This window comes from Juglans regia, chromosome 1 (assembly GCF_001411555.2).
Source record: "Juglans regia cultivar Chandler chromosome 1, Walnut 2.0, whole genome shotgun sequence".
In the NCBI taxonomy this organism is placed as follows: domain Eukaryota; kingdom Viridiplantae; phylum Streptophyta; class Magnoliopsida; order Fagales; family Juglandaceae; genus Juglans; species Juglans regia.
In genome coordinates this window covers 20350862-20415068 of record NC_049901.1, presented here as the reverse complement: position 1 = coordinate 20415068, position 64207 = coordinate 20350862, and the positions used below count along the sequence as shown (strand labels likewise).

The window sequence follows — 64207 nt, the reverse complement described above, 5'->3', positions numbered from 1 at the left end:
TCCCAAGAAGGTAGACGCCATCCTTAGTATGGCTCTACCACAAAACATAAATGACGTACAAAGGTTGGCTGGGCGAGTTGCCACGCTCAACAGGTTCATCTCAAGATCAACCGACAAATGTCTACCATTTTTTAAAGTCCTGCGAAAATCGAAAACATGAGACGATGAGTGCGACCAAGCATTCGAAACCCTCAAGAAGTACATCACAAGCCCTCCTCTACTTAGCCAACCTAGGTGTGCTGACCTTATACTTGGCCATCTCCCCCCAGGCGACTTCCTCAGTACTGGTACGCGAGGAAGAAAGGTCCAAAGGCCAGTTTACTATGCTAGTCGGGCGTACCGAGGGGTCGAGGCTCGATACTCCCGCATAGAGCAATTAGCCCTCGCATTGGTAGCAACCACGTGAAACCTGTGCCCATACTTTCAGGCTCACCCAGTATGAGTTCTCACGGAGACCCCTCTAAAGAAGGTTTTACAGCGGCCGAACGCTTCGGGACGCCTCATGAACTGGGAGGTGGAATTGAGTGAATTTGACATTGACTACGCTCCTTGAAATACAGTGAAGGGGCAACTGTTAGCGGACTTTGTCGTCGAGTTCACTGGATTCCAGGCGATGGACAATGATATGCGTCCTACTAAGCCCTGGCAAGTATTTGCCGACGGCTCATCCTGTCGGGTAGGAGAAGGAGTAGGGGTGCACATCGTGACACCTGAAGGAGAAGAGCACAATTATGCCGTTAAATTGGTGTTTAAGACAACGAATAATGAAACAGAGTATGAAGCGTTGCTCTCAAGATTGCAGGTGGCCAGAGCCTTAGGAGCCGCCAAGATCGAAGTACGGGCCAACTCTTAAGTGGTAGTAAACCAAGTACAGGGAGAGTTCGTTGTTAAAAGTGAAAAGCTAAAGAGATACCTCTCATTGGTAGAAGCTGAGCGGCCTCACTTCAAGTATTTCCAAATTCAGCAAATACTAAGGACGAAAAACCAAAAGGCATATAAACTGGCACGCGTGGCATCCGGGCAGGAAGACTCTACCTTGCCCGATAACACAGTGGTTAGGATAGGGGAAGTACCTGCTGTCGGGATTGAAGTAATGATAATGCAACCTAGGACCCCAGACTGGGCAGCAAGCATAGTCAGATATTTGGAAACTAGCAAAGTACCTGAAGATAGGCAAAAGGCAAGAAAAGTCAGGAATAGAGCGGCACATTACACCATGATTGAGGGAGTCCTATATCGACGGGGTCACTCGACTCCTTTCTTAAGATGTATCTCCCCGGAGGAGGCGCAATATGTGTTAGCAAAAATATAAGAGGGAATTTGCGAGAGCCATTTGAGAGGACGGACACTAGTCGGGAAAGTGACAAGGGCGGGTTACTACTGGCCCCAAGCCCTTCGAGATGTCGAAAGCTACACAAGGAAGTGTCGAAAATGCCAAGAGTACGCCCAAATCCCCCATTGCCCACTAGAGAAGTTGGCGTCGATCAGTTCACCTTGGGCGTTTGCCTAGTGGGGGGGAGGGGGGGTTGATTTGGTCGGCCCACTTCCCCTAGGCAAAGGGGGGTCAAATTCGTAGTGGTGGCGGCCGATTACTTCACGCGATTCTTGTGGAAATTAGTAGTTTGCAGGTTCGGCATCCCAAACATTATCATCTCGGACAAAGGAAGGCAGTTTGACTCTGACCATTACTGAAATTGGTGTCGAGACTTGGGGATCGAGTTTCGATACTCGTCCCTGGGGCACCCACAGTCCAATGGACAAGTCAAGACAACTAACAAGACACTGGTGGGAATACTTAAGAAGCGACTCAACGACAGAAAATGCGTATGGGCTGAGGAACTCCCTGCCGTGCTCTGGGCCTACCAGACACCGACCGTGGAAACCCCCTTCACTCTCACCTATGGACATGAGGCAATGCCACCAGTAGAAATTGGACTTCCCAAGTACAGAGTTCAACACTTTGAACAAGTTTCCAATAACAGACGATTGGAGGAACAATTGGACCTGCTGAAAGAAGTCTGGCTAGGAGCGGAAATAAAGATCGCATCTGATAAAAAGAATGGCTGAGAGGTGTTTCAACAAGGGCATGCGGCCGAGGAAATTCCAAGTAGGGGAATTGGTACTCAAAGAAATGGGAACAACGACGAGAGACGAAGGAAAATTGGGCCCCCGCTGGGAGTGTCCTTACGTGGTCATCGCCACAAATCGACCGGGTTCCTATCCTCTTAAAGATTCCCAAGGAAAAGAACTACCACACCCATGGAATGTCGAGCACCTGCGAAAATATTACTGCTAAGCCGACTCACTTGTCATAATTTCTATACCTTCATGTGAAAGTTGCTAGACATAATCAAAATATGTATTTTGTCTTGTCTTAGTTATTGATTTCAAGAGCCTAATGTAACTAGGAAATCGGTCTACACATTAGCACGGTCAACTTCGCCAAATAAAAACTTCAACAACTTATCTCCCCGCGAGCCGAAAAGGGAAGGGTAGGCCTAAAAGGTTGCCTTATCTCTCTCGCGAAGGAGTATGGGTTGGCCCTTGGTCACCCGAAAATAAAACTTACAATCCTCGTAAGCGTCAATAGGCGGGAGCGAGTCCAATAACATATTGCCCGAACAACTTACCTACTTGCAGGATACCATAGGGAAAGGTAGGCCTTAGGGTTGCCTTATCCCTCCCAAAGGGGAGAGCGGGGTCAACTTACAACTGCCTGAATCACTTACCCCAACCTCCGCTACGACAAAGTGTGGGTTTAACACCAGCCTGGCCCAAATATACATTTTCCTGTGATGTTAACGGGTGGAAGTGGGTCTAATAATAGACTGCCCGAACAACATACCTCCCACGAAGGATGATAGACGAGCAGGCAGCTCAGCTTCCTTGTCCGGGAGAGCGGGACTAGCCTCGAGGTGGCCTGAATAACTTACCCTGACCCCCATCACGGTGAATAGAGGGAAATATAGGCCTTAAAGTTGCCTTATCCTTCTCGCAATGGAGTGCGGGTTAGTCCTCAGCTACCCGAAGGAAAATGTTACATTCCTCGTCAACGTCATCGAGCGGGAGTGGATCCAATAACAGACTGCCAGAACAACTTACCTCCCTACGGGATATCATAGGGGAATGTAGGCCTCAAGATTGCCTTATCCCTCCCATAAAAGGAGAGTGGGACCAGCCTTACGGCTACCTGAATAACTTACCCCGGCCCCCTCTATGACGAAGTGTGGGATCAGTGCTAGCTTGACCCAAACTTGCCATTTCCTACAGTGTCAACTGGTGGGAGCAGGTCCAGTAACAGACTGCCCGAACAACTTACCTCCCTACGGGATATTATGGGGAAAGGTAGGCCTAAAGGTTGCCTTATCCCTCCTACAGTGGAGAGCGAGACTTGCCCCACTGCTACTCGATTACTTACCCCAGCCCCCAACGCAGTGAATGAGCGGACCAACCACATCACTGTCCGAATTACCTCCCTGGGGGACAAAGAAGCGGGTTGGCATGAGGCATTCCGACCTCTCATTGACGGAGAGTGGGATGAGTTTATAGATCTCCCGAATAATGAAGAGAAAGACACGAACATCATCAACGAAATCTACATCAACGGAATCACCATCGGCAGCTTACCTCCCCGTGAGACGAAAGAGAAAGGTAGGCCTTTAAGGTTGTCTTATCCCTCTTGTAGAGGAGTGCGGGTTGGCCATTGGCCACCCAAAGATACAATCTCCACCAATGGACTTTACTTCAACAAAAGAATCTCCAACAACAGAATCACCACCAAAGTAAACTCCACCAGCTCCAACCTACCTCTCCACGAGGCAAAAGAGACAAGTTACACTAGAGGCAGCTCTATCCCACTCGCGGAGGAGTGCGGGTTAGCCTTCGACCACCCAACATATTTATTAATGGAACGTCATCTCCAGCAACAGAACACCAAACGTATAGCGCCTCAGACCTTCACCGCATCCCGGCAAAATAGCTCAGGTTTGCGAATTCACTAACAAGTTTGACTTGTGCAGCATCTCCTACTTGCCTTCCCATGAAGGTCAACAGGCAGGACCAGCCTTAGGGCGGCCAGGCCTGCCTCATGACGAAGTGCGGGTTCAGTCTTTCGATTGCCTGAAATTACTTTCGAGATGACATAACATGGCCGAACATCTCCTACTTACCTTCCCGTGAGGATCAATAGGCGAGTCCAACCTTAAGGCAACATCTCTACTGGCAAATGCCGGGCGTTAGCACTCGTGCCATAATCAGAGTTAATGTGCCTCCGAGCTCCACTATAGCCTGAAGTGGACTCAGAGGGTCGACAAGCTCCCTGACCACTTTGCGCGGGTTACAACCAGCACACTTTAACATTAGCCGCAATGCGCATCAGTAAAGGAAATTTCACCAACGTCATCGAAAATGAAGACGTCGGAAGAAAGTACACCTTTCAATAAGACATAGGGTGAGTCCAGTCTTACAAACTGTTCACCCCTTTTTACCATTTTTATAAAAGTCAACAGGCGAGAAAGGTCAAGGATCGCCGAGCCTCCCAAGCGTCTGAATAGGAGGGCAGGTCGCTTGACTACCCGGCCAACTTCCGTATGTGCTCCATGCGCTCGAACCTACCTCCCCGCAAGGCAAAAGGGATCAATCGCGCCGAAGGCGTCTCTATCCCTCTAGCAGAGGAGTACGGGTTGGCCGTCAGCCACCTGACATATTTATCAGCATGATCTTCGTCTACTAAATATTTATCAGCAGGATCTCCATCTACAAAATATTTATCGACAAAATCTCCATCCATATACAAAATATTTATCGACAGAATCTCCATCTTCTAAATATTTATCAGCAAGATCTCCATCTACAAAATATTTATCAGCATCTACAAAATATTTATCAGTGGGATCTCCATCAACATAATCTTCAACAATAGAATATTCATCAAAGGAATATTCATAGACGGAAACCAACACTCTTACAATGCAGGAAAAAACAAACGGAAAGAAAAGCCGAGGAAAAATGGAAACAAAAGGGAGGCTAAAAGCGACAAGAGCTAAAAGAAAGACAGCTAAGAAACAAAAACAAAAGGAAAAGCAGCGCTCGGCTCCCTACCCGGGGAAAATCAAGCCGAGCCTGCAAGCTGCATGAACAATAAAAACGGGTGACAAAAACATCATCGTTCGACAAAGAACCTTAGTGTAAAGGGCCACCGACAGGCGGGGTCGTCGACCACGGCCAAACACCGACGAGGTAGACCATGGGGAATTGAAGAAGAAAGGTGGGAAATACGAGAAAAAATATGACAAGTTAAATGCAGAGAAGGTACAGCCGAATATATAAAATCAATTTATTACTTATGCAAGATTACAAAAGACAAATTACATCATGAAGCCGAATTATAAGGAAAAAGTTACATCGTATGGCTACGTGAAGCCACTGAACTACAAAGAACAATTCACACTGGGAAGCTCATACATTCCAAAAAAAAAAACCTGCAATACCACCTACTTCACGCATATACGTAAAGACCTTAAAAGGGTCCTAGATCGCAAATCTTACCAATCATCGACCAAGAACGACGACCATATAACCATAGAACCCCACCACAGCAACCAAGTCCGATCGAGTCAATCTTCCTGGTGCGGCGTGTGGCAAAGGCATCCACCATTACGATGTGTCAATAGCACAAGAGATCCCCTCAAAACATCAACAGGGATGTTATGAGGCAATTAATTGTGTCGTATGATGGACGCACTGTTTGGAACCCCAACAGTAGAGGATTGGCAAGCAAATATGCGTGGAAATCCCGCCCTCATAAATCAAGCTTGATCCTCGCAAAGCCACCACCAAGCCTCTGAGATGGCCTGCCGACCATGGAAGATGGCGGCAGGGTCGAAGCATAATAAGCAAAAGGGCGAGAACGAGAAGAGGAGGTCCGGGACCCGAACAACATGGGATTGGTAAGGAGATCCACCCAAAGAGTCCGCTTTCATAAGGCGGGTTCAATTCTCGTAGAACCGCCACCAAGACCACTCGGGACCAAACCCTCCCCGAGCTTGTCGCGTCGTTGCAAAGACACCTCATGTGGAGAAAAGTCACCCACGCTCATAGCTCGAAGGTCACACTAGGGGTTCTAAAGAAGGAAGGTTTTCATATGCTTTAGGCCTTCATCGTAACCAAACCTCCACGCATTGTCACGAACACCCCGGACGTAAGACAATTCGTTGTGCAAGCTGCAAATGGTTGCTTCCCGGCCCTCGAGCTTCAGCTGGTTCATGGTTAGGGTGGTCTTTGCATCTTGTCTCTGTTGCCTTTCCTCCTTCAAGGTCTTCTTCTTCGCTGCCAGCAATTCGTTGGCCTCTTTGACCTTAGATTCGAGCCATCTGATTGACAGACCATTTGTGTCCGTGGCCGATGAAGCTCTAGAACGTCAGCTTGCAATCGCTCCAGTTCCAACTGACACTGGTCTAGAGATTGATGCAGCGTGTCCCTAGCCTCGCAAGCTAGCGAGTTCTCAATGCGTTGTTGACCGACCTCCTTTTGGGACTTGACTAGGTCGGCGAGGGCTCCCTCAGCCACCTCCCTCAACTCCCGCTCGAAAAGCCACATTGTCCATGGTCGTCTGGACTAGAAAGTGAAGGTTGTCCACAAGAAGGCGGCCAAGCGCTCCAACCCCTACAACGAAAGACAGGTTAAAAAAAAAAAGAAGAGAAAGAAAGTGGAATAGAAGGAGAGTAAAGTTTACCCCGGTAAGCACCTCTTGGCCTTCCCCTCAACTTTATGAACATGATCGACGCGACCACGTAGCGTGGTCATCTGGAGGTCCTCAGAAACTTCCCTGGCACCAACTCTTCAGACGCTCTTGGGGGCGTAGGAAGACGAAGCACCAACACGAACTGCCCCCCAGAAGGAGTAGCAACACTATCTGAGTCAGTGGGAGGGGGAGAGATGCTGCGAGGTCTTTTTCCCTTCCCCACAACCGGAGGGCTCGCAGGACGACTGGGAATAGGTGCGACAGTCCGATTCATGGGAATCCCGTCATCAGAATGCTAGTTGGCGGGGGAAACTAGGTAACGAAGAGACTATCATCCGACAGTAGGGCCTCTGAATACACGTCATTTGAATACGTCGACACCCATGACCTGAACAGAGACTATCATCTCGCTTCCTCACCCGGATTCGGTTCAGGGCGGCAGATTGAGGAGTCAGAGATAGTGCCCTAATTGGCACGGACAAAGAACAGCAGCCTAACAACCTACCCAGCTGGATACTCCCACTCGTCAATTGGCAAAAAGAAGAACTTGCGGTTATATCCCTTCACAACCTTATGCCACCCCTTTATCCGAGCCATCTCCTGAACGGGTTGGAAGCTGTAAATACGTCGATCATTTCGCACTAAATTATGGGTAATAAAGAATTCACGGGCGGTTAGGTTGGGATAGTCTGACCAGACCTCCTCCAAGGCACGACGCCAGATGACACAACAAGAGATCAAGATCCTCCATGCAATGGGGAGGAGCTGAGCAGGCGCTAGCTCAAAGAAAGCCAGTACTTCACGCACTAGCCAGGGAACTGGCAACCTTAGGCCACAGAAGAACATTGTAGGATACACCGCAACTCTAGTACCATAGCCTTCCTCATCCACGCTCTACTAGTGGGAAGGGCCACTTCAAGCTCCAGCTTTGGAGGGATCCCGTAGGTTGCTTTCAGTTCCTCCAATTCCTCGGAAGTAACTGTCGACTGCCATGAAAATCCTGTAAAACATCTGTAAGGGAGTCATCTCGAGCAGCAGCAGCTTGAACGGTGCCGGAGGGTGCCACATGAGCACCAGAGCACGAAGATTTCTTTGGGGCCATGAGGAGTAGGAGAGAGTTGTGAAACACTTCAGAAGAAAGGCAAGAAAATGAAATTGCAGGATAACAGAACAAAAGTAGAGATTACGATGGGCCACTCAACTGGAGGGGAAGTACTTATATATATAGATGGGGGAAGGATCCCCTTATCGAGGCATCATAACTCCTCATATCTCACACGTGTCCCACTCAAGTACCAGAATCCCTCTATTAATGCAATTGTGTATCCCCTGAAATGACGTGTGAATTAATGACTGCAAAATTTAGAGACGTGGTGAAGAAGCTGGATGAACGCCATACAATACGAAAACATTGTTAATGCTGTGCTGCCATGTGAACGGAACATAGACGATCACTCAGCATGCGGCCAGGCAGGCCGAGAACTTGATTAGGCCTAAGAACAAAGGAAATGAAAGAAAACTCCTCCCAAAATTGTTCGGGAAGAATTAGTGGGGTAACTGTAAGGAGAATTTTCCCCTTAGGAAGGACCTCGGCCTAGAGACCCAGCCCAATGGTGTTTTTATCCAAGCAAGAAGCAAACTGTCAACCAGGGAAAGGTGCCTTCTGGTCGACAAGACAGCTCGACCTAACACAACAACAGCCTTCCTCAAGAATAGAATGTGCACAGGATATACAGGAAACACGGAGGACCCTCGATTCATCGGCATCAGAGCATCAATGACTCATATAAATCGGATTGAGGCTCAGGAAGCCATCCCACATTAATGGCACTACTAATTAAGTCACACTCCGCCATTATGAAGCCAACATAGAGCCACGCCATATTTAAGAGTTCTGAAAAAATGAACAGTATGACGAACCCGAACCTCATAGTAGCAGGCATGATCTGCTCTTTAAACATGTGGTATAAATAGCTGATTCCAAGTACGAGGAAACTCTCTCTGATCCTTAGATTTTCTTACTTATTTACTACACTCCAAGAACATTTACTGATTTTGGCATCGGAGGCTCCTCGGCCCCAAGATCGCCTTCTCCAAGTCGCGTTATATTCTTCTCTGTGTATGGCTCGTTGTTGAAGACTTGAGTTGTTGGACTTTGGCATAAGGGTGTGCGAAACACGACGTTAACAATGACCATTCACACTTATGCTTATTACATGCATGACTTATTTTGAATTATTTGATTTATCTGACTGGCCAACACATTTAATCTTGTGCATTGGTGCCACATCTAGTGGCTACAAAGGGAACCACTAATAGTATTCTGGCATACTATGGTAGACCACGCTTGAGTTCGTGACTTGCACATCTACCTATGAATTGTATTGGTACCATGCATTTGAATGACCATCTTATTAATATGATCTTTATCTTATACTTGATCTTATGAAATCTTTCGTGTCTTATGCAACGTGAGATGCATGTCATACATAATATATAAATAACTAAAAGATGTAGAATTAAACATGATCATGATTTATGATGAATTACATACTTGCAAATATCATGACATGCATGATACATAAAAATTAGTTTCCAACGAATTAGTTTTAGTAATAATCTATCTAACTAGTTAATGTGTGTTAATTCTAATTTTATGATCAAGTTACTTACCTCGTAACGCTAAATCGATTACCTCTAAAATAGGCACGTGACTTACGTCAATTTTTAATTAAACACATAATTTGTAATTAAAACTTGAAATACTAAAATAACCTATAATTCCATAAAACCTAAAATTCTCTTAACCTTAAAATTATCTTCACTCCCCAAATACATTGATTTTCCCATAATTTCTCCAAATACTCGTGTAATTAAACTTTAAAAATATCACCAAGTCCAAACATATGATTTCGCTTGGTCTTTATCATAATAATATTATAATAAATAATAAACACTATGGATCATTTACCGTGCAGGGACATTTACATAATTTACTTTCTATGTACGTGCAGGTGCATACACATTAGAGCATTAATAGCGGTCTAATTAAAGTTTGGTCAAAATTTGATTAGATAATTTATTTTTATAAATTTAGCTAATTATTTTTTAAAAACACTAAATAATTGTTTCTATAAATTTATTACTATTCTATTAAAATATTAATTTTAATATTTTTATTTATTTTAAATTTAATTAATTTTAATCTTTTTATTATTTTATTAAAATTTTGATTTTGACCATGTTCACCAAAACAACCCATCTCAAAATCATTATACTAGTAGTAGGCTTTACATAAAGCATAATTAACACTAGCCCATCTCGACAGTATAAAGTAAAGTAAACATCATTGGAAGTAACATATCCCAAAATCCGTAAGAAAATTACAAACTTGCAGTCAGCAAAATAAATGGAACGCCCAACGTTGACTCGGAAGCTAAAAATAAAAAGAAAATAACGCTGGAAGACCCAACCCAGTGGACCTAAGCAGAAAATACATACGAACCCAGTCGATATAGCCCAGGCAGCCGGAAGATAAATTTTTTAGTCTTAAAATAATATTTAGCCAGTTTAAGGGTCTGGCCAGATTTAGCCAGTGAAATAATCTTTGGCTATAATTATTAAGGGTGTAATCGGTCCAGTTCGATCCGATTTTGTATAAAATCTAGAATCGAATCAGTATGTATCGGTTTTGTATTTTTTAAAATCAATTACGCACCAGTTACCCTCCTAAACTGGTACTTCCAGTTTTACCTGTTTCTGATCCGGTCCAATTTTCTATTTTTTTAAAATGAAAGTTTGAGCCTTCACAGTTTATTCAAATTCTCAATCCCAATTGATAAACATTAAACATGACACAAATGTTATTCAAGTAGAAAAATTGCAAAACCCTATTAATGTAATTTCACAAATCCAATCACAAAACACAATTTCACAAACTCAATCACAAAATCCAATCAAAGTAAATTTCGGATTCAAAAAATCCTAATATTACAAATATCATCTATCATAATTTCAAAGTAATTTCACAAACCCAATCACAAAACCCTAATATCACAAAACCCTAATATCACAAACACAATAATAAACACAATCACAAAAAATCTTAAATTTCGGATTAAAAAATCCTAATATCACAAAACCCAATCACAAAACCCTACTATCATAAAACCCAATCACAAAAAGTCTAGTATGTAATTTAAAAAAAAAAACCTTTGAGGGGGCACTGGGCAGACTCGGCAGAGAGACAGAGTGAGGGAGAAAGAGTTGAGACTTGAAAGAAGAGAGAGTGAGGGATGAGAGAGTTGAGAGAAGAGAGACGAGAGAGTTGAGAAACTCGAGACTCGAGACTGAGAAGGGGCGAGGCCGCGAGGCAGAGACGCATACGAGAGAGTGAGTGGACGAGAGAGTTGAAAGAAGAGAGAGTGAGAGACGAGAGAGTTGATAAACGAGAGAGTTGAGAGTTGAGAGACTCGAGAGTGAGAAGGGGCAAGGCCGCGAGGCAGAGATGCAGACGAGAGAGTGAGCCATGAGCGGACGAGAGAGACAGAATGAGCGAGAGAGAAGTTGCAAAACGAGATGGGAGAATAAGACTTTAGGAATTAGGGTTTAGTTATAGGGGAAACATCGTCGTTTCCTATTGAGTTAATATTTTCAATGTGTTTTTTTTAAAATGATAATTAAAACTTTTTTTGATGGTTTGGAAAATTGATTTAATATACTATAGTCTAATATATTAGACTATATAATAGTATTAATATTAGACTATTATAGATATATATTAGTATTAGTTACAATGATTTAGTATAACTATTGTCTATATTAAACTATTAGTATTAGTTAAATAGTTGTAGACTTATATATTAGTATAGCTATATAATATATTAGACTATATAATAGTATTAATATTAGACTATTAGTGTAGTTATATATTAGTATTAGTTATAAATTTTTAGTGATTTAGTATAACTATATTAGTATAAGTATAACTATAGTCTATATTAAACTATTAGTATTAGTTAAATAGTTGTAGACTTATATATTAGTATAGCTATATAATATATTAGACTATATAATAGTATTAATATTAGACTATTAGTGTAGTTATATATTAGTATTAGTTATAAACTTTTAGTGATTTAGTATAACTATATTAGTATAAGTATAACTATAGTCTATATTAAACTATTAGTATTAGTTAAATAGTTGTAGACTTATATATTAGTATAGCTATATAATATATTAGACTATATAATAGTATTAATATTAGACTATAAGTATAGTTATATATTAGTATTAATTATAAACTATATATAATATATATAATTATATATCATATATGAAATAATTTCATATTATAATTTATAAATTTTAACATAAAATGTTAATCTTAAATGTGAACATTTGTAATTTGTAATAGCATATGATCAAACAAATTACAAATGTTCACATTTAAGATTAACATTTTATGTTAAAATTTATAAATTATAATATGAAATTATTTCATATATGATATATAATTATATATATTATATATAAATATTTCACATATAATTATACATTATATATAAAACTTATATATATAAAATGTTTTGTATAATATTAATTTTGTACAAGACTTATATATAAAATATTTTTTTATATTTTTTTTATCAACCTGTTTAGTCTGGTCCAGAAAACCGTAAAAACCGGAACCGGACCGGTTTTGGCCAATTTGCACATTACAAGAACCGGTCCGGTTCAGACCGGTTTTTCGATTTAAATTTACACCTTTAATAATTGCTGTTCATCTGTTGAATCCATTACAATATATTAGTTGAGTCTAAAATTTAGTTTTGTTGAGTCCATTACTAGCGCTGGAGTTTAAATATAGATGTGTTTTAACCATTGGAGAAAGACAGGCTTTTTTGTCTTACTCCAATAGTTAAAACATGTGGGGGTGGAAGATTGGATGTGGTAGGTTCTTGGTACTTTGGTGTAGAGGACGTTGGCCGTGAGGGAAACGACATGTGGGGGTGGAAGGTTCGACTTGATTGTTGACTGGCAGTGGTGGATCTTTGGTCATGTGGAGAGGCTGGGTTTGGATTTGAGGAACCTGCAGCAACCCTAGATTTAGGTTGAAGATGATACGTGAACGGGACTATCGGGTTGGAACATATACACATATGTACTCAGGTTTGGGTGTTTTTATAGCACACGAGTTGGGCCCTCCACGTGGATCTTTGGGTCATGGTTTGGGTCCATGTTTTGGGTTCTAAAAAATAAAAGGGGTTGGCCTATTTAAATTAATCCCATAGTCTCAATTGAGCTTCTCAAAATATTAGTCTATTAATACCATCTGTTAAACCTTAACGGGGCCTTACAATAAATTCAAATTAAAATTCTTAGCCAACCTCAATACATAATAGCTAGTGGGCTTATCGAATATGACCTGTTAAACATAATTTAGGCCTAATAAAATTATCCATATTTCATCTATAATAATATTAGATCAGGTCGTTACATTTTATTTAGCAGTTAGGAGTTCTTACCTCTACTGCCTAGCTAACCCGAAGACTCTTATTAATAGTGGAGTGCTTCAAGTAGGATTTGATCCCATCCAAGCAATCAAAGCCCTTTCTAACCCGACTCACCTGCCTTTGAAGCTGGAATGCCTTTCTAGAGGAGGCTACTAGAGGACTCGAAAAGTTTGAAGTGGGACGTGGAATGTGATTGGCGATGGATGGGGGTTATGAAATCAGTTCTGCAGCAGATGATCAACCCCATGAAAGTTTCTCTTTTATTTGCGCCTAATAGGTAGACTATTAGATGGAGTCAAAAGCCTACCAACGCATAAAGGTTCTTGTTGCGGACATGTTTCGAATAACATGCAGTCATAAAGTAGAAGGGTTTGGTTGTGTCTAGGGATACCTCTAATGCCTAAGTCAGAATGTATTCTGGGGAGTATTTCAAGTATATCAAGTTTAGAAGTTACTTCAAGCATGTTCTTTGACCTATATTTATACAAGTTGGTGAGTGGTGAGGGGTGAGAGAGGCTTGCCTCATGGCTTGACCTTCTTTGATCTTCATTGAGATCCGACTTGTTAGGGTTCTAAATCAACCATTATGTCGAGAGTGTTAATACCTCGGGCACGTATCGCAGGTGTGTTTCGCTCCCATCATTATTTTTTCCGTTACGTGATTAATTAGTATAATGACGGTTGAAATTGAATTTCATATTGGCGCGTTATGGCTATAGACCCCTTTTTTGTGGATTGCGGGCCTTGGCTCTCTACCCCACATGCCCTTTTTTATTATGGGTTCGACCCATTCTTTGAGGGTCTATTCGGCCTTCTAATTATCCCGCAAATTCCTGTCACATGAGTATAACGAAAATTTCCAATTTTTCCCATAATTATCCCTTTCGGTTTTGAGTAGCTGCTTCGCCGATACGCCTCTCCACATTTGGGATGGCCTGTGGCAGTTCATTCCCCATGTCCTTTCATGCAATGCAAATCACGGGATTTTCCTGTTCTATATTTGTGTTAGTGACACTTGTTGTGTTCTCGTTGGGGCTGTCTAATCGTTACTACTCCTATTTAAACTCATCTTTTCATATTTTTTTTGTTTTATGTCATTGCACTCTCCTACCAAAACCCTAGTCAATCCTTGCTATACTCCTTTGAACCATAAGTTATCATTTTTCCCTTCATCTCTAGCTTTCTTTTTGCTTTCAATGGCTCCACGCAATGCTTCTTGTTTTGATTCTCAAGGCTCTCTCTCTTCTCACCCCCAAGCCTCCCATCAAAAGGCCGGGGTGGTAGTTATTATTGTCCATATGACTTCAAGGGCATTCATTGGTCCACCACAACTTCACAAGCTAATCTAGACGTTGTCAAGGACTCATATGGAGTCCTTGATTCAGTTGTGTTGGAGGCGGCCAAGCCAAGTCATGGGGATATTGATTTCGAGGGGTTCGCCGGAAAGGTGGCCCTTTTCATGAGCCTGTTCTTGATGGAGTTATGTCTCCCCTTTTATCGTCCGATTCGGGACGTTTTTTATTACTTAGGCTTAGTCCCGGTCCAACTTCATCCCAATAATTGGAAAACGTTATTTTCATGTTGCGTTGTGTGGCATCGAGTACTGGAACCCGTTGGTGAGGAATATCCCAACCTTACCGCCTGGGAGCTCCTTCATACCCTTGGTATTCCACGTACTGGTGGAAACCTGTGTAGTCTTCGTTCAAGGACCAAGTGCAGGGTGGTGCGTTTAGTGACCCATTTTTCTAATGTCAAGGATTGACATAAGAAGTTTTTTTTTTTTTTTTCATGTTAGGTATCGGACCCCTTCACAATCTTCGTCGCCAAAAGATATGGCGACAACTTTATGGTTCCTTGCTTGCTTTAGGGGTCTCTCCATTGAGAATACTTCCTCATATATGGCCTTTTGAGCATGCTTTTTTCTACTAGAGGAAGTGGAGCCTTCCCCACAAATCCTCCTGCTATCGTCCGGATCTCACACAGGGGTGCGTTATTCCTAGTCGGGCTTTGGCAAGGGATATCTTCGGGATTTCCCCGAATTTTTCGTCGTTGTTTCGGCTTTTCGCTTTAGTGCGGCCTTCGTGATTGCTTTGGCCTGAAAATTGCCCTCTAGGTGTCAATTATTGGGTGACCATCCGTTCCAACTCCCCGTTCTCTCTCATTATTTCTATCTTCTTCTTTAGGGTGTAGCAATCTTCTGTATTGTGCCTTTCTATTTGGTGGTAGGTACATAAGAGGCTATTTCTTCGGTTTCAATCACTGTCACCTCGTGTGTGTCCTTCGCCTCCCGCTTGCACATTCAAGTTTGTATGTGCGAGCTTGGAACTTTGGTTTCTAGAAGACTTACCTCCATTCCTTCTTCTTTCATACTGACCTCTTTTGGCCATTTCCAGTGCTTTCCCACCATTTGGTTTTTTGGAGCTTCTTTTCACTTGCTCCACTTGGACTTTCTTAGGACAGTTAGAGCCTTAAGGGTGTTTTTGGCGTTGACGAAATTGTTAGCCTTATCCATGAACTCCTGTAGTGTTGTTGGAGTTCTTCTCGCCAATTTCATGATGAATGGGTTCTAGGACCACACACCTCCCTAGAGCGCAACAAGCATGATCTTCTTGTCTTGATCATCGGTGGTCATGCATCTTGACTAGGTATGCATTTAAGCTTTCAACCTCCCATTGTTTAACGGTCAGGGAGGTAAGCCACATGCCGCATTCTCCTTTTGCTCACCATGAATTGCATCAGAAACTGTCTGGCGAGTTCTTCAAACTATTGATGGAGCTCGGTTGTAAGGCTCCGAACCATCCTCTCGCCACCCTTTTAAGGTTAAAGGGAAGGTCCGACAGACGATCTCTCTGAGGAAATCATGGAGAGTCATATGAGCCTTGAAAGTTTCCAAATATTTGACGGGATCTTTATACCTATCATACAGTTCTTTTTGTGGAGTTTTGAACTTTGGTGGGAGTGGCACCATCATTATCTCGGTCTTGTAAGGCAGGTCTGTGCCGTTGAGTAGAGTGTCAATAGAGGAGGACACACCTATCTTCCTGGCCATTTCTTCATATTTTTCCATGAGATGGCGCAGATCTTGGTTCATCTTCCTCTTCTCCTCCTCGTCGAGGTTCGTTTTGCCTGTGTTTGCGATTTTGCATAGTTTCTTTTAGCATGGCTCGCTGCAGCGTTCTCTACAATTTCTTCCTGAGAGCCTCATTCTCCCGCTAGAGGCTCTCTATTTCCAGAGTCATCCTGTTCAATCTCTCTTTCATCTCCATGAATCTTTCTTCCATCCCGTCACCTACTCGAACACTTGTTGTTATTGTTGTTTCTTGATTGTGGATTACTTGAGAGCGTGTTGTTGCAGGCATATGAAAAGCACATTGAGATGTAGAAAAAATAGATCTCACAGACGACGCCAAGTGTTGCGGACGTGTTTCGTAGCACTAACAATGTCTTCCAGTAACCTGCAATCAGAAAGTAAGAGGGGCTAGGTGTGTCTAGGGACACCTCTGATGCCTAAGTAAATATGTATTCTAGGGAATATTTCAAGTATATCAAGTTTAGAAGTTACCTCAAGCGTGTTTTTTTACCTTTATTTATAGGAGCTGTTGAGGGGTGAGAGAGGCTTGTCTCGTGGCTCGATCTTATTTGATCTTCGTTGAGATCCGACTTGTTAGGGCTCTAAATCAGTCGTTATGCCCGAGGTGTTAATACCTCAAGCGTGTATCTCTCCGATCATTATTCTTTCCATTACGTAATTAATTAGTAATTAATGACGGTTGAAATTGAATTTTGTAGTTGTGGATTGCGAGCTTTGGGCTCTCTATCCCACTGGCCCTTCTTAATTGTGGGTTCGACCCATTCTTTATAAGGGTCTATTCGGCCCTTTAGTTTTTATTCGAATGAGAGCCCAAACGGGGATGCGAGAACATCCTGATCAAAAGCTCCACTATTTTGAGTAGTGAGAAAGTTTTCAAAATTCAATCAAATCGATCAAGATTAAGGTAATGTGAATGTGAAGTAAACTAGGAATTATAGTGATCGAGATGCAGCTGGTAATGACTGTGAAACGTAGTCCTCAATAAAAGAATGAGTAGGGCTAAGTCCACATATTATATAACCTAGTACCGAAGCCTGAGTTGGATTTCGGCAATAATATGGAGTTCAGCAATAGATAAAGAGTGGAGAGAGGGAGGAAAAAAAAACTTATTTTATTGGACTGAGCAATAGATGAAAGTGCAGAGAGAGATAGAAAAGAACTTATTTTATTGGGTTGATAATCGACAGTAGAAGTCAAATTTACATGGAGACAGTGGTAGTTCCATCTATTTTTATCTTTGATTTGGATAATCCAATGCATAAGCTATATTTTAACAGCCAATATAATTTTAAAGAATCCACTACCAATGAATGCTCTTATTGAGCACGCTTAAGGCAATGGGTGATGGTTGGGCATAGAAAAGAGGCTAATGGCCTTGTTTGTTTTTCAAAAACTTCTCATCTCATCTCACCTCATCATTACAACTTTTCCAAATCCCCACACAAAATAAAATAAACAATTCAACTTTTTCAAATTCCAAAACAACAATAATATTAAAAAATATATTTTAACAATATTTTATTCAACTTTTTAACTTTAATCTCAACTCATCTCATCTTATCTCTGAAAACAAACGGGCCCTAAATGTATTTGAGGTGGTGCATGTCGGCCACATGCTAGGCGATAGGTGGGCGAAGATGCATGGTGAGTCGCTTCCAATGACAAGGGTAGCATCTTATCTCATATAATCATTATAATTTTTTTAAATTTTTATATAAAATATAATAAATAATTTAATTTTTTAAATCTTACAATTAAATTAATATTAAAAAAATTATATTTTAACAATATTTTATTTAATTTTTTCTATTTAATTAAACGAGACGTCTTCTTACTTTTATGTTTTCAAGTTCTAATTTATTTTGAATGTATATATATAATTTTTAAAAAAAGACACGTAGCATGTCACGTCAAGAAAACAAAATAAATAATATAAATTAAGAGATATAACAACATTACTCTAAAATAAAAACCAACCAAATTATAATGAGGTGACTCTTGTTGTATTCTAGTGGGGGCATAGTTTCGAATGATGAGAACATAATGTTAAGAAAATGGATTGCAATATGCGTGTGTGGGGATGTTGAGCCTCCTCACTGATCCAACACACACCTTTAAGCAAAAGCAAGAAAAGAATATAAAAGTGAGGAGAACGTGGAAACAAGACACACAATCCACCACGGTGTTGTGTTTCCAATTTTAGTTGAGTTTTTATTGAGGATAATAGCACTCAAAATAGTTAATCTATTTTTAATTTATATACAAAAATGTTTATAATATGCTGCAAAAATTGTTTATTATTTCTTTCTTTCTTCCTCCCTCCCTCATTTTTTCATCTATTTTCTTTTTAATGTGGAGAAAAAATATTCATGATAATACCTTCCTAAAATATATATATATAGGAGGTAAATATTTTTTTATAAAACGAATAAAGAAATAAATAATAATAAATTATTTATATGATATAGAAAAAAATAGATAACTTATTATAAAATAAATGGTAAAAGACATTTATATTCACAAATATCTCATTTATTATTCGAGGGAGTCCGAGTTTGCTCATGAGCTATTTTGGTCAAGAAAATTATTTTATATAATATCTTATAACTTTATTTCCAAATTTTTAAATATTTTATTTCTACATATCTATAAAGGATTTAATGAACATGTATAGTATAAGAAAAATGATTTCTTGTTATCTTTTTAATTAATATAAAATAACAGTATAAAAATAATAAATACGAAATCATTTGAATTTATACAAATTTATTTGAGTTGAGCCAAACTTTATATGAGTTATATTGATTAATAATCGATCATGATTTTTGAATTCGCAAGCAATTCAAATGAATGAGTCAAGCTCAAGTTTAGCCGAACTGATCTTACAAGTAACTAATGAAGCAAAATTGTCTATTTGCAGCCTTAATTCAATAGCGCCCTTGCTTGCTCTCTTGTAGTTATTGGCTTCCTTCTTAGAGCAATCACAAGGGTTATCAACTTATGTTATGTTAAATTTTTGGAATGAGAACTGTTACAGATATAAAAAGATTACATAAAAGTAAACTTATAAATTGATGTGATTTTATGGAATCTGTTAGATCTATTTTACAATAAAAGTAACTTTACAATCTGATGTACCACATCAGTTTGTAGATTTCTTTTGTATAATCTCTTTGTGTCTAAGGTATTTCTCTTTTGTAAAATTACACTTGTGTTATACTGATATTTTACATTATAGACCATTTTTTATTATTATTTTTTTTGATATATTTCTCACAAATTACGTTTTTTCAAAGGAATAAAGAAATAATAAAAAATATTCTAAATGATTAAAAAAAAGAATAGACAAATTGAGGTAGAATACATATCTAAATTCAACATAACATAACTTCTAAATATGGAAAATGCTAGTTTGCTCTAATGTATTTTGTTTTATTTTTATTTTTTTAAATGTTTAAAAAAGATATTATTAGAGAATTTGTGTACTTTTTTTTTTTAATGGGAGAATGACTTTGCCATCGTAAGAGCTGGGCGGTCGACGAGTAGGACATTTTTTTTTTATTATTTTAGCAGCAGGACCCTTTAAATTTCTAATATTATATAAAATGCTAGATAAATCATTGATAATGCTCAGACCGAAATTTCAATATTTTAATTTTTACAGTTTTGTGAAGGTGAGGTGTCCATCCCCCTTTATTAACTAATATAGAGTTATGTGAAAAATAATATTTGTAGTCATAAAATATATAAGTGCTATATATTTTTTTTTAAAAAATAAATAAATATAAAATCTATATAAAAAGAATTAAATTTTAACATTGTACCTATTTTTTTTAAATAAGTATTGGACAACTCATCTTTTTTTTTTTAAAATTTTTCTTAAATAATTAGAAGATTGAAACTTAAAATAATGACTCGTTTGGTTACATAATTTAGATGAGAAAAGATGAGATGTTTTATTAAAATTTAAATAAAATATTATTTTAATATTATTTTTATTTTAAAATTTTAAAAAAATTAAATTATTAATTATATTTTGTACAAAATTGTAATGATTATAAGTGACTTTTGTTTTTAAAATCCAAGCACAGTCGATTGTTTTGAATTGAAATTTCTTAATTGTGGATTTCTGAATCGTCCGATGAATGATTGATATAAAACTAAAATCTATAAAATAACGTAATTTACAAAATAAGTACAAAAAAAATACAATTATAATAAAAATAACAAAAAATCTTCACAACCTCTTAACACTTCACACTCTACATTATTTTTAATTTTTATTATTTTTTTTTTTTATTAAATATTTATTATATGAATAATAAATAAAAAATTTAAAATAATTTAAAAAGAATAAACAAAAAATATTAAAAAAAATATTAAAAATTTAAAAAAATATAAAATATGAAATGTAATAAAAGTTGTATAACAATGCTCTAAAAATAATATAATAGAAGTTGTATAACAATGCTCTAAAAATAATATAACATATTTAATTACGTTATTTTATAATCTATGCACGCCCCCACATACGTTCACAACCATTTTACTGTTTTAATTTTCATAGAATACAAACAGCCCAAAGAAATCCGTACTTCCCAACGATTTCCCTTGCTCTCATTCTTCTTGCTAATCAACCCCCCAAAACACTCCGACTTCTCCTATTCAGATCTTGTTGCTTTTGTCTCGTTTCAATTCTAATCTCCAGTTCCCGTACAATGAGTCGCTACGATTCCAATCCTTTCGACGAGGAGGTCAATCCCTTCGCGGTGAGTTCTACACCCACACATACAGATTTTTACTTATGTTTGTGTTCGGATTCGGTGGTTGGATTTTTGAATTTTTGGAACTGGGGATGTAATGGCCCTTGGATTCGTTGGTTTTTGTTGTTGGGTTGCCGATCTCGATATGGTAGTTTTTTTTTTATGGAGATCTCGATATGGTAGTTAGATCTGCTTTTGGTATTACATTTCCATGGCGGGTTAGAATTTTAGAATTCTTTAATCGCAATGCGGTTCGCGTAACTATTTTTTAACCTGTATTTTCCTTCCTCAATAATCTCACATTTTTTTTACAAGTAAATAATTTTTTTTTTTTACAAGTAAATAATTTAACTCTCTCTATTTGGTTGACGAGAAATTCGAGAAAATGATAAGAAGCACTGTTTTGGATCTTGTGAGCTATGTTTTCTGATATGTCATTTTTCTTTGTTTATTATTTTCAGATTTATTTTAATTTTTCAAATGGTTTGAGTGGTTAAAATGATTTACTTGTCCAATTTCTCTATGGCGATATGTTGTTTGTTACTTATGATTTTGTGCTCAATCACTTAAAATGTTTAAGAATATAATATAGTCTGTCCACGGACATGTGTATGAGACGTTGGCCTTTGCCTAAGAAAGACAGACGGAATGTTTACTATTATAATAAGCAAATTGAAATGCGTTAAGTTAATAGCAGAAAATATGGGGATTACATGGAGTGGGAATGGCCTACTGAGATGTTTATACTCCCATTATTTTGAATACCCTTGGAGATTTTTCCGGGGCCCGTAGATGGTAAAATATTTTGCCTTACCTATTTGTTACAGAGTTTTCATGTTCCATGTACTCTTTGGCTGTACTTTATATCATCACTTTGTTTTCCCTATTTCTTCCTCTTTTGATATGACCCAGAGATTGTGAACTTCTTTTGATATCATAGGATTCGGCAGGTCGAGGGAAAGGATCAGGCCAATCAAACTATGGTGGAGGTGCATTTTATATGCCAGTAAGTTTGCCCTCTTCCTTTCCTGATACCTTTACTTTAACAAAAGTCATTTTTTTTTTTTTTTGGTTTCTTTTTCTTTCTTTTGGTGTCAAGTAATGCAGAAGAGTCATATTTGGTGTGAATTATTTTCATAGAGGCAGCATTGTTCATTGTTTTTGAAATATTTTGCTGTGTTTGGTGTAGAGGTATGGATGGATTGATTATTAGATTGATGAGTTCCCAGTACTAAAGAATTGGAAATGTTGATTTTTATGTTTCAAGAAATCTGTTTCCATTGTTTGAATCGATTCATTGAAGTTTTTATATTCACGTCGTAGAATTGAAGTTTGAACTATTGAGGCTTGTAAAAAATACCAGATTGACCTAAACAGAGCCATAATAGACTTCAAAGCTGTTATAGATCGAAGCTCTTTATTCATGAGCACCTAAGATGTTAGCTGCTGTTGATGTATTCATTTACGAAGACCTAGAGGGTATCTGCATTCTTTTATTTTAACTTATCTGATGTACCCTAACTATTACTGGTAGACCCAAAGCAACACTCAGTTCTTGTTCTTCTGCTTGTTTATTTATGCTTAATCTTTCTAGACAGCGACACTGTCTGCATCACTTGTTTAGATTGTTTGCTTTGTGCTATAGTTTTTGGGAGAGTATTCTTTAAGAGTTATGGTCATATGTTGTGGGATTTTTATCAATCATTTTCTATTCATGCATCATCATGCTGTATTGAGTTGATTGTGCCTTCATGTTTTACTGACTCCATATAGATTCTTATGAAATTATTCTCTTGACATTTTTAGAATCCTGGAAGTGTTCCTCCTGCAACTTCAAGGCTTTCACCCCTCCCACATGAACCTTATGACCGTGGTGCTACAATTGATATTCCTCTTGATAATGCAAAGGTAGATTGCAGTGCTCAAAATGTTGAATTGAGATCCTCTAGAGTTCTTGACCTAACACTAGTAAAGAAAAATAGACACATGAGGTGGGATCCATAGCATTTATTGAGCATTTAATGATGCCTGAGAAATTCACTCGACTAGTTATAAATGCTGTGGGGTCCATTTTATGTGCCTATCTATCTCCCACTCTTGGCCTTAGAGTTTGGTCAAGAACCCTAGGAGATCCAAATCCTAAAATGTTCAATTAGAAAGTATGTCTTGCTGCCTTGAAAAAAGAAAAAGAATTTCTTGCTATCTGAGTGTTCTGGTTGAGTAAATATTTCCTTTTTTATTCTTTTGAATTTATTTCCCGTTTTAACTCAGGATTTGAAATCAAAGGAGAAGGAACTCCAGGCTAAAGAAACTGAGTTGAAAAGGAGAGAACAGGTAGTTTTTTTTACAAGTACATATTTTAGCTTCTGAACATGGATTTGTAGATTACATAACTGATGCTTTTAGTCAAAATTTATAGACCATTCTTTATATGAATGGTACGACAAAAATTGGTATGTTCATTACATTAGCTAAAACTTATTTGTTCTTATAACATTACGGGTGTGTTAACTTAAGGGTGCGTATTAGCCAATTCTTTTCTACTAGGAAAAGTGCATGTTAATTGTAACTGCAGGCAGGAAAGGATTTTTTTTTTTTTTTATCGGTAAATAAGATTTTATTGATCGTAAGAATAGGCAAAAGCCCAAGTACACGGGTCATATACAAGAGCAATGCCTAGGAGTAATGTTCTAGTGATACAATAAATTCATGAATGGGCATGCCATTAAAATCAAATACAATCGACCATTGGAACAAAGTGTTAAAAAAGAAAGTTCAAAGTTCATCCAATGACTGCTCATGATCTTCAAAGCTTCTCTCTTTCCTCTCCCTCCAAAGACACACCATAGGTAAATCGGAACCATCTTCCAAATTGTGGCAATTTGAGAAGGGCCTTGGAGATCTCTACATGAAGCTAAGAGGTCGATTACCCTTCTTGGCATCACCCAAGCTACACCCACCCTAGCAAAAAAGTCATTCCACAAAGTTGTGGCAATCTAACAATATATTAGTAGATAATCGACGGATTCTCTGCTTTTTTTACACAAATAACACCAATCCAAGACTGATTCAGCGTTTCCTTAGGTTGTCGATAGTTAGAATCCTCCCTAAAGAAGCTGTCCATACAAAAAAGGATGCCTTTAAGGGGACCTTCGTCTTCCAAATACTCTGTAAACTCTTCCATGGGAATGGGTTTGCATTATAGATGGATTGGTAGAAGAAGGAGCATACTGTGAACTTCCCTTTTGCCGAGGGGCACCAAAAAAGCTTGTCTTCCCCCCCCGCCCCCCCCAATAGGAACATAATAGACCACTACTTTATTAACTCACTTGGGTCAATCAGACACTTATACTCAAAACATTGTCTTTTATTTTTTCTCCTTAAATATTATCTTAACATCATTTGCAACCTCCGTGTTATATACAAACACATACATATGATGGTCTGTACATAAATTTGTACTCTGTTTTCACTTGGCTGTTTTTTTGTTGAACCTAAATATGAATTATACTTTATATGTTGTGGGTGCAGCCTTCCTTACTTGGTTAGTTTCATGAGGGTTATTTGGTAATAACGTATCAACTCTCATATGATGCTTTGCAGGAATTAAAGCGGAGGGAAGATGCTATAGCAAGAGGTATTCCACTTTTCATATGCAGTTGAAAGGATCAATGGATGCACTTTGCCAATTTTTCATCTAAATTTAAAATCAAAGTTATTTCTTTTGTTTTTTTAAGTAAGAAATATTACTTTGCCAATTTTCCATGTAAATTTACTTATAAAAAAAGTTATTTTTGTTTTGCAGCTGGAATTGTTATAGAGGAGAAAAACTGGCCCCCATATTTTCCTATTATCCATCATGACATTGCAAATGAAATACCTGTCCATCTACAAAGAATTCAGTACGTTGCTTTCACAACATATTTGGGTATGTTAGCTAAAGATCCTATCCCTTGGCATTTGGATTCAGCATTTCAACGGCTGTATACTCCTTTCTGGCATATCTTAGATAGTCATCTCACTTTTCTTTGCAAAAAGACGTAGTTTTAGCCCTCAATTTGATGTTAAAATGTTCTAGATTTCTCGGTAAACAAAAGTAGTGCACTTTAATATCTCTATCTTTCTCTTTCTTTTGGGTGGGGGTAAACACAAAAAATCGAGCTTATTATTATAAAAGATGTAAAACCACTTGTTGGAGCATACCACTTGAAAGTTTAACCTGTGAAAAGGAAGATTTGCCTTGTTCCTTCTGATGAATATTGGTACCCTTATCAGTACATATAATGAACGAGGAGAATACCATCCAGATTCCATTTTCTTTTTTACACCCCCACTCCTGGTGGTCTTTAATCCATGAACCCATCTTCCACTTTCTTTTTACCAGGTGAAAAGCTGTTATTTGAGCTAGAATTTATCTGCATCAAAATTTCAGTTTAAAGACCTTTTTAAGTCTTATATTTAAAGAATCTGGTAGCATTGTGAAATAGCCTGTGTAAATCATAATAACTTTAAATGAGTTTGATATTCCATAAGTGCTGAATACCATACTCTAAAATTCTACAGAACAGGAGGCCCCTATCTCCTAACATTTAGTGTAGCTTTGCTAATACAAGCAGTGCCATGTTTTCTATAATACCTGGAGATAAACATTTCTGTGAACAGTAATTAATTTTCTGATTATGAAGGGATATTTTCTGATTTGTTGAATCAAGATGTATTCCCTATTAATTTTGTTTTGGGATACCTATAAAAAAAAAAAAGATGTATTCCCTTGTATTCTTCAGTTGGTTAGGGCAGATCTTAGTGCCTTAATTTTTTTAACTATGTTTTTATATAAAAATGATTTGATAAAAATTGTCAAAATGCTCTCTTTTTATGTTAACCACGCCCCGGACAAAAGTAAAAAACTGACCAAGTTTATGAACTTTGTAATGTTTGCAGGTTTGGTTTTGTGTCTTTTGTGGAATATCGTTGCAGTTACCACGGCTTGGATAAAAGGCGAAGGTCAGTTTTGCATTTTTATTGCAGGCCAATAATCATAATTCTTAGAAATAAAAGTCTTGGATGATTCTCTCTTGAGCTTGTCTTCTCTTGTAGGGCCGACAATTTGGTTTCTTGCTATCATATACTTCATATCAGGGGTTCCTGGAGCGTATGTGTTGTGGTACCGCCCTCTTTATCGTGCTATGAGGTACTCTTTTGTCTTGTTCGACTTCAATTGTTTTTTTCCCGCCACTAGGAAAATCTGTAAGCAAGACTTCTGGCTTATTTTTGAGGCTCATGAAATATTGAGTTCTGATTGTTTCGCTAGGATGGGTGCCACCAGTTTGGAGCTTCAAAATGTCATCTTATCAGAGAAGTTTACATTTTGAGAAAGTATTGGAAGAATGTGAAATGCTTGGGGAGATTAATGCATGAAAAGTAATGCTGGACAAATACTTTTTTTTTTAATAAGTAAAAGAAAAACTTTATTAGTAGAAAAAGGCATAGCCCAAGTACACAGGAAGCATACACAGAATATGCCTAAAGTATTTTATTCATCATAAGAATGGGTAAGAGCCCAAGTATTTTTTACTGATAGTTTTATTGATGATAGAAAATAGGCAGTCAATTACACAGGTGTATACAAGAGCAGCACCTATGCTTGATGGGCTAGGGCTAGGAATACAAGGAATTCATGAATATTTACGTCATTTATTACAATCAACTGATGAAATAAACTATTAAAGAAAAACATTCTAAGCTCGTCCATTGACCACTCGCGATCTTCAAAGCTTCCATTATTTTTCCTCCGAAGGCACAACACAGACAAGTGAGAATCATCTTCCAAATTGCTACAATTTGTGAGTTACCATGAATGCCTCTCCAAGTTGCTAGAAACTCCACTCTTGGCATTTTGGGACGCATACAAGAGCATCATCTATGCGTGCTAGTTTAGAATGCTGGACGAATGAATTATTACTGTTAACATATGTAATGCATTTATGGGCACAGGAAGGAAAGTTTTTTATAACTCTCTCTCTCTTTCCCCCCTCACATCTATCTATATTTCTCCTTGTGTGTCAATGAAGAAAGAATGTGAGATACAAAAAAGCATGTTCCCAATTGTAGTTTTTTCATTCGCTAGGCTGACAAACAATAGACTGCTGTACTATAAATCACGATAATCAGCGTTTCAATGTGCGTTGAGTCTGCTTACATCCATGCCACCCTGGTTGCCAACTATGAGTTGGGCGCTTTAAGCATTCAGCCATAATGCTAAGTGGGGATCCTTGTACATGGTGAATAACATAAGAATATGGAGAAGAGCCAAAACAGAATGGTCCATGTACTCAAAACAAAGAGGGGATGCTTCCTACTAGTATAAGTGTCAATACTTGGGCTAATATTGTAGGGTGCCTTGTAAAAGTTGTCAATATGTAATGTTGAATAATAGACATTTACTCTGATATTGGATGTATCAATGTATGTATTGACATGTAGGTGGATCATATCATTGGGGATGTTATTTCTAGTCGGACTTTTTAATTCTATAGCAATCCTATTGTGATTCAACAGCACATTCTCTTTTAAAGTTTCACCCGAGGAATTCTGCTCTGGTAGTCTCCTTTTTCTCTCCGTACACTTCTAGCTTTCGTTGGTTTTTTTTTCTTTTCTTTTTTTTTCTGGTTTGTTGGTACTGGTACTGGGGTGATAATGGCAACAGATTCTTGAGACTTTGGAGTGTTGAGTCCAGTCTATCGTAGTGGTTTGTCTTGATGGGGCTGTGCAGGGAGTTTGTTATTGATCATAAAGTTTTTGAGTTCAGAAAGGAGAATGAAAGGTGGTGGAGAATCACAGAGAGAAGTAGTCGTGTGGTGAAATACATTTCTTTGGATCATGAAACCATGGGATGGTTGGGCTCCATGGTGAAGGAATGTGCAGCATCACTGGGTTCAGCAGAGTTTCTGAGAACTCGTAGAAAAGGAAATATGGTATTGATGGTAAGGAGGGGTAGTAATTATTATGGCAGTTTTATAGTTATATCGGAATTTGGGCATGACAAGAGAAGAGGTATGATTGTTGTGCCGGAAGGAAGGAAGGGAGAAGGTTGGAGATATTTTGGAGATACAGTGAAGGAGCTGAGTCCTCCTTTCTCTTCCACTGTCTCGCAGGGGAGAAACAGAGCACTTAGTGCTTTCCAGGAAGGAAGCTTGAAGCTGGCCAGGCATGAAGGTGGTGATTCATTGTTAATAGCAGGTGGTGCACGGTCGTACAGTGAGGCGCTTAAAGCACAGAAGGTTCAGTCGAGAGAGGGGAGTGCTGTGGTGCCAGCCGTGACAAGTCCAGAGATCGTGCAGAATCGTGGGGTAGTTGGCAACGTATGGATGGGGTCAAATGAGGAAAGTATACTAGGGGTGCTGAATAATATGGAGGAAAAAATTGGGTTATTATTGGATGAAATTGTTTGGTTGAAACGCAGTGTTAAGGGGAAGGAGGTGCTGCAGAATGGGATGGGCCGTGAAGGAGATGGGTTGGGCTTGGGCTTGCGTGCTGGAAATGGGAAGCCTGTGATGGGCCTAGGTATGGGCTCTGGTGTGGGCCAGGCCGTACGCCCAAAACAACGCTGGATGCAGAGGAATCGGGCGAGGCCCGAGATTTCGGGCCTTGGCCCAAGTCAAACTCTGGCGGCGCCGATAAGCGTCTCGCCGACTCCCACACCGTCACAGAAAGAACCGCCGGTGGCGGTCGACCACCATGGTGTGCCGTTAGGGCCATTTCGACGGGAAGAGGGGGACGACGCTGAGGTTACAGAGGAGCGGATCATTTCGAGGGCTGTTTTCCCGTCGCAGTCAGCTGGGTTTTTGTTGGAGAACAGTCAGTCTCAGCCGCAAGTGGTGGACGAAGGAGTAGATGTTACTCCTGTGAAGGTATCGGCGGCAGAGGACGGGCATTTGGTGGGTTTCACGTCGTTGTCCTGTGGGCTGTCACTGGAAAATATGCAGAAAAGGCCGTGTGTGGTGGATGGAGGCCCAGTGGTGAATCCAATGCATTCGGAACATGGTTTTTCAGAACTAGGTTCTCCGATGGGTCTTGCTCCTTCCAGCGGGGAGTTAGATTCAGTGTGTGGTTCAGAACTAGCTTTATTTTCTCCCGTCAGCACAGGTGAGGAGGGGGTCATCCTTACTCCGTTGTGTACACTCCCTCCCAGTTCTACTTATGAGAGTTGTTCGTCAAATTGGGTGTTTAAGAAGGTAGAGGAGATTCAAGATGTCATTGGGATTTCTTTTGGAGGTTATGAAGAACAATTCAAGGCGCTGCTTATAGCAATTGAGGCTAGTCATTCGAAGTCAGCCACAAAGCGGGATAGGGAGCTTAAAAGGCTAACTTGTTCCATTAATTATGATGTGAAAGAAGGGAGCGGTGGAAGTGACAGATCGAAAGGGAGGGGCAATATAGTTTCTTATGAAGCCTAAGATTATATCATGGAATGTACGGGGGCTTAATGATCGCAATAAACGTCTCCGTATCAAAGCATTATTGCGGATGTGGAAGGATGATGTGGTGTGTTTTCAAGAAACAAAGATGTGTTACATTGATAGGAAAATTGTGCGAAGTGTATGGGGGTGCTCGTATGTGGGATGGACTTATTTGGCTTCTTTGGGAGCCTCTGGTGGAGTGTTACTCATGTGGGACAAAAGAGTTGTTGAGTCGATTGAGGAGTGTATCGGAGAATTCTCGGTCGCGATTAGATTTAAAAATGTGGTGGATGGTTGGGAATGGGCATTTGCAGGCTCATATGGCCCTAATGTGGATTTGGATAGGAGAAAGTTGTGGGAGGAGCTGGCGGGTCTATACTCATTATGGGATGTGCCGTGGTGTATGGGGGGCGATTTTAATACTATTCGCTTTCCTAGTGAGCGTTCAGGGCATTGTCGGAATTCTAGGGCCATGGATGAATTTCGCGAGTTCATCTTCGATCTTGATCTCATGGATCTCCCCCTGGTAGGGGGTGAATATACTTGGTCAAATGGGCGGGTGTGGTCGAGATTGGATAGATTTCTTGTATCTACTGCATGGGAAGCTCATTATCCGGAAGTTAGTCAGAAACGACTAGCTCGTGTCAGTTCTGACCACTTTCCTATTATTTTAGATTGTGGGGGTATTCATAGGGGAAGTCGGTATTTCAAGTTTGAAAACATGTGGCTAACAACGGATGGGTTCGTAGAGATGGTGCGTGCGTGGTGGTATTCATATCAGTTCCTTGGTACTCCGAGTTACATTCTTGCAAGTAAGTTGAAGGCATTGAAACAAGATTTGAAGAAGTGGAACTTGGAGGTTGTTGGTCACACTGACAATCAGAAGGCTACACTGTTGGAGGAATTGCAAGAGTTGGAGGATAAAGAGTTATTGGGAGATAACTCAGAGGAGATGTTATTGAGGAAAGGCATGGTTATGACAAATTTGGAGAGGGTTTTGTTGTCAGAGGAAACTTCATGGCGTCAAAAATCCAGAGCCCTTTGGTTGAAAGAAGGTGATAGGTGTACGAAGTTCTTTCACAAAGTGGCTAATTCACATCGGCGTAATAATGTTATCGAGTCACTCCAATTAGGTTCTGAGGTGTTTTCTTCTTCTCCCGAGTTAGAAAACCATATAGTACATTACTATGAGACTCTCCTCACATAATCGTTTCCTTGGAGGCTGAAGCTTGACGCCTTGAATTTTGAGGCAATTGACTTGCAGAGTGTGAGTATTTTGGAGAGACCTTTTGTTGAAGAAGAGATTTATAAGGTCTTATCTGGAATGGCTAAAGATAAAGCGCCGGGGCCGGATGGTTTTTCAATAGGTTTTTTTCAAACCTGTTGGGACATTGTGAAAGGTGATGTTATGCAGGTCTTTAATGAATTTTATTCTCTTCAAAAGTTTGAAAAATCCCTAAATGCGACTTTTATTGCCCTCATCCCTAAGAAACATGGGGCAGTGACTATTGAAGACTTTCGGCCTATAAGCTTGGTTAGTAGTGTTTATAAGATTATCTCGAAGGTTCTTGCTAACAGGCTTAGTCCGGTGTTAGAACAAATTATCTCCAAGTCTCAGAATGCCTTTATTCGTGGGAGACAAATTCTTGACTCAGTACTCATTGCAAATGAGTGCTTGGACCATAGATTACGGGAGGGAGGATCAGGTGTGCTGTGCAAGCTTGATATGGAGAAGGCATATGATCACGTGAACTGGGAGTTTCTTTTATATTCACTTGAGAGATGTGGTTTTGGGGATAGGTGGATCTCATGGATGCGTCATTGTATTTCAACCATCCGATTCTCAGTTCTGGTTAATGGCACATCGGCTGGATTCTTTGACAGTTCGCGGGGTCTGAGGCAGGGAGATCCTCTATCTTCTCTTCTTTTTGTTATAGTTATGGAGGCTTTAAGTAGGATGTTGCAGGCTGTTGTTGGGGAAGGGTTTTTATCGGGCTTTCAGGTGGGCAACGGTGCTAGTGGTCCTACTATCATTTCACACCTTTTTGCAGATGATACGTTAGTTTTTTGTGAAGCGAATAGAAGCCAGATCCAAATTCTACGAGCACTGTTACTCTGCTTTGAAGCAGTGTCAGGGCTAAAAGTGAATCTAGGCAAGTCTGAGATGGTTCCTATGGGTGTGGTCTCTAATATCTATACTTTAGCAAGCCTTCTGGATTGTAAGGTTTCTTCTCTCCTAATGAAATATTTGGGCCTTCCGTTGGGAGCAACTTTCAAGAATAGAGCTATATGGGATGGGGTAGTGGAGAAGATAGAGAATAGGTTGGCTGGCTGGAAATGAGTGTATTTGTCAAAAGGGGGACGCCTCACTCTTATCAAGAGTACTCTCACTAACCTCCCCACTTATTTTTTATCTCTGTTTCCTATGCCTGTAGGGGTGGTGAACAGAATGGAGAAACTCTTTAGGGCATTCTTATGGGGGGGCATGGGGGAGGAGAAAAAATTTCATTTGGTGAGTTGGAAGACTGTATGTGGCTCAGTTGTGAATGGGGGGTTGGGTGTGTGTAACTTGAGAACCTTTAATAAAGCTTTATTAGGAAAATGGCTTTGGAGATATCATTTGGAGGGGGGATCATTGTAGAAGGATGTTATTGATGCAAGATATGGTATTGGGCTGGGTGGGTGGTGCTCTAATGAAGTGAGAGGGGGGTATGGTGTGGGATTATGGAAGTATATAAGGAAGGGGTGGCCGTGCTTTGCAAATAAAATTCTATTTGTTGTTGGTGAGGGCAATCAAATCAGATTTTGGCGAGATGTGTGGTGTGGAGAACAGGCACTGGAAAGGGTTTTTCCGGCTCTATACCGTATTGCAGCTAATAGGGAGGCCTCAGTGGCGGAGGTGAGGTTATTTTCTCATGGTACGCACCAGTGGAATATTCTATTTAATAGGGATTTCCATGATTGGGAATTACCTAGTGTCTCAGTTTTTTTCAATTTATTATATTCCATGGAGATTCCTATGGCACAACGAGATAGTTTGAAGTGGAGGTCTAATAATCACAAGATATGTACAGTCAAGGCGTATTATAGCATCTTGACTACACATCTTGATAATACCCTGTTCCCTTGGAAGAATATTTGGAGAGCTCGTGTGCCTTCTAAAGTAGCTTTTTTTGTTTGGAATGCTGCTCTTGGGAAGATATTGACTACGGACAACTTGAGGAAGAGAGGTTATGTATTGGTGGATTGGTGCTATATGTGTAAAAAGAATGGAGAATCCGTGGACTCTCTTATTACATTGTGAGGTAACAAGAGTGTTGTGGGATGAGATTTTTCAAAGGGTTGATGTTGCTTGGGTTATGCCTTTGAGGGTTGTGGATTTGATGGGCTGTTGGACAAAGTTGCAAGGCTGTCAACAAGTGGCAGCAGTGTGGAAGATGATTCCGTTGTGCATTATGTGGTGTATTTGGACAGAAAGGAATGCGAGGTGCTTTGAAGATACGGAACGGACAATGACTGAGTTGAAGAATTTTTTTCTCCACACACTAATGTGTTGGTTTTCCACTATTGTTTTGCATGGGGACAATATTCATGATTTCTTGTCTTTAATTTATCGTTCTTAGAATGTATTTAGGAGTACTCATGTATACTTCCTGTGTACAAGGGTTATACCTTTTTCATTCATATATATAATATCTATCTTTTATTGATAAAAAAAAAAACTTAGCAGGAAGTGACTGAAATAAATAGCACAGATGGTTCTTTGTCTTTGACTGCTGCATCCTTGATTATATGAAATTTTGTAATGTATGTTCTGACCTACAATGTTCTCTTCTAAATTTGTGTTCCATCTCCAGGACTGATAGTGCTCTGAAGTTTGGTTGGTTTTTCCTTTCTTATGTGGTAAGTTCATTAATCATTTATGTTCTTTAGATTCCTTTCTGCATAGAAGATGTATTGAGATTTCTTAATTCTGTTTTTCTCCGTGCAGATACATATTGCCTTCTGCATCTTTGCTGCAGTTGCTCCTCCAATTATTTTCAAAGGGAAATCTCTCACGTAAGATTTCTTTTACAGTTACATTCAAGGGTCTTTTTATGCTGCGTAGTAGGTGGTTTATAAAGTAAGAAAAAGGTAGCTGGTTTATAGTTTTTCCATTGGTTTGTTCTTTTTCAAATAGGTAACAAAGATATGGATGAAGTGGGGGAATGACATACTATTATTATCTCCTGCTTACGATTGCTGATATGCGTACTTTGCATGATTAAAGGATTTTTTGGTTGATTAAAAATTGGCAGAAGTTCCTTGACAGTTTTTACCTGTTTTACCAGTTTGTTTGCTGATATTTAGTAACCAAAATTTTCTTTTTAGTAATTTTTTTTTCCTGGGAGGAGCGGAGCAGAGGTTATGTTTTATCATGTTTCTTACGTCACAGTTAGCCATGTATAATTCAATGTATCTCCTAGTGCATAATCAATTATTTCCTTCTGTACTCTGATGCTGATGTTTGTATGGTGTGTTCCCGCGGACAGAGGTATTTTGCCTGCAATTGACGTGTTAAGCGGTCATGCCTTGGTTGGGGTAAGTTTTAAATTTTGTTATTCAACTTAGCAAAAAACACCTTCGTTATTTTATAATGACTTGGATGTTGGCACTCAGACTGCTACAGCAACAATAAATTTCTTTTCAGCTATGTAGTAGTGGCTGTAATAGTCTTTCGGATAAGAGAAGTACTAGGTCTACAAGGAGAATTACAAAAAACTACCTTACTTTACGTGGCTTGATGTGGCACATTAATTTTACTTTACAAGTGTTTTACAACCTAATGTATTACATCAAAACATGTCAATCTGTAAGGTAGTTTCTTATAATTCTTTTGGTGATCAAGCATTTCCCTTTGAATAATGAATTTTGACAAAGTATACCTTAATATTACTATCTAAGTGGATGTCATGTTATTGGTGAGGCAGAGTGGGCCTAATTTTAAATGTTGCCAACTGTAAGAGGACAATGGACAAGGAGGTGAACTGTTCTGTATGCATGTTAATGGTTTGATGTTGATGGTTACTTCTGACCTTGCTTTTGTTCTTGCAGATATTCTACCTTGTTGGATTTGCCTTGTTCTGCATAGAATCATTACTAAGTATCTGGGTCATTCAGGTTTAACAACTCTTGACCTGAACTCGCATTATTGTTGGGGTTAGCATCATTTTGGTTTCTGAGGCTATCTTATTTGTTCCAACCTGCAGCAAGTATACATGTATTTCCGAGGCAGTGGCAAGGCTGCTGAGATGAGGCGTGAGGCAGCAAGAGGGACCATGATGGCAGCACTATAACATGGCACATATTGAACTGAGATGCTACTTGTGATTGGATTTCGGCTGATTTGCCTGAAGAGTTGATTTCTTGATTCGTTCACTCACCCGTTTCGGCCTGCTCTGCAGAAATACCTCTGGGTGCTTATCCCTCTGTATTTTGTTACAAATAGGATGAATTAGAATTTACTGCTGCACTTTGGGTCCGGCGGGATGAGATATCCCCACCTCACCCACCATCCTCTGCCACTGTACTTTTGATTTGGGAAATTGAGATAGTAGATTTTGTTCATGGTAGCATTGCATCTTATCAGACATTGACGGACCTCAAATGAATTAGACATTAGTTCCGTTTCTTAATGAAATGCTTATTAATTAAAAAAAATTATATAAAGTCTTGTCTTGCTGTTTAATTTCTTCTACTTAAAGGGAGCTATGGATGAAATCCGATGGGGCCTATTTTGCGTATTGCGAACAAAGATTTTGGGATGGAATAAGAACAAAAACTTGCTTAATACTTGTTCTATAAACAGCTTCGGGAAAACGCACTCGACAATGTTTTGCTGATCCATGTTCACGTGAATTGAATTTAAAAGCAGATAACAAATTTATAGTGACCATTTCCTCTAAAATCAGTACTTAAAGCCCATCCATCATAAAGCAACTAAGCAAACTTAAATAACATTTGCTACCGAATCAATGAGCTCTTGTTTTGGGACGAGAAAATTTACAAGAAAAGAATGTTCAAAAGACAAAAAAAAGGCCTAATTTTTATACCGAATCATCAAGTGATGAACGACGTCATTATCGCAAAATGATTGAATCACCAGAATAATAACAGTACAAATATACTTTGAAAAATATTTTAATTACAAAGACCGGGTAAAAATAAAAGAGTAAAGCTACTCATCATCTCAATTCTCATAATCTTTTTATTATCTTATAATATAAAATTAAATAATTAGTGAATTTATTATTTAATATCACATTATGGGATTATGAGAAGAGGACGAAAAAATAAATGATGAATACATTTACTCAAAATAAAACTAATTTAGATTGAAAACGTAAAATATTTGGAACCGAGCTACAATCTGCGCATCAGATTCTCTCTATTGAAGTTCCGTTCCAAAATAACCCACAATCCTTCTCGTTTTCCCCTTCGATTTTTCCACTTTTGGGAGTCTCAAAACTGAGCTGTGACGGCGAGGGGGCGAAGACAGATTTGTATCTGCGCGAGCGACATGAAATTGTAACGGACACTTCACTTTAAACTGGTTTTTAATGTAGAAGTCCTCAAAAGACAAACCTAGTACATATACTTGGTTACTGAGAAACAAGATTCCAGGTACCGAGAAACTCAAATACCCAACTGCAACTGTAACAAGCTTCTCTTCTCTGTCTTACCTTTTCTTCTGAGAGCCAAACCTCACAATACATGCGAATAACCTCCAATCTTTTTTTTTAAAAAAAAAACAGACCAGATGCTGCTGCTCCACAGTTACAGCTACAGCTCTAACTCCAGAGAATTTACTCAAGAAAGTCTCCACAACTCGATGCATAACCTAAGCTTGCTTCCAAACCTTCATTCTCCTTTCAAAACTAGGGCTTTTCTAGGGTTTAACGTACACGACCCTCGCTTAGCAAAAAGACAGCAACGCCTTTTGCACTATGTTGTACCCTCTCACCAGGCCCTTGATACTATGGTAAGTTCACATACCCACCAACAGATTCTGGGGGGATCTAGGGTTCTACTGGGGTTTAAGCTTCAGTGCCATTCTAGAGCATTAACTCCCCCAGCACAAAGTTCTTCACTCAATGGTAGGAAAAAGAAGTATGGAGGTGTATTGCCTTCGATTTTAAGGTCATTGGATTCTGAAAATGACATCGAAAAGACCCTTAATTCCTTTGGTGGGAATTTGAATCCTAAAGAACAGACTGTTATTCTCAAAGAACAGATCAGATGGGAAAGAGTAATCAGGGTTTTTGAATGGTTCAAGTCGCAGAAAGGGTATGTGCCCAATGTAATTCACTATAATGTTGTGCTTCGAGCATTGGGTAGAGCTCAGAAATGGGATGAGTTGAGGCTTTGTTGGATTGAAATGGCAAACAAGGGCATTTTGCCAACGAATAATACATATGGGATGCTCGTCGATGTGTATGGGAAAGCTGGGCTTGTGAAAGAATCGCTTTTGTGGATTAAGCATATGAGACAGAGGGGACTTTTTCCGGATGAAGTTACGATGAATACGGTTGTTCGGGTGTTAAAGGATGCAAAAGAGTTTGATAGGGCTGATAGGTTTTATAGAGATTGGTGTGTTGGGCGGGTTGAGTTGGATGATCTTGATTTGGATTCTATAGTTGAATCTGTAGATGGGGGCTCTGCACTTATTAGTATTAAGCATTTTTTGTCAACTGAACTTTTCAAGACGGGTGGGAGAATTTCTGGTCCAAAAGTTAGGAGTGCTTATGATGTGGAGAATTCTGTTCGGAAGCCAAGACGTACATCCACATATAACACCTTGATTGATTTGTATGGAAAGGCTGGGCGACTTAAAGATGCAGCTGATGTGTTTGCTGAAATGTTGAAGTCTGGGGTGGCAATGGATACCATTACTTTTAACACTATGATCTTTACTTGTGGAAGCCATGGAAATTTGTCAGAGGCAGAACTTTTGCTTACTAAGATGGAAGAAAGGGGCATATGTCCTGACACTAAAACTTTTAACATCTTTCTTTCTATGTATGCTGATGCTGGGCAGATTGATGCAGCTCTCCAGTGTTACAGGAAGATTAGAGAGGTAGGCCTTTTCCCTGATAGTGTTACTCACAGAGCTGTGCTTCATATATTATGTGAGAGAAATATGGTTCAAGATGTGGAGACCGTGCTTTTGGAAATGGAGAGATCTGGCTTGCGTGTTGATGAGCATTCTATTCCTGGTGTTGTTAAAATGTATATCAATGAAGGATTGCTTGGTCAGGCAAAATCCACTTTTGAAAAGAGTCAATCAAATGGTGGGTTGTCATCAAAGACGCGTGGAGCAATTATAGATGCTTATGCTGAAAAGGGTCTTTGGGCTGAAGCTGAGGCTGTGTTCTTTTGTAAGAGAGATTTGGTAGGACAGAAGAAGGACGTTTTGGAATACAATGTCATGGTCAAAGCTTATGGAAAGGCAAAGCTTTATGATAAGGCCCTCTCTCTCTTCAAGGACATGAAAAATTATGGGACATGGCCAGACGAATGCACCTATAATTCTCTCATTCAAATGTTTGCTGGAGGTGATCTCGTGGAGCAAGCAAGGGAACTGTTAGCGGAAATGCAGGCAATGGCCTTGAAACCTCATTGTTCAACCTTCTCTGCTGTTATTGCATGCTACGCGCGTCTTGGACAACTTTCTGATGCTGTTGGTGTCTACCAAGAAATGATAAGAGTGGGAGTACCTTCAAATGAAGTGGTGTATGGATCTCTAATCAATGGATTTGCGGAGTCTGGTAGAGTTGAAGATGCTCTACAATACTTCTACCAGATGGAAGAATCTGGGATTTTGGTAAATCAAGTAGTGTTGACATCCCTGATTAAAGCTTATGGTAAGGTGGGGAATCTGGAAGGAGCAAAAGCAATCTATGAGAGGATAAAGGATTTGGAGAGTGGTCCAGATATTGTCGCGTCAAACAGTATGATCAACCTCTATGCAGATTTAGGGATGGTTTTTGAGGCCAAATTGCTTTTTGAAGATTTGAGGGACAAGGGTTGGGCAGATGGGGTTTCATTTGCAACGATGATGTTCCTTTACAAGAACTTGGGCATGTTCGATGAAGCTATTGATGTTGCAGAGGAGATGAAACAGTCAGGTTTACTAAGGGACTGTACTTCATATAATAAGGTAATGGCTTGTTATGCCACTAATGGGCAGTTACGTGAGTGTGGTGAATTGTTGCATGAGATGATAACTCGGAAGCTCTTGCCCGATACTGGGACCTTTAAAGTATTATTCACTGTATTGAAGAAGGGAGGTTTTCCGATTGAAGCAGTAACACAGCTAGAGTTATCTTACCAGGAAGGAAAACCTTATGCTCGACAAGCTGTCATCACCTCACTTTTCTCTTTAGTGGGTATGCATGCTTTTGCAATCGAGTCCTGCGAAATCTTAGCAAAAGCTGATGTGGTTCTTGATTCTTCTGTCTACAATGCTGCTATATACGCTTATGGGGTATTTGGGGAAATTGACAAGGCTTTGAACATATTCATGAAAATGCAGGATGAGGACCTGGAACCCGACCTTGTAACATTTATAAATCTGGTAGGTTGTTATGGAAAAGCTGGTATGCTTGGGGGTGTGAACCGGATTTACAGCCAACTAAAATTTGGAGAGATTGAGCCCAGTGAATCCTTGTTTAAGGCAATAATTGATGCATATAAAAATGCCAACAGACATGACCTTGCTAATTTGGTTACCCAAGAGATGAGGTTTGTTTCCGGCTCCCAACTATCATCTGAGTCTATAACTGAAGATGAGTCAGATGGCTTGCAACAAGCGTCTGATTCTGAAACCATAGATGAATATGATGAAATTTCTTCAGGTCTTTAGAATCCACAATTATTGTTGGTTCAAAAGTGGGAGGCTCCCTTTGGTGGACACTGTACAGAAGCAGCATTTTGCAAGCTTTGAAGATTGTGTGTTCATATTCAGAAAAGGAATATAGCACATTAGTGGATTGATGAAAGATTGTATCGAACAAGGTTCTGGTTTTGAACGAGATATGTAAATCTGGGGATAGTCCCTTGTAAAACTTTATGAACTTTGCAATATGTAAATACCAAGTTTTGCCATTTCTCCTCTTGCTTGTGCAATGCTGTTAAATAACGGCTCTGATGCCTTTGTTTTTCCTGCCCATACATACCTTCACGTTATTATCATCATGCTATCCTTTCTATCCCTGTGCCATTTCTGTGAAAAATATATGTAGGATGATTTTAGGCATACCCCTTTAGAATCTGCAGTACCCTGGAGTGAGTAGAAGGTACCTCCACAGGCGAATGATTCATGTGGGGCCAAAAACCCATGACTTCCTGGAACACGAGGATATAGTTTCTACAATGTCGATTAATGTTCTTTCAATTTTGAAGTCCACATTGTAAGTAATGTTGGACAGCACACTGTCGAAATAAACAAACAAAAAAATGGACAAATAAACACGAAATTAATATTGTCCACCCCGAACATAACAACAATCTATATCCTCAAAACTTTTCCTCCATTGAAGTCTCTATCTCTTCAGTTTTTTCTTTTCATTTATATTTTCCCTGAAACTTTGAAGTTACGCGACTTTATCAAGGTGTGCTTTTACATAGAGAGGATGTTCACAAAGATGAATTTATTTCCTCATAGGCAGGTAAAGGATTTCGTTTTTACCACAGCATTTTAACACTATTCAGGCTGTACAAAGAATCATGGAAAAAGTAATGATATCATCACCTTCCCCAGAAAATGATATTAGAATAAACTTGTACATTTTTGTTTATTAATAAGGGCATGAAAGATACAAATACGCATTTAAACTTGTATGCAAAATATAAAAAGTGACATTGATTGCAATAGACAAAAATGGATGATTCATTGACAAAATTGAAGGATTAAATCTGATGTAGTTTTAGATGCCACAAAGTCAGCTAACCGGTGTCTTGTCCTTCCATGAGTGTCATAATAAGATCATCCAGATATATCTAACAGTGAATTGAACGTGAAATTCTAGTCTCAAAGGCTCACTAAACCATTCAGAAGAAATTAAGCCATAATCCCAACTTCTCAAAATACCGAAAGATGAGCATCCTACTGTTTTTCTCACCGCAGAAAGTTAAGCATGGAGGTCTGCAATTGCTCCCATAGTTACCAAGTTTCATCTTCCACACATCTTGTGTTATTCTGGCTTATCCAATAGCATTCCGTGAGGGAAGGTGAAAGGAAAATCCCTTCTGTTTGATCAAGGCCATTCCATCAGCCTTGAACATGAAACACAAAACCTCATTTCTTCTTACCATCACACAAACTCCCCCGCACTAGAAGAATTATTATTTCCAGGAATAATGAAACTACCCACGTCAAGATGAGAACTCAAGTTTCTGTTACTTTCAATCCAGCTCCTACCTACCATCTTTTTAACCCCTCTATTTTCCATCAACCTCCTAATCTCCAAGGCATCATTCCATCGTCCTATTGCTCTGTAAACATTAGCTAGAAGAACATAACTCAAGTGGTAGCCAGGTTCCAATTCGATCATTTTCTTAGCAATGCGCTCTGCAGTTATGGAGTTCGTACATGTAGTGCAAGCACCGAGAAGTACTGCCCAAAGAGATGAATCATTTTTAAATTCTGCATTCTCTATCAAATTTTCAGCTTCTTCAAGTAGGCCAGCACGGCCTAGAAGGTCAACCATGCAATTATAGTGCTCAATTCCAGCTTTAATCCCATATTCCTCGGTCATTAAGATAAAATATTTTCTTCCTTGATCAACCAAACCTGTATGGCTACAAGCAAAGAGAACCCCAATAAAACTAATGTAATCAGGCTTTATTCCGTCCTTAATCATCTCATAAAAAATTCTAAGAGCTTCCTCACCTTTTCCATTTTGAGCAAACCCACAAATCATTGAGTTCCAAGTTATCAAATTTTTCACTGGCATCTGCATGAAAATCCTAAATGCAAAACTGATACAACCACATTTAGCATAAAGACCAACTAAGGCTGATTCTACAATGACATCCCTCCAACCACCCCTTTTCATATACTGGCAATGTACTTCTTTCCCTAGTCGTACTGCTGCCAAACCTGCACATGCACGAAGGACAGTTCCAAAACAGTAAAGATCAACCTCTTCCATTTCCCTAAATAGTTTAATGACAGATTCAAAGTCTGAATTTTGACAGTATACTCCAAGCAATGCAGACCAAGAAACTGAATTCCTTTTGGGCATCCTGTCAAAAACAAGCCGAGATTCATCTACCGACCCACATTTTCCATACATGTCCACAAGGCTGCTCTCAACAACCACATTTCCACAAAGTCCAGAAGTAATAACCTTAGCATGCAGCTCTTTACCTTGCTTTAACCTCCCTAAATTACCACAAGCAGTCAAAACAGTCCCACACGTAAATTCATCAGGGGACAGCCCATGATTTCTATGCATCGCATAAAAGAAACCCATGGCCTCCACGAACAAATCATTTCTTGTATATGCCGAAATAAGCGACGTCCAACATATAGCATCCGGTTCAGGCAACTGATCAAATAGCCGGTGTGCATCTCCCGATTCATAGTTCCTCCCATACATGTCAATCAAAGCACTAGAAATGACATAATTCGAATCAAACCCACATCTCACAACCATCCCATGAAAGCACCTCCCGAGCCTCAAATATCCAAGCTCTGAACAGGCCTTGATCGTTGCAGATATAGTGAACCCATTTGGCTCAACCCCGAAAAGCAACATCTTCCAGAAAAACTCAAGCGAGTCCCCAGGCTTTCCAGCCCGAACATACCCCGATATTATAGAGGTCCAAGATATCACATCCTTAACAAATAGACCATCAAAAACTCTCCGAGTCTCCGAAAAATCACGACCTAATTTAAAATAAAGAGCAAGTAAGCTATTTCCGACGAAACGGTCGGTCTCAAGGCCGGACTTAACAACATGGGCATGGATTTGGAGGCCATGGTTGAAAGAAAGGACTTTAGTACACGTTTGTAGGAGTGAAGCATACAGGACTGGTTTGACCGAGATGTCGCCGTAATTTGTGGAGTTTAGGAGTCGAAGCGCATCGGGAAGCGCTCCGAGCTTGCACAGATAGAGGATTTGGGATTCTTTGATCGATGTGGTTTTGGTGTTTTTGGGATTGAGAGGAGTGAGAGAGCTGCAATGCCGTTTGAAGAAGAAGGAGAGCTTCATCAACAAAAGAAATTATCGCAAGAGTGAGGGAAAAGGGACGGTAAACTGTTTTTTGAAAATTTGACTGTTAGGGAAGTTGGTTGGGTATATCTATAACGTTATTATCCATCACATTTTTATTTTTCATCTCTTTTAACTTTTTTAAAGAGAATTCAAAGGATGATAAGAGATGCAATTGAATGAGGACACATTTAATGCATGAAAAATCGGACAATAAGCTGAAAGGGGAGAGAGCTTTGTTCCCGGTCGGCTAAGATGATTTGAGCCTCAATCGGTGTGGTCTGGTGCCCCTGACAGTGGTCGGATGCGGCTGTACGGTGTTGGCACATACATCCATGGTGATTTATAGTAAACAAATGCAATGAAAGTAAAAGATTGAAATACAGAGATTTATGTAATTCGACATGATGTCTACGTCTACAGTTGTTTGGGGAGGAGAAATTCATTATAATATGCTTGTTTATAGTCTCTCATAGCCTCTCATTTCTCACTGTACAATGGAGGTCTTAAATAAGAGCAGAAAAGCTGGGAGTACTTATATGGAGAAAGCTTCATTTGTTCATTTGGAATTATTCAGCGCACTAGAAATTCATCCTTCTTCCACCTTCGGCTTAGAAAGTGAATCGAATCCTAGTGACGATGCCATTATTAATGCATGAAAAATCACACAACAGGCTGAAAGGGGAGAAAGAGTCATTCCCAACCCACTGAGACGATTCGGGCCTCTATCAGTGTGGTCTGGTGCCCTCGGCAGGGGTTTAGTGCAGTCATACGGTGTCGGCGCGTACATCCATGGTGGTGTATAGAAAACAAATGAAATGAAAGTAAGAGATTGAAACACAAAGATTTATGCGGTTCGGCATAATGATGCCTACGCCCATGGTCGTTTGGGGAGGAGAAATTTACTATAATATGCTTGTTTACAATCTCTCATAGCCTCTACTTTCTCACTGTACAATGGAGGTCTTAAATATACTTGCTAGAGAAGACCCCCTCGCTGGAGCTCCCCTTCGAGAGGTTGAAGAAGAAGTCGAAGTAGAAGTCGTCCCCAAGTCGTCTGGTCGCTTGCTTTTTATTTGACCATCTTCTCGCGTGCGCCTCGGTAGTGGTGAGGGATGTTCACTTTCTGTGTCTGACCACCTCTCATTTTCTCACTTTCTCTTGACACTCCCCTTTACCTCCTGACACCTTCACTCCCTTGTCACTTCTTGTTCCCATTTCCCATTTCTCTCGTCTTCTAATGGTGGCCTAGTGGGTTGGGCCTGGATATTTTATCATTTTCAGCTACCTACGATTCTTAAGAGCAATTTGTTCCAACAAAGACCTTGAGAATTTTTAAGATAAAATATGCAACAGAGGTTGCCCTAAAAAATCTGTAAGAAAATAAATTTCGAAAGCAGGTCATTGGTTCTCCGTTCTGCTTGCGTTAAGCAATAAGCGCTTCCGAGGGCAAGATTAGGTAGGAGGTGCGCTCGACTACGTAAGATGACGTGGCGGGAGGCATATTCAACCATGGAACTCAGACGTGGTGGGAGGAATATTCGACCACAGAGCTCGGACGTGGCAGGAGATGTACTCGACTGCATAAGATGTGAGCTTGGAGCTCGGATGTGGCGGGAGGCATACTCAACCACGGAGCTTGGACGTGGAGGGAGGTATATTCAACCGTGGAGCTCGGACGTGGCAAGAGGTGTACTCGACTGCTTATGATGCGTAGTATGACGGTGCGTTCGCATCTATGTATGTCATTATTGAAAAGTGTATGTTCATCTGACATTTTCGTTTTTGATTTACTATTAATGTCGAAGTTTGTGTGAAATAACCCATGCAAAGTGGTTAGAGGGCCTCTCGACCCCCTGGGTTAATCTTAGGCTATTGTTGAGCCCGTTGACTCATTCCCAAATGCGACCCGCACAAAGTTGTTGTGGAGCTCGAAGACCCATTAACTCTGAAGGCTCATTCTCGGAGGTAACCCGGTGGCAGTGGTTATGGCTTGAGTGTGACACTCAGCGTGAGTCTAGGCACTCATATTAGTGTGAAGGTTGGCAAGTCAAGGGACTTGTGTTCAAATGGCCGTCTGGGCAAGTCCTAGGACTAGTGCCCGGCCTAAACTTCACAGAGAATCAAGGGACTCGGCTTGTAGCACGAAAGTCCGCAAGTCAAGGGATTTGTGTCCAAGTGGTCATGTGGGTAGAGCTCAGGATGCTCTGGCCCAACCAATGCTTCACGGTGAGTCTTGGGACTCGGCTTGGTTCATGAAGTTTGGTAAGTCAAGGGATTTGTGTCCAAGTGGCCATGTGGGCAGAGCTTAGGATGCTCTAGCCCGACCAGTGCTTCGTGGCAAGTCCTAGGACTTGGCTTGGTTCACGAAGTTTGGCAAGTCTAGGGACTTGTGTCTGAGTGGCTATGTGGGCAGAGCTCGGGATGCTCTGGCTCGACCAGTGCTTCGCGACGAGTCCTGAGACTTGGCTTGCTTCACGAAATTCGGCAAGTCAAGAGACTTGTGTCCAAATGGCCATGTGAGCAGAGCTAAGGATGCTCCGGCCTGACCATTGCTTCTTGGCGAGTCTTGGGATTTGGCTTATGTCACGAAAGTCAGCAAGTCAATGGACTTTTGTCCGACTGGTCGTGTAGGCGAGCCAGGGATCGCTATGGTATTGTCTCTTTCAAAGCTTGCTATTTAGGTCTGGTTTTTACTAATCAATTTGGATTTTGGAGACTTTTCCTGCAAAAAAGAAAAACTCCTTGAGGTTTCACGAGAATCCCAATGATATCACACCTCGAGAATATACTTTGCTGGAAATCACTAGCTTGACATGGGATGCAGACTACTCAGCCCCATTTTGGCACCACTCAGACTTCTTGAATTTGTCTTCATCAAAATAAATTACTCGGTATCGCGGGCACCCCAGAACTTCCTGATTTCCAAAACATGGTTGCCCGCATTGTTGAGCCTAGCGTGCCTCAAACCTTCACCACGCTCTAGCAAAACGATCCAGGTTTGCAAATCTCACATGTGTGATTTGGGTTATTTATGCTAACTGATTTGGCTTGTTTAGCACGATAAAAGCATATCTTTCAACAAAAAGCCAAGTCACTGGACTCACTGCAAACCAACAGGCAAGGCAAGTCCCTTGACTGCCCGACATCTCTCTCACACATAAAAGCCGAGTCGATGGACTCGAGTTCCAAGGGGCTTTCTCGAGCAGGTGAGTCGTGAGCATCCCAGGGGCTATCCCGAGCAGGTGAATTTTGTGTCCGTGACCAAGGAGCAGGTGGGCAGGGAAGTGCTTGCCCTCTGGTTGATGGATGAGGAAGGTCTCGGGCTTAGGGGGGTCTATCAGAGGAGCTAGTGGCCGAGATACAGATGTTCAAGGAGCTTGTTCTAACCGAGATACATCCGTGCGTGATGCTTTGTGGCCGTGAAAGACACGATTGGGCAGCAGGTGGCCGAGATGCTGGTGGCCAGGATGCTTGGCAATACATGGCCAAGCAAAGTGCCCAGCCTAAGGTGGCCGAGCAATGCACTGCACGACCGAGCAACATGCCCGCCACTAGGCAGCTGGGAAACACACATCGCAGTTAGAGGATGCTCTGCCAGAGGCGGTCTTGGTGCTAATGGGCAGATGCCCGCCAGCTTGTGGGAGCCACTGGAAATGGGGCTCCTTTCAGGGTGCATGGGGAACATGCACGGTCTTCCTCGTCTGGGACCACTGTGGTCGTGGCAGAAAATGCCGACAGCCTTCATGGTGGCCACCATTCTTCTCAGCTGGGCCCACGGACAATAGGCTAGAGGCTCTTTGGGTGCACGGGGACATGCACCCGCTGGCCGACATGCGCATGACCTCCATGGTCAGAGATCGGCGTGGTGGAGACAGAATCTACCGACGGACCATGTGGTGGTCGCCGGTGCTGCTCACTGAGCTCATGGCAACAAAGCCATGGGCCCTTTAGGTGTGCTGGAAGCCTGGAACGTGCACTCATTTTGTGCACTGTGCATGGCCCCCTTGGGTGGGGGCCACTGCAGCGTAGATAGAAATTGTCAGCAGTCTGTGCGGTGACCGCCGGCGGGTCCATGGACCTTGCGACAGGGTGGCGCGAGGCTCCTGGGTGCAAGACGACATGCACCAGTTGTGCATTGTGCGTGCCATGCACAGTTTGAACGTGCATGGGCACTAAGTGCACAATGCCCGCCCTCTGTGTACGTATTATACTTACTGTAGTCTGTGCATAGAGCATTGTGTCAAGGATTTAGGCACTGTGCATTTAAGTGCACAGTATTTTCCTGTGTCCCATGCATAAACTACACCCCCTGGATCGGGAAGCTGAGTGGCCCGGTCACTTGAGCTGCAAGTGCCATATGCAGGCACTTAAGTGTATAGTACTATCAACTACATAGGCGAGAAAAAGTTTACTTGCTCGATTTTTACGATGGCCTCGTTAATAAAAGTAAGAGCAAGAAAGCTTGGAGTACTTATCTAGAGGAAGCTTCATTTGTTCATTCAGAGATTACTCAGCGCACCGGAAATTCATCATTCTCCCACCTTTGGCTTAGAAAGTGAATCGAATCCCAGTGACGGGGCCATTGTTAATGCATGAAAAATTGCACAACAGCCAGGAAGAGGAGATAGAGTAGTTCTCGGCCTGCTGAGATGATTCAGGCCTTAGTCGGTGTGGTTTGGTGCTCCCGACAATGGTCCAATGCTGCCGTACGGTGTCGACTCATACATTCATGGCGGCGTATAGAAAACAAATGCAATGAAAGTCACAGATATTTACGTGGTTCGGCATGATGCCTACTTCTACGATCGTTTGGGGAGGAGAAATTCATTATAATATGTTTGTTTATAGTCTCTCATAGCCTTTCATTTCTCACTGTACAATGGAGGTCTTAAATATACTTGCTAGAGAAGACCCCCTCGCTAGAGCTCCCCTTCGAGAGGTCGAAGTAGAAGTCGTCTAGCCACTTGCTTTTTATCTGACTCTCTTCTCGCGTGCACCTCGGTAGTGGTGAAGGATGTTCGCTTTGTGTGTCTGACCAGCTCTCATTTTCTTACTTTCTCCTGACACCTTCACTCCCTTGTCCATTCTTGTTCCCATTTCCCGTTTATCTCGTCTCTTAGTGGTGGCCTGGTGGGTTGTGTCTGGTCTTGGGCCTAGATATTTTATCCACTTCAGACACGTAATTGAATTTCGTCTTAGGCCATCCATTCTCATCATGTCACATCATTTTAGAACCTATATCTAGCTTTGAGCTGTTCTCCACATCACTTTTATCGCAGTTATGTCACCGTAACAAAGTCTAACCATCAAGTTCAATATGGATTGGTACGCTTAGGATACTAGAATATTGATGTATTGGGAATATGTGTATTTAATAGTGTTTTCAAAATGACTTTGGAACAATCCCAAGTCGAAAAGAGAGAAAAAAAAAAAAAGTGGGCGTGGCTTAAGGCTGCAGGGCGATAGTGGCGCTTTTGTGGCACCTTGATGGCGCACTTGGCACTTAGTACGAAACATAGGCTAATTCTCAGACAAAAAATAGAGCTCGCCCCAAGCACGTGGGCTAGGTCTGAGGTGAGCAATGAAGCTCGCTCCCAAACAGCAATCGTGGTGAGCTCTTAGCTTGCTCACGCAGAAAAGCTCGAGCAAGCAATGAATTGCATCCCTAACAACCAATATGGCAGATACTCAGCCTATCCACATCAGAGGCTAGTAATGAAAGTCACCTCAATCAACAAGAAATACAGAGGGCAATGAAGCTTGTCTCAAACAACAAGAAACATGGACGAGCAATGAAGCTTGCCCTGAGAAACAAGAAACACGAGAGAACAATGAAGCTCGTCCCGAGCAATAAGAATGGCGGGTATTAAGCCTGCCCTCACTAGGAACAACACGCGAGAGCTATGAAGCTCTCCTAGAGCAACAAACAAAACTGATGAGGCCGATCTAATGCTCAGTCTAAGGTTAAAAGTATGTTTATCAATAGTCATAGACTATTTTTAACTACCATAAACCGCATGATCTGTCATCCAACAATCATTAGTTGTTATTTGAAAGTCACATATTTTAACTGAAGAAGTACATTATTGTCTTTATAAAGACACCTAATCATAAAACGTTAGATCAATTTTTCTCTCTCAATTCTCAGCCTCTTCCATTGTTCTCTATTAGTGGTTATTAGGTTTTTACCATAATTACAAAGCTCGTGGTATGTTGGTTTGATTTTGTTAAGTGCATAACGCAACCAAACAACAAAATTATTTTTTAGGCTTCATTGTATCTTGAAGATATTTTACCTTGACCCAGTGCACATCAATTCATCTAAAATGGTGGGGGGCGAAAATTTTCTTACGCAAAGATGTATTATTATGTGCCTTTGAAGCAAAGTTCCAATTTCATTTCATTAATTTTCCAACAAGTTCATTGCCCCTACCATGCTTGTACAAGCAACTGCGTGGCAGGATGGGTAACCCAATATTTTAAATTCCATCCTAATGATCATTCTGATTAAAGCACTGAAATTGAATATTTAGATACCATTTTGGAATTAGCTATATATATATATATATATATATATATATATATATATATATAGACTTGTTAATGTCGAAAATTGCACAACAGGTCTTAAGGGGAGAAAAAGTCATTCTCTACCTGATGTGAAAATTCAAGCCTCGATTGGTGTGTTGTAGAGCCCCAAACAGTAGTCTAGTATGGCTATACGAAATCGATGCGTACATCCATTGAAGTGAATAAAAAGTAAAGATATTGTGACACACAAATTTACGTGGTTCATCATAATGCCTATGTCCACAGATATTTGGGGAGGAAAAATCTATTATAACATGAGTATTTTATAGTTTCTCATTTCTCACTGTACAATAGAAGTTAAAGATCTATTTGTTGGAGGAGATCTTTCCACTGGAGCTCTCATCGTAAGGTTGAAGAAGCTGAAGAAGAAGAAGAAGAAGTCATTTCTTGTCTAGTTTGATCCTTTTTTATCCTCCGGCCTCGGGAGTGGTGTGGGATAGCAGTTTTATTCTACTCATCATTGGCGTGCCTGACTTACTTTCTCTCATTTATTTTTTTTACTCTTATTTTCCGTTCATTCCTTCTTTTCTCTCTAGCAATTTCTTTTTCCTTGTCTTCTCTTTGTCCATTATCTCTCTCTTTCCTTATCTTCTAGTGTAGGTCTTTTGATCGGCTAAGCTTGGTTAATTGGGTTTGAGATATTTTATCCACATTCAATACTGATAATTAATAATATAAATACATGTATATATAAGTGTATTTAATATATGTATGTAAGTGTGTGTATGCAAAAATTGAAGATTTATAAAATGAATATATGTTTAAAATATTTAAAAAAAGATAGTGATATTAGTTTTAAAAAGATAATATTAAAATAATCACAAACTTGAGTTGAGATACAAGAAAAATAATAAAGAAAAAGGTAAAATAGATGAGAAATTATTAAAAATAATGAGATTTAAGAGAGAGAGAGAGCCAGGGAAAATATTAGAGTTTAAAAAATTAAAATTATACAAATGCCTTTTAGACTTTAAATTACATGAATGTAATCTAGAGTTTGAATTTACAAAAATATCATCAGAGTCCAGAAATTACAAAATAATCATCAAAAGAGTTCAGAACGTAATGTGATCCATAATGCAAGTTCCAACCAATTAAATGGTCGGAATCAGCCGGAATTTAGAACGAAACGCAATGAAAATGTATAGTGTATTACACTTAAACGAGAATTTCAAATAGCCCAAGCGAAAGAAAATTTAAATCCTCATTAAAAGTTTAAGCAGGTGAGTCTTCAATTCACCCGTAATGAACTCGACCGATCGCTATATTATAATTTTAAGAATAAATAATCTCATTTTGAAATGAACCTAATATATATATATATATATATATATATATATATATATATATATACTAGGTCAAAATAACGTGCAAAGCACGTTTGCCTAGTTGGGTAAAATAATTATTTTAAAAAAATAATATATATTCTATAAAAATGATAGTTAAGTAGAGTATAATAATTACATGCTTGCATAGATTAGAAGATAAAAACATTAGTTTAAAATATAACATACTCCAACACATATTTATAACATTGATAGTTTTAGCAAAGTTACTTGCGATAAGTTTAATACAAACCCAACAAAAACATTAGTTCAAAATATAACATAGTCCAACACATATTTATAACATCGATAGTTTTAGCAACAAACTCGACAAAAACATCAGTTCAAAATATGAGTCCCTTGATGTTTTTACTATGATCCATCATTTTGTGTCTTCTTGTACTGCATCAATAGAAATGACATTGAAATTCTTGTGCTGTTGTTGGTTGAGTCGATTGGGATCTACTAAAAGTTCAATCATCCACTCTTTCTGTGAAACTTGTGCTACAAGATTTTCTATATAAGGCAAATGTTCCTGCAAAAGAAATTTTTAATAACCTTGCATGATTAATAAAAATTTAAAGAATATATATGCTGGAAATTAATGTAGTAAATATGTCAAAAATTCTAAGACAGACGTTTTTACTCACAACAATAAAGGTAATAGAAAATAAGAAAACATACATCACCAGTATGATTCATTAGCTCAACTGCCGAACAACCGAATGCTTCCTCTACAACTTCACCAAACATAACAGCAGATAGTTTTCCTGTACCATCGTCGAGTTGAACATATGCTCGACAACTATAAAATTGATGGAAATATCATTTTAAGTTAGAATCAATAAAAGTTATACATTAAATTTATCACATAATTATCAAACAGAACAAAAAATTTGAATGATACATACCGTGGTTGGGAAATACTTTGGTGTTTGCAATGGTAACAAAGGAAGCTATCATTGTAATCATACCCAGTTCCTTTATTACAACCAATACATGACATGTAAAAAAATATCTGGCGCAAGTCAACCACTATTATCTTCGCCTTTATCCAAAATTTTGCTTTCTACATTACATCAAAAATAATTTTTTAGATGAATTGATTGTATAAATATTTGAATTTGTTACGAAAAATAGGATTTTACCGCCATGGGTTGTAAACTTTTGATCAACTCAGCAACATCACAATTCTTGATTATTTCTCGTATACCAACAGAAGACAGAGATGCCGAACGATGGAACTACTCGACCTTGGGATCCAAGAGATTAGAACGGATTTCCGTTTGGGTATGTTTTTTTTCCTTCCCTCTGTTTTGTTCTCTGTTTCTTGATTTTGGGTTTTTTATTTTTTTTGAGTATGTTTGAATGTTTGAGGAGTATCTGTTTAGATCTATTTAGCTGCAAAATGCTAGAGTCGTGGGTTATTATTATTTGGAAGATTTGTTTAGATCTCTTTAGATTTGTTTAGATCTATTATAGATAACATATATATATAATGAAGATTTGTTATTATTTGGAAGAAATGGTTTTTGGGATGATGTATCTTTGATTTTTCTAGATTTTTTTTTTAAATTAGTTGTGTTTCCGGGTGGAGTTTGGAAAAAAAAATTGGGGCCTTTGGGTTCCAAAATATTTTTAGGAAAAGCAAAGACTTTAGAGAGTTAAGCAACAATTTCATGTTTGGCTCCATATTAACGATTGGTGCAATGCTTGGTGCTGTCACAAGTGGTAGGATTGCAGACTTCATTGGTCGAAAAGGGGTATGTTGAATTTAAAACTGTGATTTGGTAGTGCTCAACGTTGGTCATCTCTATTCTTACTAAACCATGTATTTTAACCTTTTGGAGTTTTAATGGAAGCAGGCAATGAGGATGTCAGCTGGTTTCTGCATTGCAGGATGGCTTGTTGTATATTTCTCTTGCATTGTTTGCACATTTCAATTCTTGGTGTAAGAGATTAAATCTTCTCATATTGCTTAAACTTCTTGCTATTATGGTTTTTTTGGTATGACTTTAATGTAGGGTGCTTTTCCCCTTGACATGGGAAGGTTATTCACAGGATATGGAGTTGGAGTTTTCTCCTATGTTCTTGTTTATTAATTTTGCTAAGAGAAGTGGCTGTCTAGGGATATCTGGATCTCCTACCACTTCATGTGCTTCCCCTCAACTTTGATTGTCTACATATTTCTTTGACTTTTGGTTTTAATATATAAAGTTTATTAACAATTTCTTAAGCATGGAGTAATATATATATATATATATCTTTGTATAGAAGCATCGAGCAAAGCTGATTTTGTTCTCATCATAATCTTTAATTTAGTAAGTGGAATTTGTCTGAATCCTTGTATATATAATCCTTGTTTACTTATAAAATATATATATATAATCCTTGTTCAAAACTTTTTATTTTTTTCAGGATCTCTTTCAGTCCAATTACTTGAAGTTTGCTATTTGGTGTGGAGATTAAATCATTGATGGACATGCCATTGATTTTGTAATTCATATATTGTAATTTTGTTTTTGTAATGTAATGTATAAATAATGAATAATGTAATATGTAGTCATTGTAGTGGATTGCATTGTGATGCATATGAATTTATGCATTTAGTATTTAGAACACAAATATTATGCTTTCCAATTTGACTTCTTAGAATTGTTTTTAATAAAATAAAGGCTTTTATATAAAAAAAATAATGATGGTCTGAAATTTAAATAAATATAGGCTTTTAGTGTTAAAAAAAAAAAAAACCCGGGTATAACCCGGAACCCGGGTTATACCCGGGTTTTTTGGTGAAAGTTGTTTTTTTATTGTTGTGTTATCGATATGTGGGTCTCTTATTCTTTCTCTGCTTAGTTTTGGTTTAATATATTTTGTTTGGTCTGGATTAGGTATTGTTTGAGGAAGTTGAAGAAGGTGAAGAAGAGCAATGGGCAAATGCTTGCTATCAATGAGGTATATTCTTGAATCTCACCTATGAGTTGATTGTCTATGAAATGATTTATTGGATAATGATCTAGGTAATTGTGGTTTTAGAACTCTATGTTGTGTTCTTCATTCCGAAGAACCTAGTATTCTTTTTGTGCTTATGATTTACGATGTTTGTTAAAACGTAGAGAAATGCTGAGCGTGGTTATCAAATTAGCTGTGATTTTTTAGTGTTGGTGTTGCTGCTTGTTTTGCTTTCCATATTAATTTGAGGGTATGATGTTTGTTATTTGATCATTTAGTATTTCTTCCATGCAATGAAGCAACAAATTATGTTTGTGTGACACCCACCCGTGGGTAGCCCAAGTGGTATGGGTGAACTTGTGTCCATGAGCCCCACCCATGTCACAGGTTCCATTTTCCCAAGGATCAAACTGTGATTTAAGTGGGAGGTCAACATCGTTGGGTTGATGAACAAATACATTTTTTTCGGAAGTATTTTTTTCAGAGGGGGTTGATTTGTTTTCTTTTTTAAATCTAGGTGGAATGTTCTCTAATGAACAATTTTTGTAATTGTTCTTGTTTCTGTATTTACAGAAATTGCATTTTTCTAATTTCCTTTGTTCTCGGGCATTTCTATTTGTTGTTTCTATTATCTGTGTTCCCAATATTCTCTGCAGCCAATATTCTCTATTTGTTGTTTTTAATTTATTATTTTAATTATATTAAATTTTATTTTTAATTTTTTGAGCTAATTAGGATTTGCAAAATTAGAGATCAAAGCTAGACACTCAAGTTAAGGTCTATTCTGATGTAAGTGTTTGCTGGGTATCACAAAACGTGGTTGTATGTTTATTTTGTTTTGTTTTCTATATATGAAAACTCTGTGCATGACTTTGGATGTATTTTTATTTTTTGAATTTTTGATATATAGTCATTTGTGCTTGAATAAAGTATCTCGTTTACATGGGTGCTTGTTCTGTTTTTTGAACTGTCAAGTATTGGAATTGATATTTGGATCTTATGCTGGGTTTGCCCACACTTCTGGTTGGGGATTGCCATTAGAAACATCCTATGTATTTTTTTCGGAGGGGTTGATTTGTTTTCTTTTTTAAATCTGGGTGGAATGTTCTCTAATGAACAATTTTTGTAATTGTTCTTGTTTCTGTATTTACAGAAATTGCATTTTTCTAATTTCCTTTGTTCTCGGGCATTTCTATTTGTTGTTTCTATTATCTGTGTTCCCAATATTCTCTGCAGCCAATATTCTCTATTTGTTGTTTTTAATTTATTATTTTAATTATATTAAATTTTATTTTTAATTTTTTGAGCTAATTAGGATTTGCAAAATTAGAGATCAAAGCTAGACACTCAAGTTAAGGTCTATTCTGATGTAAGTGTTTGTTGGGTATCACAAAACGTGGTTGTATGTTTATTTTGTTTTGTTTTCTATATATGAAAACTCTGTGCATGACTTTGGATGTATTTTTATTTTTTGAATTTTTGATATATAGTCATTTGTGCTTGAATAAAGTATCTCGTTTACATGGGTGCTTGTTCTGTTTTTTGAACTTTCAAGTATTGGAATTGATATTTGGATCTTATGCTGGGTTTGCCCACACTTCTGGTTGGGGATTGCCAATAGAAACATCATATGTATTTTTTTCGGAGGGGTTGATTTGTTTTCTTTTTTAAATCTAGGTGGAATGTTCTCTAATGAACAATTTTTGTAATTGTTCTTGTTTCTGTATTTACAGAAATTGCATTTTTCTAATTTCCTTTGTTCTCGGGCATTTCTATTTGTTGTTTCTATTATCTGTGTTCCCAATATTCTCTGCAGCCAATATTCTCTATTTGTTGTTTTTAATTTATTATTTTAATTATATTAAATTTTATTTTTAATTTTTTGAGCTAATTAGGATTTGCAAAATTAGAGATCAAAGCTAGACACTCAAGTTAAGGTCTATTCTGATGTAAGTGTTTGCTGGGTATCACAAAACGTGGTTGTATGTTTATTTTGTTTTGTTTTCTATATATGAAAACTCTGTGCATGACTTTGGATGTATTTTTATTTTTTGAATTTTTGATATATAGTCATTTGTGCTTGAATAAAGTATCTCGTTTACATAGGTGCTTGTTCTGTTTTTTGAACTTTCAAGTATTGGAATTGATATTTGGATCTTATGCTGGGTTTGCCCACACTTCTGGTTGGGGATTGCCATTAGAAACATCATATGTTTGATAAAATGGTGGTCTTTATGTAAACAAAACAAATAATTTGAGATTAGGTTGACACAAGACTAACGAAGCTAGAAACACAGTATCAAACATGAAAGTAAAAAAATATTTACTCTAAATAACTAACAGAAAATATTACACTAAACAATCATGCACTTACAATGATCAAACACCAGAAAATTTTAGTTTTTGAAATCTGCTGGTAAGAACACCTTAGAAGAGCTGGGAAAGAAGCTGAAAAGAACTCATCAGTAGAAGAAATCATCAGTAAAAATCAGCAGTAAATATTAAAAATCAGTAAAAGGAAAAAAATAGAGGATAAGAGAAGAGAGGGTAAAGAAGCTGAAAAGATGATCAGTACGTAAAAGAAAAAATGGAGTATTAGAGAAGAAGTAAAAAATACAGGATTTTTCAGAAAATTACCTGTAATGAGGAACAATATCTGAAACCAAACAAAGAACACTATGAAAATAAGAACTCTCCTAAAGATGAACACAACATCATCTTTTAAAGTATGTTCCTTCTCTTTCTAGGCGTCCTCTGACCTCTTATCTATCACCCATATCACCCATCATATCACCCATCAGACTGCTGTAAAGTAAGTAAAAGTTGTAAAACCAATCAAATCAGACATCAAATCAGAGATAAAAAGAAAATCTTCCAACAAAATCAGACATAAAATCACACGGAAAAACAAGAAAAATACTGTTGATTTCTGTACATTTGAGATAGGCTCTGATAAATAGAATTTTTCATTTATATATATATTATCTTCCATCTTTTTTGTCATGAATATGATCAGCTGGGGATTTGGTCGAGGGCTTTAATATAAACCCTAGCTAGCTTGAGATAAAGAAAATGTATATATATGGCAGAAAACCTTATATATAGAGAAAAAAGGTTTATTAGAAACCTTTTGTGGAAACTTAGCTGCTATGATTTTCTAATAAAGCCGTGTGTGTGGCTTTATATAGAGAAAAAAGGTTTATTAGAAACCTTTTGTGGAAACTTAGCTGCTATGATTTTCTAATAAAGCCGTGTGTGTGGCTTTATTAGAACTCTAGGTTAAAAAGGTTTAATATAAACCCTAGCTAGCTTGAGATAAAGAAAATGTATATATATGGCAGAAAACCTTATGATCAGCTAGCTCAAGATCAATGTTGTGAGACACATGATATATAAATGTGTGTGTGTGTTACATACTCTATATAGAATTCTTTACAAGTTATTAATTAAACACATTAATTCATTACAGATTCTCTCTCTTGTACAATATTTAATAAGGAAACTTCTGTGAAAGATTGCTGAAATTATTTCCTGTCATTATATATATATATATCGATATATAATAGGAGCCATAAGTCTGCAACAGGCCGGAGTAGTCTTTGTTGGATATTGGTGGATCAGAACGTACAAGTTTTATTATTTTTAATCATTTAAATATGTAAATCGTTATATTATTTATATTCATGTGTTGAATCAACCTACTGACACAAGTAATTTCTTTCTCCTGCTGACACAAGCAATTTCTTTCTGCTGACACAAGCAAAAAGACTGCTTTTTAAAAAAATACAACTAAGTGAATAAATGTCAGTAAATGCAGAATATCTGAATAATTATCTATATTCATGTGTCAGGAAATGCTTGTATCAGTATAAAATGTCAGTAAATGCAGAAGCTGCTGTATTATCATGTGAGAGAGAGATCAGAACAAATTAGGGCAAAATAGACTCTGCTTTTCGAGACACAGTCTATTTCATGCATGTATGCTTTTTATTTTTGAACCTTTTGGTTTTGGCACATATATAGATCGCTTTGATCTCCCTTTTTTGGTGAATAACATGCTCTGACTTTTTAATTCATTTGAAAGATTCAACAGTATGAGTAAAAGGGTACATAATTCCTACATTTTCATGCATTTAATTATGAATGCAATTGGAGAATCGAATCAAAGGTCGATATTCTGGAAATTCAAAGGCAAAGTATAGAATTCTTTACAAGTTATTAATTAAACACATTAATTCATTACAGATTCTCTCTCTTGTACAATATTTAATAAGGAAACTTCTGTGAAAGATTGTTGAAATTATTTCCTGTCATTATATATATATATATATCGATATATAATAGGAGCCATATGTCTGCAACAGGCCGGAGTAATCTTTGTTGGGAGTAGTCTTTGTTGGATATTGGTGGATCAGAACGTACAAGTTTTATCATTTTTAATTATTTAATAATTATCTATATTGAATCACCTACTGACACAAGTAATTTCTTTCTCCCGCTGACACAAGCAAAAAGACTGCTTTTTAAAAAAGTACAACTAAGTGAATAAATGTCAGTTAATGCAGAACATCTGAATAATTATTTATATTCATGTGTCAGTAAATGCTTGTATCAGTATAAAATGTCAGTAAATGCAGAACATCACCATTCTCAAAGCTATTCACTGATCCCACGAAAGAAAAAGTTTTTTAAAGGTCTTTTCCTCTGCAAAAAGATATTAAAGTAATAAAAAGACATTTACGGACACAAAATATAAAAAGCAGTATGTGCTACACGGATGTCACACGGAAAAACAAGAAAACCACTGTTCATTCCTGTTCATTTGAGATAGGCTCTTATATAATAGAGATAGATATATATATATATATATATATATATATATATATATATGCCTTCTCCAACTCTCCTTTCATTTGTATTTCATTCATTCCATTACGTTACTGTTATCTATCCTCGTTTCCTCTCGTATTAAAAACTACATTATTAAGGTCTGTTTAGAATTTGTAAGATATTGAGATCAATTTAATTCAGTTTAATTTTAACTTGAATCTAATATATAAACACTCAACTTCTAAATTACTAAATATCACTCAACTTAAAATATTTTTACACGTGAGACGCACAACCTTTATCAATTTAACATTTCTTCATACGCGATACACATAATTTCTTTTTAATTTTTTATAAATATATATATAAATTTATCTTAACATTTAAATACATCAAAATTCATATTAAATGACTCTCACAAAACTCAATTCATCATATCAATTCATTACTATTTATAAAAAATTCAATTCAATTTAACATCAAAACGGAACCTCAAATTCCTGACCATGGCAACTAGTACTCTCTTTGGATCACGATTTCAACATGTCCTCACCCATCCAAGCCGACACGGCCACCAGGATATAAGGCTTTGACAATATAACTATTTTCAAGTATTGTTAGATATTTTTATATATTTTATTTTAAATATTATTTAAATATAAAATATTTTTAATTTTTTTATTTAATCATTATTTAATTATTATAAAAATAATTTTATTAAAAAATATATTAAATAATTATATTCAAATAATTTTTTAAGTCTATAATATTTTTATTAAATTTTTACTCTCTAATTTTTTAAAATCAAATAAAATATCTTTAACTTTAACTATTCTACTATTTACATGTATAATGAGATTCTAAATATACAAATTTGGCATGAGTCTCTCTCTCTCAATGAGTTGTTATATATGTCTCCTTCATTTGATTGCCTAGGTCTAGGATGGATAGCAGCCTTGATTGTTATGTTCACGTGATTCATACATAAGACAGAAGGATAGCAAAAAGTTAATAATAAATTTCATAAAAACATCATTGCCTTCAACCATATTGTTCCTATTGGCAGGCAGCTGAATTTAAAATGTTTGACTAAACACCATTCTTCTTCCGTTGCTCAAGCTCCATTTAGCCTTGTTTGTTTTTCAAAAACATCTCATCTCATCTCATTTCATCTCACCTCATCATTACAACTTTCTCAAATCTCCACATAAAATAAAATAAACAATTCAACTTTTTCAAATCTCAAACCAATAATAATATTAAAAAATATATTTTAATAATATTTTATTTAATTTTTTAACTTTAATTTCAACTCATCTCATCTCATCTCTGAAAACAAACGGCCTTAATTATTCCCTAAATCAACTGATACCTACCAACTGCTGCCCACATTCACTTTCAGCCGAGTCGGCTAGCTTCCACCTTCACTCTCTTCTCCACGTGTATGGACCAGATCTTCGTACAACCAAACCATCAGTCTCGCCAGCTACTGCCTAGTTCCAGCTGTATTTATTCACTGCGACAGGCGTTTCTGACCCGAAACCAATCCAAAACTATGAAGCAAAGCGCGTTTTCGATCTTACTAATTTAATGATCTCTTAAGGCCTCGTTTGTTTTGGGAAAACTTTTCATCTCATCTCATCTTATCTCATTTAATCATTACAACTTTCTCAACTTCCAATACAAAATAAAATAAACAATTCAACTTTTTCAAATCCCAAAACAAAAATAATATTAAAAAATATACTCTAATAATATTTTATTCAACTTTTTAACTTTAATCTCATCTCATCTCATCTCATCTTCGAAAACAAACGAGGCCTAAGTCTTACCACAAATTAAAGTACCCCCCGACTCCAATCCAACGGTCCCTATCATATGATGCTACACAAACTTGCTCGATCTTTAACTCAGCTCCTGCATTATATGAAGCAGCAGGAAATAGGAATGCTTCTTCCTCATCATCGTTTTCATATTTCGAAACGTAGTAAGTACTGAAGAGTCTGACGCATACCCGGCCCTCACGTATCCATGGTCTTTTTCTGCTTTCTGGTCGATCAAGAGCGGAAAGTGAGCCGGAGCAAGCCGGCGGCAGGAATCTGCTCGCGGTGCGGTGGCGGGGCAAGCGTGGCCGACATGAAGACAGCTACGAGATTTTGTTATGTGCCTTTCTATTGGAAGTCTTGGAAAGCCATTATATGCACGTTTTGTGGAGCCATTCTTCGATCCTACCGATAGAACGATGTTTCATCGATTCATTAATTTGCATGCGCTTTTGTTTTTGTTTTGTTTTTTGATTAATTAGGTGTAATATTTACTTCTTGTGAGATGGTCCATGTTGGAAGTTAGGGGTCTAATTATTTGGTAGAAACTAACACATTCTCGTAAATCAATGGTTTTCCCTAATCTAGCTCTCACACAGATCAAGTACAGATGCATGGTAGAAGGGCTATGAGAGAGAGAGAGAGAGAGAGAGAGGGAGAGCATGCGCATTCATGCATTGTTCTTCCCTCATGCTTGATTTCAGATTACTTGTAAGAAAAGAAGAACTTTCCTTTTCGTAACGTAATTTTCATATTACAAACTCTCACTTTTGATGGGCAATCTCACTTTTCTTCTATTAATCAGATTCGATCGTACATATATATATATATATATATATATATAGCTTTTAATTCTAAGTTTAAACCACTTGAAACAGACCTATGCGTTGCGTTGTTCCAAAAACCAACAGAAGTCAATAAGTTGAGGGCGGGGCGCGCAGGTATGTTTGTTTCAGGGGGAGGGCCACCGTGTTGCTCATCACATGCCTCTCATTAAAGATAAAATGGATATACGCATTAATAACTGCGCGCTCGATGGATGCAAGGCGAAAGTAGAAAAAGGCTTACACATCCCGGCATGCCAAAAGTATATGCGAGTTACGACTGATACTGTGAGATGAGATGAGTTTAGATGAAATTAAAAATTAAATAAAATGTTATTTTTTAATATTATTATTATTTTAAAATTTTAAAAAATTAAATTATTTATTATATTTTACATGAAAATATTAAAAATTTTAATAATTAAATAAGATAAGATGAAATACTTTAAAATCAGCCATAAAATGTTAATTTAAAAGCTATACGTGCATAGTTAAAATGAGTTGCAAACCAATTCCGCTATGTACAGTTGCCGTGTAGTCAGCTTACGTGTCAGCTGATGTGGTAGTTGCTATTCAAAAAAATGAAAAACAGAGTGCAGTGCATTTCGGATTCCCGCTCCGCTTCTCCGCTTCTCATCTTCTTCCTTTGGTTTGGCGATTTGTGCTTCTCTTCAGCCAAAAACTTTCTTCAGCGATTTTCTCTGAATGCTACTTGAAAATGATGGCGATTTGAGTGCATTTGAGTGCCTTTTCTTGTCTTCAGCGACTAGCTTCTCATCTTCTTGATTTGGTTCTCTTCTTGCCAAAAACTGACGGCGATTTCAATGCATTTTGGAACTTCTCTTGCGTTGGTGCTTTTCATCTTAAGTTGGTGTTTCTCTTGCGTTGGTGCTTTGGTTTTCTTTGGCGATTTGTGGTCTTCGGCTCAGCAACTTGAACTAGTGTGGAACTGTGAACTGGTGTGGTCTTTCGCAACTTGAGCTCGTCTCTTTTAAAGTGGATCTGTGCTCGAGCTTCAAGTGGTTGAGTTCGTGTGGGTGATTTCTTCATTTTCCGTGTAACGTCTCAATAATTTTATTATGGTAAGGACCATTTTTTTAACTTGCTCATGTTTCATGATTTCTTGGGAGTTATTGTTTTAGGAACAATGTTAAGAAAATCTGTTGGTAGGAACTTCAATGTGGCACGTTGGTTGAGTTTATTAAGGAGGAAATGCATATGTTTGGGCTTGTCAGCTTCATCATAATACATGTGTAGATCTTGATTGATAAATACACTTCAAAGAACTTTGACAATTTATTTAGAAACATATAAGAAAATGGGAATCCCTAATTAACGAGGGCTAGCAAAGCAAATCATATAGAATTTTGAACTTGTTGGCCAGTTTCAAGAACTGTCAACACAGAGCAAGCCCCGATCACACTAGCAAATGTAGAGGAAAAACTCAATGTAGAAATATTAGGCCAAAAGCTCAACAGTTGCATTTTCATATAAACCTCAAGCGACCTGCTAGCATATTCAATCGATTTGCTGACTTGCTGTAATTAGAAATCAAAAGATGGAAGAGAATAAATGGTATCTCTAGGACCAACTGTTATTATCAAGTATATTTCCTATAAAAGTAATAGGAAAGAAACAAATTATAAATGAAATATATTTAAAAACAATGCAATATTGGCATAGGAGTTCTGCAGTTGATTTGAAAAACTGTGTTTTGCTGAAAATAGGACATTTCATTTATGTACTTGGGCTCCTAATTGCTTTAGAATTTACAACTTGGTTTTGTTATTGGTTTGGATATTGAACAACTTGTATAGGACATTGGAAAAGGGGAAAAACATCAATCTCCGCTAACACCATCTAGCTCAAATTCCTCAACCTCAGTATGTTATTTCATATTTCAAAAACTTATTGGAATGGGTATTCTCAATGTTTGTCATCCTAATTATCATGATGATAAAAATCCCTTAACTAATCAATATTCTCTCTCGGACAATACCAAAAATATCTCCAACTAATAACTCCATATCTCTATGTGAATTTAACTAATTAGAGACTCATTAAGTTCTTTTGATTTTTCTTGAAAATCACACTAGTCGCAGTAAAGCATCTCTGCTTTCGCTCAACTAATGGTGTTTAATTCTAGAGTTTTAATCACAAATCATCTCTCGGTCTTATTGCAATCCAAAAGATCGAATAATAGTTAGTTAGAAAATTGTAAGCTTAAGAACAAGGAATAAACACTCAATCATGAAAATATTGAAAATAAAATGCCTTGGAATATAAATTGTATGTTCAATGCAAGCTACATCAAAGTTCTAAAAAATAAAATTAGTTCATAATGAAATTAAAAAAGAAAAAGAATAAAACTGGTGTTCCTCGTTGGAGTCAATTGATGAAACATGCGGCTCTCCCCTCTGCTTCCCCAGATCTGCCTCATTGAAAGAAACTCAAATAATAAACTCTGAACTATCGAAACCTAAACTCAGACTTTCCAAAACTCAAAACTAAAACTAAAATTACGAACCAAGAGTCCCTATTCATCCCATAAGACTTGATAAAATAGATATCAAAACTCAAACCCTCAACCAAAATAAATGCGGCTACAATCTAGCCTAAAAGTTTGGAAAATAGTTTCTAAATATAGATGTTAACATAAAAGGAAATTATCCCAATAATATCAAAATTATCTAAAATGGAAGATTCAGTGATATGGGGCTTGATTTGCAAAGATCGGGAGGAGTTGGTAGCCAATAAATTGATTACAGAACTCGAGAAGATCCCATCGGGTAGATGTTGTGTGCGCTGAATAAAATGTGCGAGCGTGGATGTCACAAAGACCACATGGCCCTCTTCTCGCCTATCGAGTGGAAAGCCTCATCACCATTGGGCGAGAGAAATCTCTTTGCTGCCCACGAGATAAGACTCCTTGCCCAAATCTTATCGGCTCTCTTCAGATCTTGCTACCTATTGTCAGTTTGGATCCGTAGTTCTTATTTTGTACGAAAATTCTCTCATTTTGGACTA

At 38.3% G+C, this 64207-nt stretch overlaps 4 protein-coding genes across 5 annotated transcripts; 3 read left to right on the top strand and 1 right to left on the bottom strand.

Annotated features, from left to right (window-relative positions):
• Positions 1-20868: 20868 nt before the first annotated feature.
• LOC108981942 (secretory carrier-associated membrane protein 1-like) lies at positions 20869-35248 on the top strand. The gene is made up of 13 exons (XM_035692067.1): positions 20869-21120; positions 22055-22120; positions 22921-23022; positions 23386-23448; positions 24718-24751; positions 24920-25042; positions 26056-26118; positions 26212-26305; positions 33431-33476; positions 33565-33632; positions 34106-34154; positions 34668-34733; positions 34823-35248. The coding sequence occupies exons 1-13, from the start codon at positions 21070-21072 to the stop codon at positions 34907-34909; spliced, it is 912 nt and encodes a 303-aa protein (XP_035547960.1). The 5' UTR covers positions 20869-21069; the 3' UTR covers positions 34910-35248.
• Positions 35249-35977: 729 nt separating this feature from the next.
• On the top strand, positions 35978-39728 carry LOC108981943 (pentatricopeptide repeat-containing protein At1g73710). Of its 2 annotated transcripts, none has more exons than XM_018953200.2 (2): positions 35978-36236; positions 36368-39728. In XM_018953200.2, exon 2 carries the CDS (start codon positions 36373-36375, stop codon positions 39475-39477), a length of 3105 nt encoding a protein of 1034 aa, XP_018808745.2. In that variant the 5' UTR covers positions 35978-36236; positions 36368-36372; the 3' UTR covers positions 39478-39728. The 2 variants fall into 2 exon arrangements, with proteins under 2 accessions (XP_018808745.2, XP_035543134.1); XM_035687241.1 differs by having other exon boundaries at positions 35978-36268.
• Positions 39729-40402: 674 nt separating this feature from the next.
• LOC108981936 (pentatricopeptide repeat-containing protein At1g03540) lies at positions 40403-42865 on the bottom strand. The gene has a single exon (XM_018953189.2). The coding sequence runs from the start codon at positions 42830-42832 to the stop codon at positions 40928-40930; it is 1905 nt and encodes a 634-aa protein (XP_018808734.1). The 5' UTR covers positions 42833-42865; the 3' UTR covers positions 40403-40927.
• Positions 42866-60502: 17637 nt separating this feature from the next.
• LOC109016301 lies at positions 60503-60815 on the top strand. The gene has a single exon (XM_018998724.2). It carries the CDS (start codon positions 60565-60567, stop codon positions 60769-60771), a length of 207 nt encoding a protein of 68 aa, XP_018854269.1. The 5' UTR covers positions 60503-60564; the 3' UTR covers positions 60772-60815.
• The last annotated feature ends 3392 nt before the right edge of the window (positions 60816-64207 follow it).

Bases quoted from the DNA above. Each gene is read 5' to 3' on its own strand.
- LOC109016301 (XM_018998724.2), top strand. From the start codon at position 60,565: ATGGTCTTTTTCTGCTTTCTGGTCGATCAAGAGCGGAAAGTGAGCCGG.
- LOC108981942 (XM_035692067.1), top strand. From the start codon at position 21,070: ATGAGTCGCTACGATTCCAATCCTTTCGACGAGGAGGTCAATCCCTTC. The intron at 23,449-24,717 runs GTAGTTTTTTTT...GATGCTTTGCAG, and splicing joins AGTTGAAAAGGAGAGAACAG to GAATTAAAGCGGAGGGAAGA. The intron at 26,306-33,430 runs GTACTCTTTTGT...TTCCATCTCCAG, and splicing joins CCTCTTTATCGTGCTATGAG to GACTGATAGTGCTCTGAAGT.
- LOC108981943 (XM_018953200.2), top strand. From the start codon at position 36,373: ATGCTGCTGCTCCACAGTTACAGCTACAGCTCTAACTCCAGAGAATTT.
- LOC108981936 (XM_018953189.2), bottom strand. From the start codon at position 42,832: ATGAAGCTCTCCTTCTTCTTCAAACGGCATTGCAGCTCTCTCACTCCT.